The 72,089-nt window shown below is 41.8% G+C and overlaps 2 protein-coding genes across 6 annotated transcripts in view; both read left to right on the top strand.

Annotated features, from left to right (window-relative positions):
* DAB1 (DAB adaptor protein 1) overlaps positions 1–4,312 on the top strand; it is a 1,249,655-nt gene extending 1,245,343 nt beyond the window's left edge. For 4 of the 5 annotated variants that reach the window (XM_050803884.1, XM_050803904.1, XM_050803914.1 and 1 more), the window contains one exon: positions 944–1,025. Coding sequence is in view for 1 of the 5 variants with exons in the window: in XM_050803918.1 (XP_050659875.1) it covers positions 944–988 (45 nt within the window). In the remaining 4 variants the exon portion in view is untranslated. Of the gene's footprint in view, positions 1–943 lie in introns of all 5 variants that reach the window. The other variant, XM_050803918.1, reaches the window with a different exon arrangement.
* Positions 4,313–33,921: 29,609 nt separating this feature from the next.
* Positions 33,922–71,495, top strand: C8B (complement C8 beta chain). The gene is made up of 12 exons (XM_050752325.1): positions 33,922–34,120; positions 40,142–40,298; positions 43,406–43,547; positions 45,486–45,627; positions 48,141–48,273; positions 50,577–50,774; positions 54,234–54,474; positions 56,468–56,596; positions 59,231–59,394; positions 66,735–66,888; positions 68,346–68,414; positions 70,655–71,495. The coding sequence occupies exons 1-12, from the start codon at positions 34,029–34,031 to the stop codon at positions 70,807–70,809; spliced, it is 1,776 nt and encodes a 591-aa protein (XP_050608282.1). The 5' UTR covers positions 33,922–34,028; the 3' UTR covers positions 70,810–71,495.
* Positions 71,496–72,089: the final 594 nt, after the last annotated feature.

Below are 72,089 nucleotides of genomic sequence, written 5' to 3'. Positions count from 1 at the left end.
ATGGTAAAATTAGGATTTCCTGGTGTCCATTTAATTCTGGCACAGACCTCCAAGAGTGACAGCATAAAGGTCAATGTTAACAGCAGGTCCTGTGCATGCTTAAAACCACAGTATCCATCAAATCTTCTTGGCCAGTGCACAGTGAGCCATCTCAACATCAGCTGAAGTCTGACGTGGTTTAAATAGGGTGGAACACTGTTTCCTACCTAGGTGTGGATTGCAGGTTTGCTGCATTACATGCTGGTTGAAAATCCCTGTTTGTGCTTCGGGATAGCCCCCTGGGTGTAGGCAAATGATTGGCTAAAGCGGAGGTCTCAGATTGAATGGAAACAAGTCCAGAAGCTTGTAATTAAAAGCCAAAGACACACTTGCTGTTTCTCTTGCTCAACAGTGCACCCAGGCATCACTGTTTGTAGAAGAGTAATTTTAAATAGAATTTCAGGGTTCTCAAGTGGACATTTATGAAACTGTGTTGGAAAAATGTCCACTTGACTTACAGTAATTGTTAGCATTTTCTGAAGATGTATTGCTACCAGGCATTGTGCTAGATACTTTATATATGCAATCTCTAATTCCCTCAAGAACCCTGTAGGATAAACAGTATTATTCCCATTTTGTGGTTGGAGAAACCAAGACTCAGGATAAGTATCTTGTCCACATGACACAGCTTTTCTAACTCCCTACTATACCATGCTATTTCCCTAACAGGGCAATCAGTTCCAACTTGAATACGAAAGACAGAACTGAGTGCATAGCTATTTTGGATGATAAAAGTGTTGCCAAAATGATATGCACCTTCATCAAATACTCCAAAAATAACCTAAGGTCATCCATCATAAACTGTCACTTTTCTGTTTTAATCCTAAACCCGTTTTCCAAAAGCTGTCTCAGAAAATCCATGCAAGTGGAAAGGGCAGGCCTCACTTTGTTCCTTTATCCACAGGAGCCGGAGCCTCTCTACGCGCAGATCAATAGACCTAAGAAATAGCATCGATGCGAGCTCGTGGTGGGTGCTCAAGACTGGCATGGACATCAGCATCACGACAGGCTCTCTTGTATTCTTTCACCTCATCCCACAAGAAATTCATGATTGCCCAATGGAACTCGCTCAGAAGAGGGAACTAAGCGTTTTTGGCAACCAATGGCAGATATCTATGGCAGCACACACAGAAAAGTATAGAAAGATCCACCCAACATTAAATCACAAATCAAGCAAATGCTTACCCAACAAATATTTGAGCCCTCATAGCTGGGTTTAAGTTGACCCAGTGTGCAAAATTATTAATTCCCTTTTTATTTCTCTACCTGTTGACCACTGTTGAGACACCAAATTTGGAGTGACAGGCATCAGAGGATTACAACAGGGTTGGAACTGACTTCTTTAAGCAAAAGCAAAGGGTCTTCTGTGACCACAATATCATCATCCATATGCCTTTTCACATAGGATGATGTGTTTTTTGTCACTCCATGGGGCCTGGTCTGCCATTTTCCCCCCTTTCCTTTCTTTGTCATGTTTGAAAATTAGTAGGTGTACAAATTTTTGCATTGCTTTTGACTTTTTTTAGATATGGGTGAAGAAATCTAACTGGGGAGAAAAAAAGCCTCAGTGAAATGAATTAACTTGAAATTACAAGACAAATAAGTGGTTGATTATTTGTTATGATCAAGAATGTTGCCAAAACAATCCTTTAGCTATTCTGCATCCTGGTGAAGAAAGACAGCTTTCAGTTTGAACCTTCATTCTGTGAGTAGGAAAAGACATCAGATCCCATTGATGAGAAAGATGAAAAAATGCATCTGATTTCTTAAGAAGCTCTAAACTCTTAAGTACAATAAAATGATATTTTTTATTTTTCCGATATCTTGCTGCTGTGATGCTATGCAGACAAGTGTCTTCTCCACGTGCCATTTTCAAAGAAAAGTCATTTGCCAAATAATTCTGGTACAATTCTGGTAATGCGGTTTTGGATCTTAAAAACCAACTTTCTAAAGGAACAATGGTGGCATACATATTCAGAATAACAAACTGATTCCGTGGTCCAAATGGTTCATCTCTATCTCTTTTTGTACATCAGAAAATTCAAATGGGATTTTTATTTTATAACTTGAAAAAAAAAAAAAAAACCTTACCATTAAACTCTTTAAATATTTAAGGGAAATGGCTTTAAGGAGTTCTAATGAAAAAAAAATTGTTGTTTTTTTTTTTTGTAAATATAAATGTTAATGAAAATGCTTTTTAATAATGCCATTACACTGTAGAGAAGGTAGCAGATTGAGTGCAAGGTGTGACAAACTTGATGGATGGGGCTCACTTTCCAGATGTTATTCTGGAGCATATGGTAGGAAGCTGGAGTGCAGGGACCGCTGGCACGAGCAGTTGGCCAATCAGCAGCTAGTGAACGGGAAGGGAGCACGTGACTCCATCATCTAGCCTTTCCACGAGAGTCCCCACCCTCTGTGCAACACAAGAAAAAGACAATTCACATTCTGAAGAATTCAGATTCTGAAACTCTCCCACCTCCCCCCTCCCACCTACCCCATATAAATCACTGGACTGTTTGTACGTGAAACAGAAGAGGCTAAGCTTCCTTTTTTTACACTTATGAGACAAAAAGTGCAGTGTTTGGTTCGTATGTTTAGCACATGATTTTCATAAAGAATCTATATATTTTTGCCCTACAGAGAATTGTTATACAGGTCAAGTGTGTTTTCCTGATGTTCCTATGCAGTTACCGTATGTTGAATTTAGTGTTTTAACACTAAGAAGAAAACTTTAAAGATTCGTGTGATTAATTGGATTTGGGGATAATTATTATTTGGTTTTAAGATTTGAAAAGTAGAATTTCCATTGATATGATTGATTTGAATAGGCCTGTATTTGGTTCTTCATATCAATAGAAACTAAAATGATTTGGGAGATTGATTTGAAAATGATTGTATACTTGTTCACAAAGAGAAAAGTGATACATCAAGGTAATGGTTATCATTTAAAGCCCACATTTTACATTATCAGGTCACAGGAGTCTAATTTTTTTTTCAGTTAGATAAACTGACCAAATGTCTATTCAAGAATATATGTCAATGTCATCCTAATGTGGAAGGTCCGAAGAACCAGAAAAGTGAGAAGGGCCGTTTACCTCCCTCTGTAGCTATCACCTGTTGGTCCACAGAGTTTCTCAAGGAATGAGCAAACATTTTATGATTAGGTAGCCCTTTCACATGAAGGGGAAGATGGGAAAGGTGGAATGACTGTAAGAGTTGGCTTGAGACCAGTTCAATTGTTTTCTGGGGATTTGATAAGATACGCAGTTCCCATGGGAAATTGCTTAAATAGCTTTGTTGTCTATGATTTGATTCTAAACAAGTGGTGCTATCTTCTCCCTCAATATGGCTGTCTTGAGTTTGTCTTGCAGTATCACACCGTTGTACCAATTCTTTGAGTTGCTTCTGACATATTCAAAGGGAACTCTGGCTGATGTTGCTGTTTCAGGTATACCATCTGGAGTTAATTTCCTAGCAGAAGGTGAAAGTCTAGGGGACTTGTCCTCCTTCATTGAACATGATTGAAAATATAACTGGCTCTGAACTTCAAGAAGATGCCCAAGTGATGCATTAAAGTGAGGGAAATAAAGTCAAGATTTTTCAACTGCCATCCATATTCTCATTGGCAGCATTCTGATTTTTTTTTTTTTCCAAGCACTGTTTGGTGAGCCCGGAACCACCGTATCCTGTCCCAGGAATACAGTGAAATTTCCAAGCAAGAGCTGAGGTGCCAATACCAAAAGACCATGGGGAGTCTGCACAGTTCTGGTTAGATCAATAGAAAATCCATGTGTACAACTGTTAATTCCTCATCCTCCACTAGCACTAAATTTGTCACTTTAAATTTTGAAACCAGGGAAACGCCACCTGTCATTTTGTCCCCATTCTCCATAGCTCTTCAATCTTTACATGCCGCAAAACTTTTTTGATAGCTCGTACTCATCCCAGTGTCTCCTGAAACCCCATCATGTAATGTACCGGGCACCTTCTTTTAAACAAATGTTTACTCTGTGGGTTTGGTTCATTTCAATTTCTGCGTTCTGACACATATTTTTTTAATAAAGATGAGAAAGAGAAAATGACTGTTGCAGTACATTTCTAGACCTACTTTAACTTTACCTCAGATGACAGTTTGTTAACATATATGGACACATTATTTTTAACTTTATGTACAATGCATTCAACAGAACAGCAAAATTTTTAGAAATTTTCCATTAATTTCTGTAACACACCATGTAAAACTGTTACAAATAAACATGTTTGAGAACAACACCTTAGCCTGGCTTTATTCTACAAGTTTTCACTGGATATTCAGGCTTGGATTGGAAGAGGAAATTGCTTTGCCTAAGATTCCATCTGACCAAGTGACAGCCTCTGTTTTCCTGGCCCTGGGCTAAAAAGAGCAAGCTTCATTGGGGAGTAAGGTCAATTTGTCAGCCCTCAGTTGAATTCAAGTACTTGCTATGCTTGGAAAAGCAGCCACAGACAGAAAGGAGGATGTTGTCAGGAAAAAAGCAAGCCCTGGGTAGATGTGGTATTTGGACCACATTTAGCATGGGACTTTTGAAACTGGGAAAGACTCTGGGACTAGCCCTGTGGATTGTGTCTTCCCCTAAAACAAAACAAAAAACCAATTAAACTATTGATTGGAAAACGGAGATTAATCTAGAGTGTCAAGAGTTCCCCATTGTTCATTTGAAGGTCATCTGCTTTAAGGGACTCAAGAAGGAAGTATTTATCTTTACATTCCCCTTGAAATCCACACCAAAATAAAAAGGCCTGAAGCTGGATTGTATGTATTGAAGAACAGAAAAAAAATGAATATACGTGGGTGTTGTGTACATATGTATGTATGCGTATGTGTGTGTGTGTGTGTGTGTGTGTGTGTGTGATTTTTATTTCCTTTTGTAACTAAATCAAATAATCAGCCAGATTACAATTAGGTCATTGAGATGCAAAAAAACAGCACTGTTTAAAAATGGTTGTGTTAATGACTGCATAAACAAAAGCCCTCAATCTGGCCTTGTTACAAAGAAGGTATTAAACAGATGTTATTGCTAACTTTGAGAAAATGAGAAAATGGGCTTAGATTCTAGCCAAGTAAATTTGGAGTAGACAGAAGAAACAACTTCCATACAGTGAGAAATGCTCAATCTTGGACTGAATTGTTAGACAATGTTGCAGAAGTTTTTGTTTTCATTTTTGTTTTGTTTTGGTTGAAACAGGGTTTCACTCTGTTGCCCAGGCTGGAGTGCAGTGGTGTGATCTTGGTTCATTGCAACCTCAGCCTCCTGGGCCCAAGCAATCCTCTCGCCTCAGCCCTCCAAGTAGCTGGGACTGCAGACACGCACTACCACGCCTGGCTAATTTTTGTATTTTTTTGTAGAGATGGGGTTTCACTGTGCTGCCCAGGCTGGTCTCAAATTCCTGAGATCAAGCAAGCGATCCACAGGCCTCAGACTTCCAAAGTGCTAGAAATACAGGCGAAAGCCACCGCGGCAAACCAGAAGTTTTTCTTAATAAAAGCAGTGACTTGCACATGTTGAATAGCTAGTATGTGCCAGGCAGATGCTAGTTGCTCTATGTTCATTGCCTCAGCTAATTTTCTAAACAACCTGGAAGGGATAGATATTTTCCAATTTATAGATAAAGAAACTGAGATTCAGATAAATTAAGTAACTTCCCCAGCCAGCAAATGGCAGAGTTGAGATTTGAATACTGGGTCTCTTTACTCATACTTGAGTCTAATTTTAAAATAACTGGATATTCACTATTTGAAATAGTTCTACCTAGGTTTTTTGAAAAACATTGACCTTCTGTGTCTCTTCTCAGACTGCTAGTGGATCTTTGGTAATAAGTTCAATTTCTAAGTTCCTCCCATTCAAAGTAAAAATAAAAATCCATCAGATGTTACTGTCTTACACTGCTCAATACATAGTTCCATCTTTAACTGGCACCTTTCAAAGCTTCTGTGTCTGGGTGAAAAAGAATAAACTCTTTTACCCAACTCGTTGAAGTTTAGCTGAAACCAAGCACTGGGGATTTACTTTGCCAACATAAATGAATCTTAAAGAAGTGACAAATTAAAAGGTGTCCTATTTAACTGCTAGGTGGATGCCAAAATAAATCAGGCAGACATATCTGCTTTCATTTTGTGCTTGAGAGTAAGCCCTTGTTGTTTTGACAGTAAATGTTTTTTGTTTTACTCAGAATGACAGTCGAAAAAACGCCTAGAATAAAAACAGGTTTCGTTGAAATCAACCTTCAAAGCTTTGAAAGCTTTTAAAAGATGTTTAAATTCAAGGGAAATGTGAGCAATGGTGCCTAGAAGATTAAAAAGAGAGAGAGAGTAAACATGTAAATGGCTTTCCAGCCATTTAGTGACCAGTCTTGGTATGTATGTGAAAACAGGGATCATCACTGCCACTGTTGTGCTCCTGCTTTGTCCGTGCCACTCATTTTCTAGCTACCGTTTCCAAATCTTTACACGAACCCCAAGAGGAAAAGAATATGCTCTCCATTTCACAGATTAGGAAACGGAAACTCAGATATGTTCCACAACAGCTGTCAATTAACAGAGCCAAAGATCTCACCCAGAGGCTGTCACAGTTCCTGGGGTTGGATTCCCAGCCTCTTTCCTCTATTCCATGGTGTTTCCTTCTGACAGCTTTTCTGCAATGTCAAATTGCTCGTATACCCTCTATAAAATACTTTGAGCCCTTCTGTATTCATTTCCCTGTTGTGTCTATTATATTAGAAAAATCACACCATGTGTTAATCCTGACCGATTTGGTACAGAAATGAATTCTTAACATAAAATGACTGTAGTTATTTAAAACAAAGGAAAAATCCAGTTTTATTCTCAAGAACAGTAATAGCTCTAACTCAATCCAATGAATATTTAATTTCAAAATAAAACCCTTTCATTCACTTTATCTTCCAAGGTACAGAGATCTGAAGAGGGAGCCTTTTTGAACAGGCTCTCTTTTCACTCTTTGCTGAAGAATATTAATGACTGCCAAGTGGAAAAATGTCTAAATATTCTTGTGAGATGGCAGCCTCTGGTGACTTGGGTCTTTAATCTACTGAACAACCTCTTGCCACTTCTATCACTCACTCTGGGGGGTCACAGCCTGGAGTGAGGAACAAGCAGGAATGGTTGGAGATGGAATAAGCAGGTCTTAGAGCTGGCATACTGTCAACAGTAAAATGCCAGATGCCCTTCATACTGTACATTTAGCAACTCTACCTTACCTCACCTTTGAAGTGGAATGGTGGGGGAGGTGAACCCTGAAGTCTATCTTATTTCAGATTACAGGTCAGTCATTCACGTGTAACTCAGGGCCATGAGCTCAGAAATCTAGCAACTTATTTACTAAAGGAAAGCTGTTTCCTCTTACCTGTCTTGTGCCCTTTCAGACCTTCATAGAAGGAACAAGAAAGGTGGTCAGCCATCACACAGCCCATGTTTATCCTTTTAGGATAAAGCAACATAGTGTAGACTAAAAATAAAGGAACCCTAACTCAGCGATTAGCCCCACTTTCATCAGAAGAAACACAAATGATGCAAAAGTCAAGGAGGCAGATAATCGTTTTCTTTCTTCCTGGTAGGCTCTAAACTTAAGCAAAACCTGAGAAGCAGGGTATGTAACCAAATTTTCACCCTGGGCTTATTGTTTGTTGCTTTTCTCATTTCAGTGGAGCACACTGTCTTCACTGGTGAGTCGATACATAATAGTTTCCAGATAGCAGACCCTGATTTCAGAAAGTCTTTGACTTGCCAGTTGTTTCACCTCAGACACGTCACTTAAGCTCTCTAAAATTTTATTTACTCACCTAAAATTACAGGCTATTATAAAAAATAAATTTAATAATTTCACACCTGGAACATAGTAAACGCTCAATGCACTTTACCTGTTGTTAATATCAGAGAAAGTCTAATCACTATTATGGATTTTTATATTTAATTCTTTCACTTTCACCTTATCCTTGCCCGTCTATTATCCCAGCTCAGTAACTCTATCAGGTGTGAAGAAGGGCAGTAAGTGATATTATCTCTATTTTACTGTCAAAGAATGGCAAAGAAGTATACATAGCATCCAAATTTTCTTCCCTGGCAAAATTTAAAACAAAAATGCATTATGGACTTATTCATATAACAAAGAGTTATTAACGATGTGCTATGTGCCAGGTCTTCTGATAAGCACTGGAGATTGAGGGTTTTTTTTAATGCATACATGACTGTCTCTGCTCAAATTCTAGAGGGGAAAATAGGTTAATAGACAAGTAAAATATAGTAGAATTAATGCTGGAATAAAGGATGTGCTAGTACTATGGGAGTGGTGGGAGAGTGCTATATAGAAGCGTTGATGGTTAAACTGGGTGTTAAGAAGCAAGTAGGAGTTTACCATGAGGTGATGGTAGTGGAGGGAAGAGCATTAGCAGAACTAGCAGGGCCAGTGCATCTGAGATGCCTGGAGTGACTGTAAAGGAAGGCAGAAAATAATGCTCATTTAACTGTTGAATAACAGAAAAAAAACAATCTCTCGATTCAGAGCTCAAATCTAGAATAACAAAACATCAAAAAAGTAATACAAAATATAACCTAATCTTTTCAATGGATAATCAGAAGTTCCTAAATTTTAAACACAGCTATAAACCATGACTAAATAAAGTTGACTTTCAGAATGTAATTAATAGATCAAGAGAGACTGTCTCATCTTAATGGATGGCGAAAAGGCATCTGATAAAATTCATTATCCTCTTCAAGAAAAAAACTGGAAACTAGAATTATAGTAATATTCCCTTCACATGGTAAAGAACATCTCCCTCAAACCAATAGCCAATATGAAACTTAGCAGTGAAAATTGAAGGTAGCCCCCTTAAAATCAGATGGAGATCAAGGTGGCAGCTATTACCTCTATCAGTTAACATTGCTCTGAAATTGAGGCAATGCAATGCACTAATGCAAGAAAAAGAAATCAAGTGTTTAAAATGAGAACATCATCAGTGTTTGCAGATAGTATTTTCTAACAGAAAATATATATTAGAAGCAATAAGAACAAATAAGAAATTTCCCTAAGGTTGCTACTTTAAAAATAAATATATGAAAATCAGTATTTTTTATATTGCCATAAGTAACCTTTTAGAAAACTTACTGGAAACTTACACAGATTCTATTAATGATAGTAACAAAAAGAGAATACCCAAGAATAAATTTAACACTGAAGATGTAAGATCTAGATAAAAACAACAACAAAACGAAGCTACAAAGGCTTGTTGAAGGGCATAACGTAATAGAACAAATTGAAAGAGAAGATCCAACTCTCTCTAATTTATAACTTACTGCAACAACTATCTCAATGTTATATATCTTCAATCATATATTCATATTCAATCATATTCTAAGTAATATCTGAAAGAAATAAGAATGTGAGAGTATTTGAGAAAAATTCAATGTCATGATCATAAATTTATACTATCAGATCAGATCTCAAAAATAAACCCTGAATAATTTAAAGTGTTTGCTTTCACAAATTATTCTGTGATTTATTCTATTTACCTAGTCATGGTTTACAGAATATAAAGTATAGAAATAAACTCAAGAAATTAATGTATGATTGAATATATTCTAATTAGCAGTGATAAAGTAGACTATTCAATAAATAGAACTAGGATAACAAAAACTACTAGAAAAGGTTAGATTTCTACCTCATACCATGTGGGTAACTAAATTCCATGTAAGTTAAATATTAAATATATGTAAACATGAAAGTGTATGGGAAAATACTAGTGAATATTCATATGGGGTAGAAAAGGTCCTTATAAGTATACCACCAAATGCAGAAAATACATATTTATAAAAATATGGATAGGTTTACCAAAATTTTATATGAAAAAATGAAGTCAAAAGGTCATGGGAAATTAGGAAAATATTTACAGCACACATTATAAACAAAGTTTTATTGTTCTAAATGTACATAAAGATCCTAATAGCTTTATAGAAAAAGTTTATAGCAAAATTACTAAAGAACATGAGCAAACAATTCCTGAAGAAGAAAGGTCCATAAATAATAGCTACAGACATAAAGCAACTAAATGTTGCATCAATAATTGGAAGGATATTAACTAAATTACTGTACTATGCAGCATTTTTCAAAAAGTGAAAGGAGTCTAAATATGCTTATATTAAACAATGTCGAGACATTTAACAATAGTGTGTGTGGTGAGTTCCCGTTTTTGTTAATAATATAAAAAGTATTGGCCGGGAGTGGTGGCTCACGTCTATAATCCCAGCACTTTGGGAGGCCAAGGTGGGCAGATCACGAGGTCAGGAGATCGAGACCATCCTAGCTAACATGGTGAAACCCTGTCTGTACTAAAACAATACAAAAAATTAGGCAAGCATGGTGGCGGGCACCTGTAGTCCCAGCTACTTGGGAGGCTGAGGCAGGAGAATGACGTAACCTGGGAGGCGGAGCTTGCAGTGAGTCGAGATCGCACCACTGCACTCCAGTCTGGGCGACAGAGAGAGACTCTGTCTCAAATAATAATAATAATAATAATAATGATATAAAAAGTATTAAAAAGTATGCATGTAGGTGTTTATATTTACATAGAAAATTTTCATTACTATATTCAGGAAAGTGCTTATTTATTTAATAAGCATCCGTTGAGTGCCTGTTGTGTGCCAGGCATGGTTCTCCACGCTGGGAAAACAAAGCCCTTGCCCCCATGCAGTCATGTTAAGCACATGCTAACTAGAGAGTTCAGCTCCAGAGATGGGGTGTAGGAGCCTGGGGTGGGAGAAAACAAACTTATCATCTATACCTCAGTATGCTATTTGAAATGTTATGTTACTACCTACTTTCTGTTTCCAATATTTTTAATTAGCCCAAAGCATTTTAATGTACAAGTTTTTATAATAAAAAATTCAAGTTAAAACAAGACAACTTTTGCCTATCAGATGACCAATAATTTTAAAAGTGATGATCTATGTTGGTGAGGATATGAGGAAAAAGGCACTCAAACAACTTCGAGTGTTTGATTCAAAGATTTTTAAGTCAAATACTTTTAAAAGGACATAATGTTCAACATGACAATTCCATGTATAAGACTGGAATTTAAAACATGGGAATTTCCATGGTAGCGAACAAATATATATTAAGATGTTCTTCACTTTTTATGTATACAATAGAGAAAAACTAGAAATCTAAATTTCAAATAATATAAAACTGGGTAAATATTATATTCATAGAATAGGATGCTATGACTACATGGTCATTGACATACCCCTTGAAGACAGAGACTACGTTCTTATATTTATTTTCCACATCAATCAGTGTAATTTTATGAATGTTTATGAATGCAGCCATTAAAATGTTATAGAACCTATATTTTACCCCATTGTTTCTCAGGCTGTTTTTTAGTAATCATTCAATATAACAAAGTATAAAATCAAGCTGGATGCAGTGGCTCACTCCTGTAATCCCAGCACCTTGAGAGGCTGAGGCAGGCAGATCACATGAGGCCAGGAGTTTAAGACCAGCCTGGCCAACATGATGAAACCCTGTCTCTACTAAAAATACAAAAATTACCCGGGTGTGATGGTGCATGCCTGTAGTCCCAGCTACTCAGGAGACTGAAGCATGAGGATCTCTTGAACTCGGGAGGCAGATGTTGCAGTGAGCCAAGATAGCGCCCCTGCACTCCAGCCTGGGTGACAGAGCGAGACCTTGTCTCAAAAAAAAAAAAAAAAAAAAAAAAAAAAATATATATATATATATATACACACACACACACACACACACACACACACAAAATCATGTATACATTGTGATTCTAATTTGCTTGGGTAAATGCATATATTCACATATATGCATAGAAAAAAAACTATAAAAATCCAGGTAGTAGGATCACATATGATTTCCGTTTTATTCTGTGGACTGAAATTTTTTATTTTGTTTTCCTGTTTCTCTTTTTAATTTAATTTAATTATTTAATTTAATTTAATTTTGAGTTCTGGGATACATGTACAATGTTTTCCTGTTTCTCTATACTGAATAGCTATCCCTTTTTTAGTCAAAAAAGGAAAAAAATTTGTTTTAAGAAACAACAACACTTTTGTTATTAAGAAAACATAAAAAGACCTGGTTGTAAGGAGAAGGTGGGGAAGAAGAGGCTTGGTGGAAAGGGGAAAATGTGAATAACAGACAGGGATCATTGTGAGCTGCCTAAGGAGTGGCCTCCTGGACTAGCCTCGCAGAGGTGAAGAGATTCAAGGGGTTGTCACAGGCTGGATAGCTATGGCTATGCGGAGGGGACAACTAGGTCTGCCCTTGCCCAGCAAGGAGTCAGGCTGTGATTTTTAGGGGACTTAGGACTGATTTGAAGCAGAACTGCAGCCTAATAAGACAGGGAGATGATTCAGTGCCACAAAGAGAAGGGGTCTGGTCCCAAAAAGCTTGTTAGAACCCCAGGTAGACCCATTGGCACCCTGAGGAGGACATCCTACAGCATTGGAGTTGACATCACCTACTGGAATTGCAACATGGTTACTAAGAATGGGCTCTCATGGCCAGGATCCAAAAGGAAGGCTGTGGATCCATGAGGAGACCTGTTCTGAGTCGAGATGATGAAGCTATCTCCAAACCCTACCTTTAGACCAAGGTGATGAAATGCTATGCAGATGTCATAATAATGGGTAGTATTTGTTGAGCTTTTAATTTGTATTAAACACCATGTGAAATGCTTTACTTAGATTGTCTCAGTTCATCCTCACAATAGCCCTGTAAGGTTCAAACTATTATTGCTCCCATTTTACAAGAATGGCACTGAGGCTTAGAGAGAAAGCTCGCAGGTCAAAGAAGCTGCACTTGGAAGGGCAGAAATTCACACCCAGAGTCTGACTCTATAACTCAGATTCTTAATCATTACTCTAAGTTGACTCCTTAATTAGGACCAGAACAGAAGTTACGCATTGAACTGGAAGAGGTTGTTTGGTGACAGTGGGCAATGTATGTTGGAGAAAAGAAGAAGAGGATTTGAGATCAAAAACAAAACTGACAAGCACTTAAGCAATTTCTCTCTCTGAGCTTCAAACTACACTGACAAAACAGTCAGTGGAAATCTATCAATACCCTCCTCAAAGGGAGTTTGATCTTTGGACAAGATTTGAATGACGTACTCTCATCCTTAAATAGGCACAAAGAGACCACCAGAAAAAAACCAAGTACCCTGCACTTTATGCATTCTTCAAAAGAGATGTGAAAACGGGTTGGGGGAGACCAGACCCTTGTGCACCTTACACAGCCAATGAGTTTACTAACTCAGGAGACACACAAAACTCAGCTCTGAAAAACAGAGGCATTTTACAGATCATGGCCATCAGTGAGTTGGAGGAGGAAGAAGGCCCAGAGATTCCTACTCCCAATCACTCTCAGTCTGCCTTTCTTCTCAAAATTATAGCACCATCACTGCCAACCTCACCTCACCCATGAAAGCCATGCTGTGATCAAAGGAAGCATATCTATGTCAATCTAGAAAGCCTATTGTTTATAATTTACCACTTGCAAAGGAAAAACAGCATTCTGTTTATTTAGTATGCACCCTTTATTTTAGTAAATATAAAAATTTTAAAGTTTAGAAAATATAAAATATAGGCCAGGTGCAGTGGCTCATGCCTGTAATCCCAGCACTCTGGAAGGCTTGAAGTCAGGAGTTCATGACCAGCCTGGCCAACATGGTGAAACACCATCTCTACTAAAAATACAAAAATTAACCAGGCATGGTGGCACGCACCTATAGCCCCAGCTACTCGGGAGGCTGAGGGAGGAGAATCGCTTGAACCCGGGAGGTGGAGGTTGCCGTGAGCCGAGATCATGCCACTGCACTCTAGCCTGGGCAACAAAGAGCGAAACTCCATCTAAAAAAAAAAAAAAAGAGAAAGAGAAAGAGAGAAAGAGAAAGAAAGAGAGAGAGAGAAAGAAAGAAGGAAAGAAAGAAAGGAAAGAAAGAAAGAAAGAAAGAAAGAAAGAAAGAAAGAAAGAAAGAAAGAAAGAAAGAAAGAAAGAAAGAAAGAAAGAAAGAAAAAGAAAGAAAGAGAAAAAGAAAGAAAAAAAAGAAAGAAAGAAAGAAAGAAAGAAAAAGAAAGAAGAAAGAAAGAAAGAAAAAGAAAGAAAGAAAGAAAGAAAAAAAGAAAGAAAAGAAAAGAAGGAAGGAAAGAAAGAAAGAGAAAGAGAGAAAGAAAGAAAGAAAGAAGAAAGAGAAAATATGAAATACATTGATATAAAATACATAGATATAAAACTTCCATGTCTGCTTCTATGCTTCTAACCTTACTTTGCTAACTTTACTTTTCCATTAGTTTTAAAAAATGTATTTTTAATTACACCATGACCATAAACACATTCTTAATATAATAATATTAACATTACAGAGAAAACTAACTGTTGACCCTGCCGTTTTATCCTAGTTTCTTTCCCAGAGACAAACAATTATCCATTCAGTGTGCCCTTCCATATTTTCCTAGGTATTTACATTCACAAATGTTTACTATAGACATACATAGTTTTTGTTTTATAGGTGTTCGCTTTTTAAAGAAATATAAGTAGTATTGTGCAATACATATAACTTGCTTTCCTTCACTGAACCATAGATTTGAAAGATCATCTTTCATGCACACATAGATCAAGATAGATCAACATGTGTGTACATGACATTTAGGTACAATGTTCCTACAGGAAAGTACAGAGATTCCAGTTCTATCACTTAGTAGCTCTGAGACATTGGGTGAGTTAACTTCTCTGAACTGCCATAGCCTCATCAGTAAAATTGAGATGAGGTTAGCACTGTAATGAGGTATAAATGAGCTAGCAATTGTAAAGTGCCTAGCACATGGTAAATTCCACCTTTGTGTTTGTTAAATATCAATGAAGTGGTGAGATCCAGTGCTGGTGAGGAGCAGAGGGAGATCTGCTCTCATGCCCACCCACCTGATTGCTGGCACTCCTTACACTCCCTTGTGACCCTCTCTAAGAAGTGGCAATGACCACCGATCCCACCTGCATATGCAGAAGCAGGGGCCCAGTAGAGGAGAAGTGACTGGAAATTTGGTTATGGAACAAGTTGCTGTGACCCTCTCCTTTTCTCCCTTCCAAGGCTCTGTCTGGGCCAATACACATGGCTGGGTTCTCAACCTTACCCTTTCTTACTACCCCAAACTCTCTGGGTATCTCCATTGCAAGGAAGAGTGGGTGGGTGAAGCATCACAGCCTTCTTCCTGTGGAGACAGGCTATCCTCACGGGGCGAGGGACAGAGTATTGCCTGATGTCTGCCGGGTCCCTGCCATCTATGCCTCCTCGCCACTTTTACAGGTGGATTCTGATAATCCCACCTTAGCCATGCTTATCCCTTAGCCTCTCTTCTTCATCCCCACTAGCACTGCAGAACAAGCCTCCTGAGAGGTCGCCTTGTCTTTCCCCTTTGAAATGGATCTTAAGCAGTGTCTGAGAGACACAGCTTTGCTCATCTACTCTGCTCTTCTAAGACCGTCCTTGGCTCCATGTTACCTGTAGAACTGAGCCTGGGTGAGTCTGATATTTCCACCCAGGTATTCAAATAGACAAGGAGGAATTGAACTACAGTAAGTGGTGAATATTCTGGAATGCCATCATTAAATTGTACTCTGAGCAGTTACTGGCTCTCCTCCTTAGATGTCTCAGAAGACTTGATGGGCTTTCATGTCCAAACAGTGAGTTGGAGAGGGGTTTGGGAACACCTCGTAGGTCTCTTCTTCCCCTGCCCTATGTTCAGCTGCCAATAACACTACCCTGTGCAGCTGAGCCATTTCTGACCACAGAGCTGGTTGTTAGCAATCTTATCCTCCCTAACAGGTGGGATGTGGAGATAGATTTGTCTTCTCGACTCAGAATAGGCCTCTTCATGGAACCACGGCCTTCCTTTTGGATCCTGAACAAATGAAGAGGCTGGGTGATACATGTAATGCCCTTTTCAATGTTGTAAAATATTCTGAGTCTAGGAATAATAAATGAATCAGTGAATAAATGAATAAAAGCTCTGTTGACAGGGTTATTAACATTCCAATCAGCAAGCTAATATCAGAAGGACATCCCTACACGTGCTAGAGATATCAGAATGAATGAGGACATGGTCCTCTCCTTGAAAGAATGCTCAGGTGGAGGGAGAAGGAAGGACAGACGGCCAAGGAATTACAACATAGTGTCACAAATACCAGCAAATACTATTCTACAGATAGTGCTATGGGGCCAAAGTAAGACATGGCTTCTTTTCTTAGGATAGTCAGGCAAAGTTTCTGATACAGTTTGGATGGTTGTCCCTTCCAAGTCTCGTGTTGAAATGTGATTCCCAATATTGGAGGTAGGGCCTACTGGAAGGTGATTGGATCATGGGGGCAGATCCCTCATGAATGGTTTTGCACTAACCTCCTTGGTGATGAGTGATTTCTTCCTCAGTTCACACAAGATCTGGTTGTTGAAAAGTCTGGGGCCTCCCCCAATCAGTCTCTTGCTCGTGCTCTCCCCATGTGATATTCCTGCTTCCCTTCACCTTCCACCATGATTGGAAGCTTCCTGAGGCCCTCATAAGAAGCAGATGCCAGCCCCATGCTTCCTGTACAGCCTGCAGAACTATGAGCCTATTACATCTCTTTTCTTTATAAATTACCCAACCTCAGGTATTTCTTTATAGCAACACAAAAGCAGACTGATAAAAGCTTCTCAAAGGAGGAGTGACATTTGAGATGGATCTTGAAAAGATGAACATGAGTTTACCAGATGGAGAATGAGGACCCCAGTAGAAAGTCCATGTGACCCAGGAAACAACATGTACCAAAGTTGCACAAGTCAGGAAATTTAAGGATTTATCAGTGGAGATCCAGAATTTAATCTAGAAAAGTATGCATTTACTCACGGGAAAGGATGGAAGAGGAGAGAAGGGAGCGGAAGAGAGAGAAAAAGATGTCATTTTGTGCTAGGGATCTATTTGTTTCCATCTTACCTGCATTGATGAGCAATACTCAAGTGCTAACAAAGAAGCTGTGAAACAGCTGGTATGGCAATGAGCTTCAATTCCAGAAAGCTGAAGCCATGGAATGTGAGTCCTCAGAAGAAATTTAGAAGTCATCTGAGCTCAAATTTCCTAATATGAACATTTATTTTTCCTTTTATACACCCCTGCCCTGCTGCCTTTTTCTCCTCCACCACCCCATTCATCATTCTAGGACTGGAAATGGGATGTGGGAGGGGGCAGGATTTAAGTAGTTTTTGGTTTTCAGCTAAATTTGGGCTGAGAAACACAAATTACAGTGAACACTGTCATTTTAAGGATGAGAAACCTGGGGTGTGGGTAAAGGAAATGACTTTCTCAAAGCCTCAAGCTGGGAATAAAGCCCCAGTCCTTCTGGTTTTCTGGCTCAAGTCCACAATCTCTAATAACTTCTGCATATGTAAGTTCTCTAAACTATGGTGAGAACATCTGCATGCCTCCATCAGCCTTTCTTTTTTTTTTTTTTTTTTTTTTTTTTAAAGAACTCAAACAATTTAACCATACAATATAAACGAATGCAATAAGATCAAAGTCAAGAATATAAATCAACCATTCAAAAGCACAAACAGTAAAGCACTGAGATAATCAAAATATAAGTTGACAGCCCACTTCTCTGCTCTAAATACAACCACTTGCTATCAGACCAAAGTGATGCTCCCCACTTTATCTTTCCCTGAAGAAATGTCCAACTCTCAAAGCTTCTTGGTCTCTCGTGGAAATAAAACTCAGCAGTCCTAGCTTCAACGGCTCTCTTGACATGCACTGATGTCTTGCCATGCAGACTAATCTGGTTCTTCCATTGCAATTAAGTATCTTCTATGAGCTTTGATAAGCACTGAATCTGTCAAAGGTAAAATATTTAAGCAAGTATCTTCATACAGTATCTGCTATTTTGTGAATTACATATGATGCATGCCTTAGATGCCAAAGACAGAGGTAAAGTTGACATTGCACTGGGAGAGCTTCCAGATAGATGCAACAAGTAAATATAAATTATTTATTTCTGAAAAGCTTTCAATCTTTGCAAGTTCTTATATTAATGACTTATTGAATCTTTGCATTTCTACATCATGTAACATAAAAGAGATAACTCTGGCTTCCAAATCTTTGAGGACATCAATTCTGAAATGAATGTAAATCTTATTTTAAAAACTGTAATTTATCTATTCCACCAGAATTGGTCCAGGATAGGGGAAGTAGTGGTACTAATATTATTTTCGTTGATTCATCTACATCTCTTTTATTCAGCATTTTCATAGAAATGTTAATTTGTCAAACTGGAGCTTGACCAAAGGAAAAAGAATGGAGCGGTGACTTAAAGCAGTGGTGTCCAAGTGTTATCAGGAAAGAAATTACAAGTCTTCCAAAATGGAATGAAAAGCTTTGGAGATCTGAGTAATGTCTCTGGAAGTGTCCAAGCTGACACCGAAAATTCTCTATCAGTTACATCACTGAGGGGATCACAGCATTGTGTGTGGAGTAGAACTAGATTTGTTTCCAAGGTTTCTTTGAGTGTAAAAGTCCTGTTTGTTGCAACATATTTGCAGTTCTTTTTTTTTTTTTTTAATTTATTTATTTTTATTATACTTTAAGTTGTAGGGTACATGTGCATAACATGCAGGTTTGTTACATATGTATACTTGTGCCATGTTGCTGTGCTGCACCCATCAACTCGTCATTTACATCAGGTATAAGTCCAGGACCAGATGGATTCACAGCTGAATTCTACCAGAGGTACAAGGAGGAGTTGGTACCATTCCTTCTGAAACTATTCCAATCAATAGAAAAAGAGGGAATCCTCCCTAACTCATTTTATGAGGCCAATATCATCCTGATACCAAAGCCTGGCAAGGACACAACAAAAAAAGAGAATTTTAGACCAATATCCCTGATGAACATCGATGCAAAAATCCTCAATAAAATACTGGCAAACCGGATTCAGCAACACATCAAAAAGCTTATCCACCATGATCAAGTGGGCTTCATCCCTGGGATGCAAGGCTGGTTCAACATTCGCAAATCAATAAACATAATCCAGCATATAAACAGAACCAAAGACAGGAACCACATGATTATCTCAATTGATGCAGAAAAGGCTTTTGACAAAATTCAACAGCCCTTCATGCTAAAAACGCTCAATAAATTTGGAATTGATGGAATGTACCTCAAAATAATAAGAGCTATTTATGACATCAGCCTTTCTTAACTCAGGACACAGGTGTAGCCAGCCTGCCTCCAGGGCTGGGAACTGCACTTTTGCATGCCGATTTCCAGATCACTGGCTGGAATCTTGCTCCAGGGAGAAAGACTCAAGGGCATTGCTGCCCAGATGGCTCTTGTACTTCACCCCAAGCATCAACAGAGACTTCCAAGTGTTCATCTCAAGAGCCCTTAGTTTATTGTCATTCACTGGGGCTTTACAAATTAAGGAAAGAAATGAGAGAAAGCAAGCATGCATGCATGTGAGAGAGCAGATTCTAATTGCTCTCCAACAAAGTGAACAGAGAACTGAGGTTTGACATGAAGTCCTGACTCAAACCCTGCCTTTCTCAAATACTTGATATTATTATTATTTTGATTATAATAGCTTTTGTTGATCCTCTCCTAAGTGCCGGGTACTGTGCAGATGGTTTGCCCACATCATCTTTAATCCCTGCAAAATCCCAGAAAGATAGCATCATCCCTGTTTTGTAAACAAATAAATGAGCCACAGAGAGCCTAAGTCTTATGTTCAAGGTGATACAGCAACAACCTAGCAGTGTCAGAATTTGAGCGCAGATCTCTCTAACTCTGAACCTTATTTTTAAAAGCTGTGTGACCTTGGGCAATGCAGGTTTCTCATCTGTGACACAGCGAATAATAATAAAAATTCATGTTGTGGAAAGACTCCGAGAATAAATAGATCAAAGGAAATAAAATAACTCTTACCTGTCAGGATTGCCATCAGGATCAAACGAGTTGATAAGGAAAAGTGCTTTGTAAACCACAATACACTATCCAAATGTTATCATTATTATTATTTCAAAAAATATGGCTGCTCCTATAAAATAAAACAGTGTGTGGCATATATTTATGACAGCATGCCTCAGAAACAATTTCCATTCTGACAGGTTCCCTCCGTATCATGTTATTAAAAGGTTAAGGAAAATGAACAACGGAGGATTAAGATTAGATCTTTCACACATGAAACCACAAAATCAATAGAGCCCCAGTAATCTATCCAGCAATATGAAAAAATATACTGAGGTGCCCAGAATGATTACTCAGGGAAATGTCAACAGGTATTGACAAGGAACCTGGCAAGGCAGCTGCCATGTAGCCTTGGCCACTGTCTCCTGCACACTAGCGCCCTCCTGGTGACTCATTCTGAGAGCTCAGGAATGGTAAGGGAGCCCGGGAGACGGGCACTTTTCACTCTCTCAAAATTCTGCAGAATTTCTCTTTCTGCAATTGGGTCAGGGCTGCGTGGGAAAAAATGATAGCCTAAGCAGCACCATGGAGAGTGTGTGATTATACCTATTTGTGGTCAATATACGGTCCTTTTAAAACCTGTTATTGTTATCCTTATGCTGTGATGGTCATTATTACTGTGGCTGAAAATTATTAAGCATTTTGAAGATGCCAACTATCTTTGTGGATCCCTGTGGGACTGCAGGGCCAAGGCTGCAGTCTCAAAGCTGTGGAGTTCTGCTCAGAGGGTTTCATTTTCCCACTTATCTGAAAAGGGTTTCTTGCAGATCTCAGAGGATGGAAGAATTCTGGCAAATATTCTGGTGAGGGTTTTAGGTCAAAACTCTGAGATATGGCTAAATGTGAGATTGAAGTCTGTCCCTCAAGTACTCTAAGATAAAATGACCTTTTGATTAACCTGCATGGTTGCATGATTATCTACCTGTGTTACCCTCCTCTGGCAGTCCTGGACATGGATGTAGAGTCACAGATGACGATAATGATAGTTATGATAGAAGTAGCACCTTGCACGTATTGAACACCTACCGCGTGTCAAGCACCGTGCAGGAAATTTATGTTTATTGTTCCTAATCCTTATGACCCCCATACAAGAACAATTGTCTCTATAGTGAAGGAACTGAGAATCAGAAAGGCAAAGTAACTTGCCCAAAGTCAGACAGCTAACAAATGACAGAATTCAGATTCAAACTCAGCCCATTACCCCTCCAGTGCCTATACTGCATCCACTTGCAGTGCCTATACTGCATCCAAAAGGAAGGCTGTGGTTCCATGAAGAGGCCTGTTCTGAGTTGAGAAGACAAAGCTATCTCCAAACCCCACCTGTTAGGGAGGATAAGATTGCTAACAACCTTCCTCCTGTGGAGACAGGCTATCCTCACTGGGCGAAGGACAGCGTATTGGTGGCACTGCCTCTCAAAAATACAAACCCCCAAACCATAGGCAAGTACTGCAACTGGGTCATGACCATTAGGTGGAACGGCCTCCCACCAAAGGATAGCCAACTAACAGAACTCATGGATGGTAGGAGTAACAGGAGAAGGTGCTAACAGGAGCCCAGGGTCAGAGCAGATGCTGGAGCAGACTGGAGAGGCCTGGCTCATTCTAGAGGGCTTGGAAAGTAGCGTGCATGGGAAGGACAAGCCAGCCTCAGAGACATGTAGTGCTTGCAGAACACACTCACAGGCTGTCCTACTCCCAGCCTCTGAGGACACAAGTCATAAGATTTGGAGAGTGTAAGAGTCCCCAGCCACTTACTCTTCAAGCATCTGAACACAAATCAGCTTGGCTGCCAGGCTTTTAGGGTCCTTGTGCCCCATTTCTAGTAGCTGGGCTCTGGGCATCGTCTACTTTCCAGACCTTAAGGGAATCCAGGTGACTCTGGATGTGTGGGCACTTAGGCTTGCCCTGCCTCAGCAGCAAGTCTGCCTCGGTCTGAAGTGCCTGTGGGCTCCTTCCCACAGGGATTGCTACCTTATTGTGTAGGTGAGAACCAGAGACTCAGAAGGGAGACTCCACCTGCCCCAGAACACACACAGATGGTATGCAAGCGTCAAGAATGGGCCAAACCTCATTCTGTAGCATGAATCACAGAATGTTTCCTCCTACTCCATTCAGTCTCATAGAAGAATCTCAAATCTGGGGCTAGGTTTTAGGCATCAGGCAGATCTCTACATTGGAAAAGGCCACCTCTCTGCCCTCTTCCCACACTTGTTTAAGGAAGTCCTTGAGGTTCAGAGTCAGGGTCCAGACAGGGGTGGCCTGAGAACTGGGATAAACTTCCACATAATGGCATTGGCAACAACCTGGATGAAGTTGGAGGCCATTATTCTAAGTGAAGTAACTCAGGAATGGAAAACCAAATATCCTTATGTTCTCACTTATAAGTGGGAGCTAAGCTACCAGGATGCAAAGGCATAGAATGATATAATGGACTCGCAGGGAAGGGTGAGAGTGGTGAGGGATAAAAGACTACACATTGGATATAGTGTACACTTCTTGGGTGACAGGTGCACCAAAATCTCAGATATCACCAGTAAAGAAATTATCCATGTAACCAAAAGCCAACTCTTCCCCCAAAACTAATGAAATAAAATTAAAAACTTCCACATAAATGTAGAAGCTGAATAATTATCATAGCTAATGCTTATATAAGGTACTCATCATGTGCCCAGAATTGTTCTAAACATTTTATGTATGGTAACCCATTTGATCTTCACAGGAGCCCCATAAGGTGGGCACAATTCATCCTATTTTCCAGACAGGAAAAACGAAGTTAAGAAGCACAGCTAGTAAGGGTGGCAGCCCACTTTTGCACCATGTGTCAGGGCTGTAGAGCTTGTGCATGTAGCCTTTCTCTCATGTCATCCCTTAAGAAGACAGGGAACTCCTCTATACCTGGCTCACATATAGAGATTCTGGTGTCAGGGGCCTCTGAGGAATAACAGTTGCACATTTTGACAAGTGCAGCTATCCAAACATGTATTAGAGTTAATAGACTAGTGCATTCAGGAGAAACAGAAACTTATAAAGTATAACAATATTTTGAAACAAAATCAGCACCGCATGTATACTTATAAGACTCCTTAAATGTCTTGTTTCTATATCAAACAACAACAAAAGGGTAATTGGGTTGGTCAGTCAGTGTGTTAGTCTGTTCTCGTGCTGCTAATAAAGACATACCCGAGACTAGGTAATTTATAAAGGGAAGAGGTTTAATGGACTCACAGTTCAGCATGGCTGGGGAGGCCTCACAATCATGGCAGAAGGCAAAGGAGAAGCAAAGGCACGTCTTCCATGGCAGCAGGCAAGAGAGTTTATGTGGGGGAATTCCCCTTTATAAATCCATCAGATCTCATGAGATTTACTCACTATCACGAGAAAAGCATGGGAAAGACCTGCACCCATGATTCAATTACCTCCCACTGGATCCCTCCCAAGACATGTGGGAATTATGCGAGCTACAATTCAAGATGGGACTTGGGTGGGCACACAGCCAAACCATATCACTCAGTATAATTTAGGTGTCCTGTATTCATCCTTGACTTTGACCTGCTGTTTGTGAACCATGTGTAGGTAGCCAGGTTTATGAAGTCAGGCTTTTCCTCTCTAGCGAATTCTGCAAAGTTGGATGCTGACTCCATCTAGACAGAAATAAATCTTCCCTTCTGAAAAAAGGACTCTGGTTGCTAAACTTTTCACATCAATAGATAGATACAGGAGCCCATTGAGTCAATTGTCTGGCTGGAAGGCTGTTTAAGTTGGAAATTATGAAATTAACATCCAGAACATAACCAATGATGATATTAATAGTTACCATTTCCTGTCATGTGTGGCACTGTGCTAAGCACTTTCACAGTCCTGAACAGAAATGCTAAGTAACATAGCCCATGGCCACACATTCAGTAAGTTGTAGAGATAGGCTCTACCAACAGACGTTCTGCCTGAAGAGTCGCCCTCTTAATGTGTGTGCAATCCTAGCCTAATTTCATGTGTTTGATTTACCACAGTTAAATCAGTTAAGCAGAAATGTACAACAAACTGTAGAAATGCTAGATTTCAGATTTGGTGTCTTCCTTGGCAAAGGGAATGGCCTCTGGTCAGGCAGGACTGAGTTCTCCTTGCTGTGGTTTGCTTGTGAGATCTGGTGATCATCTTTAGAGGGTCCCTGCTCTTCTCTCTCATACCCCATCTTTGGATTACATCATTTCCCTTCATCGAGGGTCTTAAAATCCTTTGAAGAAAGATCTTGCTCATTGTACCTGCCAATTCTTGAAGTTCATTCTAAGTCTTTTTTATGTCTTTACTGTGTTTTAGAGAAAGGGTCTCACTCTCTCTCCCAGGATAGAGCACAGTGGCACAATCTTAGCTCACTGCAGCCTCAAACTCCAGGGCTGGAGCAATCCTTCTACCTCAGCCTCCCAAGTAGCTAGGACTACAAGTGTGTGCCACCATACCAGATGGGGTCTTGCACAGGGGTCTTGTCCAGGCTGCTCTCAAACTCTTAGTCTCAAGCAATTCTCCTGCTTTAGCCTCCCAAAGTGCTGGGATTACAGGTGTGCACCACTGTGCCCAGCCTTTCACTGTAAGTCTTAAGTCCTGATCAAAGAATTACTGCACTTGTGAGTCTGGACAGGATGTTTCCCTGTGGTTTGTCGGTACAGTGGCATACATATCTCTCATCAAAAAGTTCCACCTACCTCTGTAAGCCATATTCTCTGTCAGCATTGGCTAAAGGAAGGTACTTGCACATTCTTGGGGAGAAAGGGGCTCTTTGACTAGAACTTGTATTTTTTAAAAAGTCCTTCATTAAGCAATGCCACTTCCTGAATGTGGTAACTGGTCTTCAGAGACTGTTCCCAATGCACTACCCCACCTGTATTGTGTTGCTGTCTCCCAAATTGAGTCTGGGCTGGCCCTGTGACTCATTTTAATCAGCAGAATATGATAGAAGCAAGTCTATGTTAGTTCCAGTCTACAGCCTTAAGATCTGGCAACTTCTGCATTTCTACTCTTGGGAGCCCTGAGATGTCATGTGAGAACTCTAGTTCCACTATTGGAGAGATCCTGTGGAGAAGCCTGCTAGGTGGCCACCTGAAGAGGAGGAGGCCTGAGGAGAAACACAGCCCCAGTCAGGCTGTCCCATCTAACCCTCGGCCATCAAGCTTCTGAGCCGAGTCAACAAACCTGTGAGTGGAGAAACCACTGGGAATCTTCCAGCCCCAGCAGACATCACATGGAACAGAGATGACCCTTCCTGCTTGGCCAGCCTGAATTCTTTAGCTACAGAATTGTGAGTAATGGTAACATAATTAATGTTTTCAGACACTAAGCATTCAGGTAGTTTCTTATGACTGTATCAGATAACAGAAACCCTGACACTATGTAACATCAGTAATTGCATCATAGTTCAAAAGCCTGACTAGTCAATCACTTTGCTCTTCGGCTTGGGGCTTCACAAGCACAGGGGAAGTTTCCCAGACTCCCCTTCTACAGTCACCCCACTCGTGTCGTCAAGAAAGTACATGGTTCTCTACTTAAAGTTACCCAAGTCATAATTATAGATGTGTTCAATTACTTGGGTTTATTTCCTCCATGAAACTGGAAACTCCATGAAGGTAGGGAGCTAAGAGTGATATTTACTGCTGAATCCTCCACTTAGCACAGGGTCCAGAACACAGTGGACACTGAACATATATTTTTTGAATGCATAAATGAACTTATGCAGTGTTTGAATTGGTATGAAGTTTGGGCTGGGTGCGGTGGCTCACGCCTGTAATCCTAGCACTTTGGAAGGCTGAAATGGATGGATCACCTGAGGTCAGGAGTTTGAGACCAGCCTGACGAACACAGTGAGACCTTGTCTCTACTAAAATATATATATATGTAATTATACATATATATATGTAAATTAGCTGGGTGAGGTGGCAGGTGCCTGTAATCCCAGCTGCTTGGGAGGCTGAGGCAGGAGAATTGCTGGAACCTGGGAGGCGGAGGTTGCAGTGAACCAAGATTGCACCACTGCACTCCAGCTTGGGTGGCAGAGTGAGACTCCGTATCAAAAAAAAGAGAAGAAGTTTGGAGTAGCTGGAGCATAGAGATTGAAAAATTGTTAATTTGCTAGGCTAAACAGTTTGAACTTGATCTTGTAGTGAGCAAATGAACAGATGTACAAGGTGGCCTAAATTCCACCATTTGCCACCCTTAATCCACAAAATCAATGCAACTACATAATCCATCTAGTTGTTTCAAGTCTCCCAGGGAATTAGTTTCAAGGCACATTGCCAGGTAGAATTCCATTTTTCCTCCCCACACATTTCTAGCATTCCTGGAACTATCTGGAGTAGAAAGTGAGTACCCTTTCAATTATCTGTACGTATATTTAAAAACGCTTGTGAAAACGAGTTGCTCTGAGTTGAGCTGGAGATGCTTCATTGCATATCCCAATGATGTCAATGCCTTATGGCTCATGAAGTCAGTAAAATATTCAAAGATTTTTGGGAACCAAAAAAAGGACTTAATAGAACATATGATATACTGTACCTCCAGTATTAAACATATCATGCCCACACCTGGCCCTAAATAACTAGCGCCAAGTCAAATTGTACCTAAAGAGCTCTCTTCAGTCTGCCCACTTGTATTTGGTGAGCACATCCCAAATGATGGAGACAACATCTGCGAGGTCAGCTCTCCTCTCAGCACTCTGGTGAACGCCTCGCCTTGGAGCACACTGTTGACCTTTTGCATCCACCCGGTTATACCGTGCTCATTGTCACCATCAGTGCTGACCAGCAGTTCTTAGTACACATCCTATCTCTATCAATCCATTCTCACCTGGTTATACAGTGCTCATGGTCACCGTCAGTGCTGACTAACAGTTCTTAGTACACATCCTATCTGTATCAGTCCATTCTCACCTGGTTATACATTGCTCATTGTCAACGTCAGTGCTGACCAACAGTTCTTAGTACACATCCTATCTGTATCAGTCCACTTTCACCTGGTTATACAGTGCTCATGGTCACCGTCAGTGCTGACCAACAGTTCTTAGTACACATCCTATCTGTATTAGTCCGTTTTCACCTGGTTATACAGTGCTCATGGTCACTGTCAGTGCTGACCAACAGTTCTTAGTACACATCCTATCTGTATTAGTCCATTTTTACCTGGTTATACAGTGCTCATGGTCACCGTCAGTACTGACCAACAGTTCTTAGTACACATCCTAACTGTATCAGTCCATTTTCATGCTGCTGATAAAGACATACCTGAGACTGGGCAATTTACAAAATAAAGAGGTTTAATGAACTTACAGTTCTGTGTGGCTGGGGAGGCCTCACAGTCATGGTGAAACATGAAAGGCATAACTCACATGGTGGCAGACAAGAGAAGAGAGCTAAAACCATCAGATCTTGCGAGACTTATTTACTATCACGAGTACAGCATGGAAAAGACCTGCCTCCATCAGCCAATTACCTCCCACCGGGTCTCTCCCATAACACATGGGAATTCAAGATGAGATTTGGATGGGGACACAGCCAAACCATACCACTATCTGTTCCTGAGCTACATGGCTTACACAGTATTCTACATCTAAGCCTCTTTTGCAGCCAGAGAGAAATACTTACCTATAATTTATAAGACCATGCACAATAGAAGAAACAGGGCACCTGTGCATGTCTACAGATAAATAGATATCCTTTCTTTATATACAGAAATACACATAATAAAGGACACAGAATTTCCATATCTGTCAACACAGAGAACAAACAAAACCCTAGAATAGATAGTTAGCCTCCTCTGCTAAATAGACACTGCCCTCCTGCCACCACCACATCCATGTCATAGACATCGAACACTTAGAAAGCAATTTTCAACCTGTGACTCCTTTCTAGTGAATGCTTGCCAGTTTTGTGAGGTGGAGAATGAGGATTTGGGGAAGGAGAGTGTATTTGTTTAGGTAATGCTAGCCACTATAACAGAAAAACAGTGACATCTCAGTGGCCTAATACAATAGAAATTTCTTTCTTATTCTTGCATAGTCTAATCAGCAGAGAGTGGGGAAAATTCTGCTCCAGGCAGTCATGCAGGAACCCAGGCTGCCAGAGGTTCTACCCTCTTCAACACTAACTTTCAAGATCACCAGGGGTCTCCACATATAGCTGCCATATGAGGAAAAAACAGAGTGTAGGATGACACACTGAAGGTTTATCACGGGTCAGACATAAAACAGTACATGCCACTTCTCCCTATATTCCATTAACCAGACTGCAGTCACAGGGCTAAGTATAATTGCAAGGTAAGCTGGGGCATGTAGTGTAGCTTAAGAGGAAGGGGATCTGGGCTCTGTACCTGGCAATTCTCTTTGCCACAGGAGGATCATTTTGCTGGCTGTCATTATCTATCTGTTAATTTTTTTCCTTCTTATTTTTCCAGTTGGGAATAGAGTCACTTCTTTTTCTCATTCAGGTTTTGTTTTCCCCAGATAGCCCTCCAATAACCTTGTTGCCCACTCAGCCCACCCACACTTCTTTCTGGGAAAAGTTTGAACCACAGTGGTGATAATACCCATGCAATGGATAAGGAATTCCAATACCCATAACCACCTTCGGTGATGTAGTTATCACAGCAGTCAGCTAAGGACTTTTGAAAATCAGGTTCCCCAGGCCACAAGGAAAAATCTACAGTGGAAACAGTAGACGTCAGCATTTCCCAGACACTGATTAAGGTTCTAGAACAATAGGAGGGAGATAGATTCTGTCCTCCAGGATCCAGGGAAGGTAAGCCTGGAAGACAAAGAGCTCACCTGAAGGTGGACAAGCCCATGCTGTAATCCATGGGGCTGTGGGTGATGAAGGGGGAAATGCGTGCTGTGTAGGGTGGTGTCACCCTGAACAGCTGCCAGGCTCAGCCCCGGGGACTTAATATACCTTCCTTAGTAGAGAACCATAACCTCAGTCATCATAATTCCAGCTTTGCATAGAGCTGTGTAGTATACAAAGCCCTTCGCTGTTCACTGAGAGTGTGTTATTTTCTTCCCTCAATAACATAAGACAGGTATTATGTTTATGCCTTCCTCTCCATCTCTACTCTCTCTTCTGCTACCACTGCCTTACTTCAGGCCTGCATCATGTCTCAGTGGACTCTTAGGACAGCCTCCTAACAGGTCTCTCGGCTCCAATTTGCCTCCCTCTAATCCATTCTCTACACTGTAGCAAGAGTAATCTCTCAAAGAAAGCAGTCCCCTTTCTTCCCCTCCTAACACCCTTCAATAGCTTCTCTCGCAGTTTGGATAAAATCCATGTCATTAGCATGCTCATCAGGCCCTACCCGATATGGCTCCTGCCTGCCTCTCCTGTTTCATTTCTTTCCATTGCTCATGCTGAACTCTGTAGCTACAGCAACACTGAATGGCATATGGTTTCCGCAAACCCAGTGAGCTTCCTCACCTTTGGATCATAACTTTGATGACCCCTCTCTCCATAATGCCACATGCCCTCCCTTTCATTTGCTAACTTCTCTTTAACCCTTAAGTATCACCTCATTCCTGAGAATGCTTTTCCAATGGCCATACACACATAATTGGCTGATGCCCGAGCTATGCTGTGCAAACTCTCTCATCGTCACACTGTACTGCTGTGATGTATTGCTGTGCCTGCCTGTCTCACTAAGCTGTGAGTTTTCATAGGGAAGGTCCATTACATACTCATCTTGATACCCAGTCACCTAGCATTGCACCTGGCATCTAGCAGGTGCTCAACAAATGACTGTTGAAGTGTTTTATCAACAAACCTGCATTTTAAACTCAGTAAACTACTGCTTAGAGGGCTTAAGGGGTTTGTCCAGGTTGTAAACTAAGTCACGGGAGGAATGAGATACCTCAGTCTTTCTGAAGCCTCAAATACTTCACACTATGTCACATGATCTTCAAAGGGAGACACATAATTATGTTGGCTGAAAAAGTTATATCTCTCAAAGAAATGTTTTGTTTTGTTTCACTTCTTTTAAATCTTAAGTCCTTTTAAGAATCTCAGGAAAGTTATGGATTTTTTCCCCCAGAAAAATGTATACACACATCAAATTTTTAATGCAATGTAAGAGTGTGTTAAAAGTATATTGGTCAGAATGGGGTAGGTATTGTTGCAGCAACATATAAACCACCAAATGCCAATGACACAGCACAACAAAAATTGAATTCTAACTCACATGAAGTCCTTTATGGGTCAGCAACGGCTCTCCTCCATCCAGTGACTCAGGGGTTTAGGCTTCCTTCACTGTAAGACAGTGTTCTGTCAACACATGCTTCCAAATCCACAGGACAGAAGACAGAAATGGAGAGGGCACACTGGCTCTTAAGTGGTTCAGCCTGAAAGTGTCACATCTCTGTGATAAATTGCCAAATATCCACGAATTCCTTCCAAAATCGTAGGCATGCCCCTTTGCAAAGTGACTTTGCTGTTCCTCCCATCAACCGGTATAAGCTCTGTCTCCAGCTCTTGAATATGGGCTTGGCCATTGCTTCAGCCAAGAAGACAGTAAGAAACCTCAGGCAAGCAGAGGTTTGGAAAGCACTTGTGCACTGGGACTTGTCTTTTCTTGCTGCTTTTTGAAACCGTTAGATCACCCTGAGATCAAGCCTGAGTTAGTCTATTTGGAGTCATGTGGCCCATTTACTTCATCACTTCAGCCAATGGCCAACACTAACTGACAGGCAGAATGAATCGTCAGGCAGGTGAGTAAGGCCATCCTGGACCAAGCAGGCTCCTGCTGACCTACCAGTTGGCTGAACCAAGGCAAGGCCGGCACCCGTCTTAGTCTAGGCCTATTTGATGACCCAAGGAATTGTGAGCTGATGAATGATGATTATTTTAATCTACAATTTTGGGATTATTTGTTATACAGCAAAAGCTAATACAAAAATAGGTATCAGGAGTGGAGCGCTGCCATAGCAGAAAAGTGAAAAGTGGCATTGACTGTGGAACTGGGTGGAGGCTGGAAAATCAGTTAACAAAAGTTGGAAAAACAACAAACTGTTAGTGGATCCGTAGACTTAGAGTTACAAATTCCTACATATAGTTTAAAGGCCTAGAGACATATGATCAGTTTCAAAGCTCTCGCATGGTCAGAGATGAGATCTATAGCCCTGAGTAAGAGCAGCTAGACCAGAAGAGTGGTATGGTGTGATAACTGTAATAGACTTAAAGCAGTGCTAACACATCCTAAAGGCAAGGGGAAGCTTCAGAATTAGAAAAAGGAGCGTTTAGGAGTCAGAAAAAAAAAAGGGTGTCTAGCCATAGATTTCCTACTAACCAGCTGTGGAGACAGCTGTGAAACCCCGTCTCAGAGGCTTGGAAGATTATACTAAGTTTCTTGGCTTATTGTCAAAATCAAATAAGATGATGTATGGGGAAACTGTTAAATTGCTAAGAACCGTCCCTGAAAAATATGTGTATTATTTTCCCTACAGCCTGAGGCGGCCGTCCTCCAGGCCGGATCTCAGGTGAGCTGCACTGGGAAACCACCAGGGGGCGCAATGAGGTTGGAACTCAAGCAGACAGGGGCGCCTGGAGCGGAAGAAGCCCAGGAGAATCTATCGGGAAGGCTTTCTTGAGCAAATGACATTAATATAAAATTTGAATAATGAGTCGTATTTAGCTAAGTGGCACATACTCTGGACAGAGGGAACGGCATGCAAAAATCCTGGAGGTGAGAGAGCACAGGATTCACTCGTGTAACTGTCCTCTCTAAGCCTGCGGGCTCCTCCGTTTGAACATCAGGTTGAGGAGGGCGAAAGTCGAAGGGGAGCCCTGTCTGCTAAGGGTTTGATTTCTCTTAAAGGCAGGCAGATAGGAGACAAGACATGGATCTTTCTTGAAACACAATTTTCTGCTTGTTTACAAATGATTAACCACCACAATCAATTGTGTCAAAGTTCAGGTCAGTTGCATCCTTTGGGACAACGGTGACATGTTGCCTTGTACTTAGGCTTACGACAACTGGAATGCACCCTGGGTGGTCTGGCAGAGAACTTGTGTTCTGTGTTTTGGACACAATGTGAGAAGACTACCATATTCTGTGGCTTTCCCATCCATCCCCTCACTATACTTCCTTATTTGATTCTCCAACCCCAACCCAGCTACTCTGCAGGGAGGCAGGAGGGGGAGGCTTACCATTTCGTACCTTCAAACCCAAAACAAACTTATCAAGTAGGCAGTAATGAATTATTATCCCCATTTCACAGATGAGAAAACAGAGTCTTAGAGAAACTCTGTAACTGTGTTTAAGGAAAGCAAATCCAGTCTGTGTTCTTTCCACTAGCCCACCCTCATACCTTGCAAGCTGCCTCTCCCATGTGAGGTTCCTCACCCACATCGCAATAGCAAAAGCAACAGGACCGCCATCCAACACATGGACTCAGCCCTTTATGTGTTGCAGGTTGGTTTTGTAAATGCCAGGTTGGTGCAGTTTGGACTTTAATATGTTGATTCTGGGGAGTCAGGGTTGGTTTTCAGGAAGGTAGGTTGGAGAATCTCAGTCATTTGCATCTTTTGGGATACAAGCAATAACAACAACACATATATATTTAGATAATTATTATCATGTAGTGATTTCTTTTTGCTTTTTCTTTTCTTTTTTTTTTTTTTTTTTTTTGAGATGCAGTCTCACTCTGTCGCCCAGGCCTGGAGTGAAGTGACGCGATCTCGGCTCACTGCAAGCTCCACCTCCCAGGTTCAAGCCATTCTCCTGCCTCAGCCTCCCGAGTAGCTGGGACTACAGGCGCCTACCACCACACCCAGCTAATTTCTTTTGTATTTTTAGTAGAGACGGGTTTTCACCATGTTAGCCAGTATGGTCTCGATCTCCTGACATCGTGGTCCACCCGCCGTGGCCTCCCAAAATGTCATGTAGTTATTTCTATAATGCCTATTTGTTCAACATTTACACATTGGGTATTTGGTCTGACTCTCCCAACTGTGAGTGGTAAGTCGGCATAGTCCTAATTTTACATATGAGGAAACAGAATCAGAGACAGTCAATGAAAATATCAGCTCACTTATAGAGAGAGCACATAGAATGTGCCAGGCAATGCTCAACATGTTTTGAATACTTAGATTTATTTAATCTTCACAACAACCCGGTGAGGTTGGAACTATTATTATTCCTGTTTTATAGATGAAGGAACTTAGGCCCAGAGAGGGTTAGTAATTTTCTCTGGCCACACAGCTGGTGAATCACACAGAAGCAATTTGAACTCAGGCAGATGGGCTCTAGGGCCCTACAACCTCTTACTGACTTGCTCAAAATCACGTAACTGGAAAGAGGCAAACATGGAATTCAAACCTTGGCCTGTCTGACTCCAAAGCCTGAATTCTACTAAGTAACAATAGCTTACATATCTGAGCACCCAACATAGGCCTGTTCTAATCATTTCCTTATATTAATTTGTTTAATTCTCACCACTTTGCAAGTAAGGAAAATGAGGCACAGAAGTAAAGCAACTTGCCCATAGTCCAAAGCTATTAGGTTGGTGCAAAAGTAATTGTGGCTTTTGCCATTTAAAGCAATGACAAAAACCGCAATTACTTTTGCACCAATCTGGTCAGTGACAGAGAATGTACTTGAACCCAGGCTGTCTGGACCTAGAGCCCACAGTCCTTGCAGCCTCACTAATAGCCTGTCCACTTAGCAGCTTACCCCAAAGTTATAGAGGAATAAACACCATGCTGCTACAGATTTTTCATCATTCTGGTTGGTTTCCAGAGTGACAGGTAAGTTTTTGGTCTGTGCAAAGTCTGAGTTTCCAGTCACTAGTGGCTTTCTGTTTACTTTGCAGAGCTATTTGCTCTTGGGGACAGAAGCTGACAGTGCACTCACAGCACAGACTTGTCATGGGCCTAGCAGCCTCTGTGGCATCTCCTGTCACATTGGGAAAATGAAGAATTCCAGGACATCGGCGTGGAGGGCGCTGGTGGAGCTATTTCTTCTCTGTGCTGCCCTGGGCTGTCTCAGTTTGCCTGGCTCCAGGTAAGTGACAGTTACCAATAATTCGCTGATCAATAATATGACAGGGAAGGTGCAGCCACATGATGCTGACCATCTCTTTGTCACATGTCTATTGAATGAGGAACGTCTCTTGAGGCAATTTGCATGCATCTGTTAACATACTATCATCAACCCTCTTCAAATTTTTGTGGAACCAAGCGGCTGATTTCAACAAAAGTTCCTGTAAGAAACTGACATGTTTAAATGTATTTTGTCATGCTGAGAAGAATAGGATATTTGTTCTGTATTCTGAACAAAGCCTCCATGTGATTCTTTATGAAAAAGAAAGTTTGTTACGTACAGAGGAAAAAAGAGCCAATTCATGAGATGATTTTAATAAATGAGATTGACCCACTCTACCTACTCATCAACCTCAAATCTTCAGATTCTCAGGTTCTTTCCCATCCCCCTCTTACACACACACTTTCTCTCTCTCTCTCTCCCCCCCGCTACAATGTTCCCAGCAGTTAAATGCTAACTGATTTGTTTCATTATTGTTAGTCTCCATTAATAGGGTGCAAAACAAGCTAAAGAGAATGTCTTAGTGGGAGCTCAAACTTGGGCTCCAGTGATAGAAGAGCCAGTGACGTAGCAATCTGGGGACGCTCCGTGTGCATGAGAAACCCCTACCATGAGATGTTGAAGTGTGCATGTGTCCCCGGCCTCCATGTAAACACTCCTGTGGGAAGAGGGACTGTAATTCCATTCCTTTTACTTAGTCCAAAAATGAGATCTGAACAAACCTTTCACTTGGTGTGAGGAGTACCTCCTACCCATGGGACACAGCCTCTGGTCTCAGTTCTGTTGAGTTGCCATTAGGAACCACAGCATGATGAGCATTCAGTCACTATCCATTGGCCACTCAATAAGTAACAGCTATTAGGATGATCAAGAATCTCCATTTAGCCCAGAGAATAACTAAGCTGCCAAAACCTTCCTTGTGTGTACTGTGTGTACACAGAGAAGCATTCAAGACCCAAGAAAATGTCTCCAGAATGGAGGACTTAAGGGAACTGTAGAAAACCTATCTATAGCACTGTGCCCCTGGGTGGAGATTTCTGTTGGGCTCTGAGGATACAGAGATGAGCCTATGTTCTCACAAAGAATGCCGACATGTGAGCACATGCTGTGTGTACCATTGCAAGAGATGCCACAGGGGCAGCCAGCAAACAAGGAGGGAATGATCAGCTCTGTGGGGCATGGGGCCTGGAAAGGCTTCGAGAAGAGAGAGTGCTAGGACTGAATCTCTGCAGGTGAGTGGGTGTTTGCCGAATGGCTAAGGGATTGAAAGGTGTGCCAGGTAGAGGGAGCAGCACAGGCAGCTGTGCATGAGTGTGAGAGAGCTGACTTGCTCCTGAAGCTTCCAGACACTACAGTGGGCCTTGAGCACAGGTCCTGGCAGGGAGTTGAGAAGGATGAGATAGAGTAGGAGTGAGCAGGCATCAGGTCATGGGCAGAGTTAGGGGATGCAGGAGTACCAGCTAAGGAGCGTGAACCGTATCCTCGCCGCAATGCAATGGGAGGACATTGAAAGGTTGAAGCAAAGGAGTGACGCGATCAAATTTATATATTAGGAAGTTCACTCTGAGGTAGGGAGTGGAGGGGCAAATGGTTGATTAGGGTGCAGCCTGAAAAATTGTATTTAATCGTCACCACAATGTCATGAGGTGGCTGTAATCTCTCCTTCTTGCTATGTAGGAAAACAAACTGATCCTCAGTGACAAGAAAAGATTCATACATGTGTGGTGAGTCTCAAACCCTTACCTGAATCCAGGTATAGTTCTGACATCCACTCGTAATTCCCATGAGGCAGTCTCGAACACATCAGGTATTGGAATTCCATCCATGAAGTAAAAGAATAGTCTTTAGTTCTGGGACAGAAAATGCTGAGACCACCTTCGTATTGGCCAAGAGAGTTTTTTGCTTTTACTTACTCTTGTATTCAAGTCAGACAATGAAATCATAATCACTGTGTCATAAGATCTATCATTTATATATTGCCACTCTGTACCAGCCACTTGGAAACATTAGCTATAATCCTCACAGCTATTCCATGTAAGTGCTACTGTTTACCATTTCACAGAGAGGGAAACAGAAAACGTAAGTGTCCCAAGGCTACCCACTTAACAAACAGCTAACTATGGATTCAAATCCAGTTTTGTTCAGGTCTCAGAATCCCTGCACTCTCTCTGCATCCTTCTGTTTCTCACTAATGCATTGTCCCCTCCCCGCCCCAACCCACCCTCCAACCCCCACATTGTGTATCTGACTTGCTGGCCTCCCGTGCCATTTCTCCATCTCTGGGCCACACATTTGTTGCCTTGAGATGTTGCTTTAAATTTCATGTCTACCACAGCAAACAACAGAGAGAAGAGAAATTGAAAACCTGCCACCCAGAAGCTGCCCCTTCTAGCAAAGAAAAAGGATGCTGTTTGCAAAGGGGATGCAGCTGCTTAACAAATTGTGTGTGACAAGAAAGTTGTTGTGTCAGGGCATTTCTACCGAAAGCCAAAATATATTGACGTACCCCATCTATATAAGCTGATGGCTTGCAATTTACTGCTGACCCAATCCTGCTGTACTGGATGGATCCATCTTTATTTTGATCAGAGACGCCTGTTAGGAAGAGAGTGGGAGACCTGGGCCCGGTGAAATGTGTCCTAATGCTGGCTACAGCATTTTCTGCATCCCCAGGAAAGACACCTCCTTGCCAGTCCTTTAAGTAGAGGGGGCACATGTTCAAGGACCTGAGCAAGGGTGTTTACTGTAGCTCTATTTGCAATCGCCAAACACTGGGAAAATATAAATGTCCCTCAAAAGGAAAAGGAATAAAATAAATGCAATGCATGTCATAGAATAGAACATCCAGAAAAAAGAAATGAACTAGATCTCTTTATGAATCCACATGGATAGGCTTCAGAAATGCAATGTCTATTAACAAAAGCAAGTTGTAGAATCGTATGTGTAAGTATGAATAAAGCACACACAAGCAATACTATAGATAGTCTATAGATGTCAAATTATTTAAAAGAGACTGGAAGGAAACACACCAAATTCATGGCAATAGTTCCTCTGGGGGTAAGGTGGGGGGAGCAAAATTGAGACTGCTGTAACATGCAGATGTCAAAATTAAAAATTAAAAAAAAAGACTTGAAGCAAGTGTACCAAAGTATGAACAGTTGCCAATCTGGATGTGAGTACATCGGTGTTTATTATATTATTTCTTGTACTTCTCTCAGCCTGTTTAATTTTTCAATGTGAAAAGCATACAGAGGATTTTTAATGACAGAAGTTTAGTCAGTAGGTCAAAATGTCCATCAGGTTTGTTTCTATAGAAATTCATAGGGGTGAAAGGCTTGTGTTGTTCCCACACACAGAGGCCCTGGTGGAGCCTAGAATTTATGTGGCTCCTCATTAGTCCCAGGAATTAAAGATGCGATTTAATGCTAGCCTTTCCTTCAGATTTGCATTTTGTAGTACTAATAAACCGCACACATTTCATCCGATGTAATTTACAAACATACTATTTATTCAGCTGATTACTTCATTATATTGCCACCTTCCATAATGAAAATTGGGTGCAAAAATGAGAGATGTGGTAGATATAACTACTTTTTACCAAGTTCTTTCTGTAAGTGATCATCTTGCCCATTAATAGGCTTTCAAATCTCAGAGAGGAAAATAATTGTGACTCTTAATAGCTAGTGTGTACATTACTTATCCGCTCAGTCTCAACTGTGGCGCTGGAGTTGTCTTGGTTGCTAAAAACACAATGTAACTGTTTTGTAGTTGAAATAGGAAGAGGGTACCCTGCAGAGCTGTCAAATACATACTTAGGAGAAGCTAAATCACAGACAATATTGTTTTGTCAAACCTGGTCAAATTAGTAGATAAGAACACATTCTGCAGCCCCCCACTGGTGTGCAGCATCCTGCCTCAAGTAACCATTTTAAAGTATCCACCTGTGGTTTCCAGTAGTCTTTGACCTTTCATTAAAGATCCAACTTTACTAGGCAATTGATTTTTGCTGGTCTCTGGGGCGGTCATGGACACGGATTTCACTGTAGTTAATATTATCCTCTTTTTAGGACTTTTGCCAAGTGAGAACGTATTGTTAATGACCTTGTCGGGAGTGACATCCTGTGTATATGAGATGGTGAAAACTACGTGATGCTCTTCTCCCTAATGACTCAATCCTGGATATGGGAATGAAAGAGGCCTTACATAGAGGTTGGAATAGATTGGTGGAGTCACTGCTGGCCCTGTTTCCTTCCAGGCAGCATGGGGCAACGGAAAAAGCCCATATATACTCCAGAGATTAACAGACCTTGGCTCAGATCCTAACACCACTGCATACCAGCTGCATGATGGTGGACGCGTCACTGTCTCTCTGGGCCACTTCACTCATCTGCCCAGGCGGCAGTGCTCCACAGCTGCCTTCCAGCATTGCTGTGAAAATAGAAGGAGGTAGCATGGGTGATGCTGGGCCACTGAGCACAGCCTTGACATGTCTGTCATAGGTGCTCAGCAAAACCTCTATTCCTTTTGTCTTCCCATCTCCTTTTGTGCCTTGGAAAGGAACACAAATTACAAAGAATCTTACAGTGTAATGCACTCTTTCATTTATAAGAAAAAATAAGAATCATCATACACTCTTCATATTATAGAGGAAGAAACTGAAGGCCCAGGCAAGTTAATTAGCATCCTCATTCATTCACTCATAACCCAATGTGCTCCAGGAAATGAACAAAAAGAATTGCCTTATCTCTGCTGGTGGTGCTGAGGTTTCCAAGAGTAACTGTCCTTCACTCACCTCTCCTCTCAAGAACCATCTCTTCCTCTTCCACAGCTTTTCATGGTCAGATCTGTACCTAGCACAAATCTCTTATCCTGAGATCCAAGCCCATATAGGAACTATTTACTAAATGAGTCTCTGTAGGTGTTTCAGGACACCTGGAACTCAGTATGCCCCACCCGAAACTCACGTCTTCCCCATTAAGATTTATTTTCTGCTGTGTTTCCCACCACCCACACACTCAAATGGGAAACCAGCATCCATTTAAAAGGCCTTCCTTTAACACCCCACCTCCACCATCCAATGATCCATCATTTGCCATCCATTCCACATAAGAAATATCTCATATGTTTGTTCTCCCCATCCTCTTTCCCCAGCCATTGCCATGATTCAGGCTTATACCACTCAATGGGACTGCTGCTGCCAGTCTCCTCCTTGTTTCCCTACCACCAGGCTCTCCTGACTCCCACTGGACCTGCACAGCTTCAACCATGGGGCCTGCATGCTGGAAATCCTTGCCCTCTGGATAAAGTCCCGTAGAGCTAGGACGTGAGACATGTTTCTCTTTTCCTATTCTGAGATAAACTGTGACTTCCAGAAGTCAGAACCTTGGTCTTATACCTCTAGGTATTCCCTGTAGCACAATACCCTGAGTTAGTCCTCAGCAAATGTTTCATAGACTCTTAACATGAACAGATACCTTAAAGACAATCTAGTCCAAACCTCTGATTTTCCAGAGGATGAAACAGAGGCCCAGAGATGGGGAGTAAATTGCTTAAGATCATATATCTAGCTGTGGTTGTGTTCCTTGCATAGCTGTAGCATTTTAGAGTTTATAGTGTTTTCCCATGTGCTATCATTTTTAATCCTAAAAATAGCCTTTGTGGCAGGTTTGATTATCCCCATTATATAGATGAGAAAAGTGAAGCTAATACAGGTTAAAAAACCAGACCACAACCACTCAGCTGCTAATGGACTGTCTTCTGATCCAAGTTCAATACTCTTTTGACGAGAGCTAGCCATAATGTTAGGTGCTTACTACATGTTCAATAAATATTTGTTGGATTAATTAACTTATCTTGGAATGATAAACTAATAGCCTTGCACAAGTGAGCAAATATATATTTATTGAATGTACAAATAGATGGTTGGATGTATACTTAATTCCCTTCTGATATGTGACTCTCTTCTCTCATGGTGACTTTTAGAGGTGAAAGGCTACATTCCTTTGAGTCAAATGCAGTCAACAAGAGCTTTGCTAAGAGCCGACAGACGCGGAATGTGGATGTTACCCTGATGCCCATTGATTGTGAGCTGTCTAGTTGGTCCTCTTGGACCACATGTGACCCCTGTCAGAAGAAAAGGGTAAGCAACCAGGCCTGGGACAGCTCTAAGCCTCCAGGAGCCTTTGTCCCCATCAAGATTGGCTGAGCCATTGTTAACAGTGCCTGGCACATAGTTGGCCCTCAATAAATGTCAGCTAACTTAATTAACGCATCCTTTCCTTCCATGCTTCCAAGCAGCAATAAGTTCTTTCCTTTGGTTCTCCAGTGTTTTCCAAGCACACCCATCCTTTCTCACTCTACCAGCTTCCTAATTAGACTCTCTGCCTTGAACCTATTCTTTCAATCAATCTTTCACCATGAAACAGGGGAAGCAATCACAGTGTATGTCTGAGTTGTCTTTGCCCACTTGGAAACCATTCACAGTCTACCGATGACACTTAGGATCACATCCAGGATCATGGTTTTCAAGGATCCCTATGACCTAATCTAGCTTATATCTTCAGCACACTGGACCCTTGTATGACTCTGGCCTTCACTCTCTCTGGGCATTTCTTCATGCTGCTTTCTCAGGTGGGGTGACTTTTCCCACTTCCTTCACTGGCTAACACCTATTCACAATTTGAAACTCTACTCAGGAGCTGCCTCTTTTGAGAAAGCTTTTTGACTCCTCCTCAGCCCTACCTCCAGTTGGATAAAGCAATCTTTTATGAGCTTCAATAGCTCCTTATTAATCTTGTATCCTAGCATTTATCACATCATGCTGCTTATTTTTCACCTTCACTAGACAGTGAACTTGTGAAGGCTGATTCAATTCTGCATCTTCAATGTGTAGACCAATATCTGGCACAGAATAGGTTTTTCATAAATGTGTGGTGTTTGATCTTGTTCTGTTTTCTGATATCTCTATAGGGAAGGGAAGGTTGTTGTTACACTTTCTGTTAAACAGGTAGATAAACAGGAAATCAGAGCAGGTAAGTGGCTTCTTGAGTTCACCTAGTAGTAAATGCAGGCCTCGAACTCAGGCCACTGTCCAGTGTTCCTTGTCTAGGGTTCTACCAGTGAACACACTCAGTTTCTGCAATATCTGTCATTCAACCTCCTTTGTCATAGAAGGGCTGACCCAGGATCCTAGTTCTGAGAACAATAGATATGCCAGAGAAAAGAGAATGGTTGCTATTTCCCCAGATCCTTGGGAAACCAAATCAGCCATGGGCTTAGACTCTAAAGAGGCTGTGGAAGTAGGCCCAGGACAATCATGCAGTTAATTGGATCAATGGAGAGAGCCAAGCAGGATCATTCAGTTCCCAAAGTAGGTTTTATTGCTGAAGTTATCAGCATTGATCCAATTATCTGGATAATTGCTTCATCTGCACCATAAACTAGGAAGTCTCAGCATGACTCAGCCTGGCAGCCAGAGCTCCTCTCTCAGAAACTGCTGCAGACATTCCCTCAGCTGGTCATCATCCCTGTCTGCAGGGTCACTGGCTCAGCAAAGCCTCTCAAGTCAGATTGGGTGATGTATTTCCTCCATCACTTCCACACTCCTCGAGCCCACTTTGCCTTTGGAGCCTGGAGCTTTTTAGTCTTCCCCCCCCCCCCCACCCCGCAGTGTTCTCTGCAAGCCTTGTCCCTGTCCTGACAGGCTCTGCCTTCCAGAAAGAATGACCCTCTGCAAGTACAAAGGGCATGGGTGAATGGTTATCTACATTTCTTTTTTTGGATTTCCAAGGGCCAAGTATAGATGTCATACAAGTAATAACTATGCCTCATTAATGTCATCCTGCAAAGCAGGGGCTGCTATCCTGGCTTGCCTCCTGTGCTCTTTTGTTTACTAAAATCTTGACTGCACCTAACATTTGGAATTCACCCAAATCTGATCACTTTCTTCCTCTGAAGAAGTTTCTCATTGCCCCAGGATAAAATCCTGTAATCACTTTCCCAAGGCCTGGAGGGCCCTGTGTTATCTGCTCTTGTCTATGTCTCCCTGTCACTCTGGCCACTCTCCTACTTGTGCTCTTCTATCCAGCCACGATGAATCTTTTTAATGTTTTGTGGAACATGGGACACCTTCTCTAGTCCTCTCAGCTTTGATCTAGGAATTTCCTCCACCCATATCACTCTTCTGTGCCCCACTCTCACCAGTTCTTCACACCTGCCAGACATTCCTACTCAACCATCAAGTTTCAGCTGAGGTGTCACTTAGTTCTTCCAAAGCCTTCCACTTGGGCTTCTCCTAAGTTTGCATGGGGGACTCCCGATGAGTGTACAGAGCACTCTGCCTCCCCTGTCATGGCACTCATTGCACTGTGCTGCAACTGCCTGGGGCCCAACTCCAGCATCTGTGACCTCCTTGAGAACAGGCTAGGGGATACAATTACCAGTAAAATTGACGAAACAAACAAGCAACAATAACACCTACCTTTTTCAACACTGGGTGGCTTAATCATTTTGGAATAAATGAATAAGATGGTAGAGATATAGCAATATTGACTGCTAAAAAGCAATAATAAAGAAAAACAAGTCCAAGAAATCGAATGCCTACTATATATCCAACAACATAATGAAATTATATAATTTAAACTTCATAACTGAACATTTAGATGATTCATGATCCCTATTTTACAGATGGGTAAATTGAGATTCATAAAGATTAAGTAATTTGCCCAATATCACATGACTATAAAGTATCAGAGTCAGTTGTAGCTCCAAAGCCCATGTTTTTGCATTTATAATATACTGATGTCTTCAGGAATAAAGGGGAATACTTGAATCAACCCAGTAGAGTAATTAAGCTGAGAGATAATTTATTTTGTGTTATTGAACTGGCTACATGAGTCCATTTACTAATCTTTGCCTCCAGAGTCCATGGAGTCAGCATGGGCTGACTTTCCCACATTCAGCAAATCTTGACTGATCACTGCAGAAGCAGAGATCAAGGCCAAGGTCTCTGCCCTCAGAGAGCTCACAGACTAATTGAAGAAACCATCTGGAAAACAGCCAATCACAACATAGCTCCTTAAGTGTATATAATGGGGGGAGCACAAAGGGCTGGGGGAATGATAATCAGACATTTCAATGCTCTTGTGGAGCCCAAATCCTGGCTCAAGACCCATTTACACAGAGTATCCCTCAGCTCCTGAGATCTGAGGCTCTGCTCTTGGTTCACCTGGCTCCTCTCTACTACAGTACAGGTATGCCTACTTGCTCCGGCCCTCTCAGTTCCATGGGGAACCATGCAACTTCTCTGACAAGGAAGTTGAAGACTGTGTTACCAACAGACCATGCAGAAGTCAAGTGCGATGTGAAGGCTTTGTATGTGCACAGACAGGTATAAATCAACGTAGGAGTAAGAGGGGAAAACCTGAAATGAGATAATGGTTCTTGATGACCAAGGGACAGGCCATGTCTAGTGATCAAGATCAGGGTCATGGGGCAGCTCAGGAGGCCTGCTTGTCCTACAATCTCTGACCTCCTTTCACATGTATTATGTTATTAAAATCACCTTATAATGTAGGTGCTATGATTATCCTCATTATACACCTTAAAAATCGAGACTTGAAGAGGTTACTTCTTCATATAGCAGGTAAGTGGAAAAGCTTCTATTGGCAATTTGAGAATTCAGATTACATTCATTGACATTAAAGACACAAAAATTATGTGTGCTGGAGTCAGAAATCTTGGGTTGAGTCGTATTTTGACTTTGTGACTAGGAGAAGTCCCTTAACCTTTCTGCATTTTGGCTCTCTCAACTGAAAATTAGGGATGATGTGAACACCTTACAAGTCTGTTATAAGCATCAAGTGACATCATAGCTATGAGAGCTCTTTGTAGACTGTTGGCTCTCCTAGCTCTCTCAGAGGTCTGGGGTTAAGTAGAATGTGACAAAATCTAGAACGGTTACATAGGGCCGTTAGCGTCATTTATCTCTGATAAATCTTTAGAAAGATATTTCCTGTCATTTGCATTTCTGCATCACTAAGTCCAAGATGATCCCTAATCCATGATATACCCAGTAAAAATTATTGTTTATAAAAAGGAAGAAAAGAAAAAAGGACAGATGGATAGATTGACAGAAGGAAGGAAGGTAGGAAGGAAGGAGTACACAAATGAATAATCACCTGCTGCAAAACTAAATAAACACAACTTTTCAGTTCATTCAGAGAATCCAAGCAAACAGATGCTTCTCTATTTCTCCGTCTCCAGCAAAAATGAGAGTATTTTGACCCACATTTTCTAGACGGGAGTTGCAATTCTCCACATTTACTGTACCCATGTGGACTGTGCATGGGGATTTTTCAAGAAAGAGTTAGAGATTCTTAGAGCAATTTCCAGGGGTTATTGCAAATGCAAAATTCTATCCAATAAATCTGAAAGACTTTTTTACAGTGTATCCATGGACTCATTATGGCCAGTGTTCCATGATTCTGACCAAAGCCATAATGGTTACTCGGGCAGGCTTTAGTTTAAATGCCTGGTAAGAAACATTTGAAGGCCAGATTGTTATTTTTCTGCTTTTAATACTCCAAGAACATTGGTTTTAAATGACCAGACATATCTGAGGAAATAGGACTACCGGTCTTATGGACTTTATCTCCCAACAATATACTAATAAGAAAGGAAATCAATCAGGAAAAAAAGAAGTTTAAAGGAAGCAAAAGGGGTGCAAATAATTTTTCATAATCCAAATGACTACGTTGTTGAAGGCAGTGTGGTTTAGAGGGAAGAATTGTGATTAGACAGTTAAATGTTTCAATCCCGCTGCAAATATTTACTAGTTAACGTGCACTTGGCCCTCAAAAACACGAATGGTACTGATAACACTTACACAGCACTTCCTGGGAGTCAGTCCTGTTTTATTTACTCATTTAGATTTTGAACAACCTTATGGGATAGGTATGATGACTTTTCTATTTTACAGGTGAGTACATTGAGGCAGAGAGTTTAAGTAACAAGTGAAGGTGGCCCAGCTCACACAACTTACAGGACCCACCCATCTCACCCCCTCTTTCCAGCCCCAGGGAGAGAGAGTCCAAACTGTCCTGCTGCTTTCGGGAATACAACCCTGACTTCTTCTGCTGAGGGAGGTGGCAACAGAGGAATAAACTGTTAGTGCCATAACCAATCTATCTGGTTACGGGATGATTAATTAAAACAGGGCAGCATGCAAGACCTGACAAAAGGTCTGGCACCTAATAGGTGCTTATACTCTGTTAGTTCCTTTCTTGCCAACCATGTGGCTGTGGGTAATACTCTTTCTCCATCCTAGGAAGGTGTGTAAACCGCAGACTTCTTTGCAATGGGGACAACGACTGTGGAGACCAGTCAGATGAGGCAAACTGTAGAAGGATTTATAAAAAATGTCAGCATGAAATGGACCAATACTGGGGAATTGGCAGTCTGGCCAGTGGGTAAGTGACCATTTTTCTGTGGTGGTGATGGGAAGGCACAGCATTAAATGGAATTCTGGAGGATAGAGATATACATATATAAACAGAGTTCCCTGCTCACCTTTCTGAGAAAAGCCTGTATTGTAAGTGACGCTTCTGGTTGCTCTCTGAGGGCAGTTCCAAGTTGCTCCAGGAACACGTCCCACAGACAGACCTAGGCATCAGGAGGGCTGGTTTGGAACACTGGGACAGAGCTGTGCATGTGTGGAAACCATGCAGGCTGCTCTGCGAGGGCTGGGGTGGAGAGGGAGCTTTTTTTTTTTTAACATCTGCAGTGTGACCATGTTAGGTGCTTTGTAAGCCTTATGTCTTGGATCCCATTGACAACTTGGCAGGTAGGTTTTTTCCAGGTGTCTCCCTATCTCCCAGCATTAGTCCCTCTGAGAAGAGAGGTCTCCAGTTAGACAGTGAAGGGATGGATTTCCAGGGCTTCTGGGGATCTCTGAGTTGGTCCAGTCCTCTGGCAAGGACAGAGGAGCAAGGTCAGAAAGGGCCACACTGGCCTGGCATGCACCTTACTTTCCTGCCATATTTTGCAGCTTCTCAGCCTGCAGGTGGAAAAGGGAGACCTTCCCCTCATGTGCTTTAGGAATCATCATATGAGACACAGCTTGGGGAGGGGAACAGTGACCCTGAATGGGATTTACCTTCTTTTTAAAAAAACCCATCAAATCTCAATTTTTAAAGTTGTCACTAGAGACTCTTCACGTGGGAGACTTCTCTCAGGACTACCTTATAAGCTAGTTATTATAAGGAAATATAAGATAAGGAAACTGCAGATAAGGAAACTGAGGCCCAGGAAAGTTGAGTGAGTTCCAGGGTCACCCAGCTAGAGTGTGGGATAGCAGACATTCAGAGCCAGCAGTAGGGTCTGACAGGAACCTGTAGGAGAGAACAGAAAGAGTGGTTCACTGGCCAGGACACCTCGGGCAAGGCACTTGTCTATGTGGAACTTTAATTTTATCATCTGCAGGAGGAAGTTAATAACATGTTTCTTTCAAAGTGCTGTGAAGATTGAATAAGCGAATGTGACTAATATAAGAGGTGCTGGGCAGCTCGTGTGGTGGGAAGAATACAGACTCTGTTCTTGCTCCACTGTCAGATTTCAAAGTCCAGCCCACCAACTTCTCCTGGCAGGGAGACTCTGGGTTAGTCAGTTACCCTCATGTTTCTCATCTGCAAAATGAGGATAATAATACTACTTACCTCCTAATGACTAATCCTCACAAGGATTAAATGAGCCCTTGTGTGTAAATTGATTAGGATGATGCCTCCACAAAGTCAGCACCACATTATAGTTGTTAAAGAAAATAAATATGTATACATTATTTTGATACATGGAATATGTCATGGGAAAGAGACCCCAGACAATTCTGGTAAGGAACAGAACCAAGGCCAATAAGTAGAAGCTGATAGGAGACAGAGACTCTTAATAAAAACAGAAATTTCAGTAGTTAGAGATGGTCAAGAATGGAGACTTGCTCTAGGAGGCAGTGACAAATAATGTCTAAAGAGGGGCTGGATTCTTTTCCTCTCTAAAATGGAGACAACATCTGTTGCACAGAGTTGCAGGGACACTAATGAGATGATGCATGTAGCTACCCACTGCTGTGTTTGTCACCAGTTACACCCTCAGTAAACAGTAATTATTGTGAATAATATTGTAAATGGGTTGTGATGAGGGTGGTACAGAAATTAAGAAAACTGCCACTTCAAACAGCACACAGTATAGTGAGGATGACAAATATATACATAGCACATTTATCATGGACCAAGCAGTGTTTTAAGGACTTCATAAACTTGACACATGTGATCCTCACAACATCCCCATGAGGCAGTATTTTCATGGTCCCCATTTGCAAAAGAACAGACTGAGGCACAGAGGTAGTAAGTGGCCACCTAAGGTTTAATTGGCTTGCCCAAGGTCACCTGGGCAGTAAGGGGCAGAACAGAGATTAGATCTCAGACGTCTGGCTCCAAAGTCCACACACTTGCCTACTATGCTACCCAACTCTCGCAAGGCAACTGTAGTAATACAGGACAATAAACGCACAACGGTGCGAGCACAGGGTGTTATGAGGGCCCCTAACCCAGCTGGGCTGCGGGCTTCAAGCGCCACAAGTGTTAGTGAAACCTCTCACCACAGTGGCAACAGAGCTCAATCTTGACAGACAAGTCAGAGATAAAACAGTGACGGGGTGGAAGTGCATTCTGGGTGCAGGGAACAGTTCTTACCATGGAAGGAGCTGAGTAGACTGGAACAAGAGCAAGTCTCTTCACATGGCTGGGGACTAGGGCACGTGGCTGTGGTTAAGAGTGGCCAGAGATGAAGCTGGAAAGCTGGTTTGGACCAGCTATCAAGGGCCTTGAAGGCTGTGCCAAGGAATTTTTGTTTTCGTTCAGTAGGGTCTGACAATCAAGATTAAGCAACCCCAAACCCTAACCTCTTCATCTTCTCTGTCTCTTCCTCACAGGATAAATTTGTTCACAAATAGTTTGGAAGGCTCAGTTCTTGACCACAGGTATTATGCGGGTGGATGCTCCCCGCATTACATCCTGAACACGAGGTTTAGGAAGCCCTACAATGTGGAAAGCTACACGCCACAGGTAAGGGACAGCCAGGTATCAATGGAGGGAGCCCCAGCTGAGCACCCAGTTAGCAGGGTCCATGGCCCGGCCAGACAGCCTGCTAGCTGTGTGACATTGGACACATCCCCTTTTCTCTTAGAGCCTCAGTTTCTTCATATGTAAAAATGGGCAGTTCCTTCCTTTAGACATTGTGTGGAAGATGACATGCTATATATAGAAACACGAGGGCCATTGTAGAGCAGTAGTAATAGAAACCATAACACCAAAAGCTACCTTGAAGGTAGAAATAAAGCTTAGGATCTGGAGTCACACTGACTTGGTGGCTCTGCCACTTACCATCCATACAATCCTAAAGACTAAGAGCCTCTGTTTTCCTATCTTTAAATTGGGAGTTATGGAGGTTCTACCCTGCAGAGAGAGGATTAGTGAGATAATGTGTGTAAGTATTTAGCACAGCGCCTGGCTTAATGGTGAGTCCACAGAAAATGTTAACTTTTGTTGCTGCTCTTATTGCATTCTTATCAAATCCCTGCCTATTAAAATCAGGCGTTGTTCTAAGCATTTTTTGAAGTGCTCTACCAATATAAGTCTCTATTATGATTAATGTACAAACTTAGAAACACATCTCACAGACAGTGGGGTTTAAAATAGCCCGTAGGACACACACACTTGAGATCCGATGGGAACACACTGGGTGCCAGGACTGGCTCTGCCACAGGTCCCAATTTTACCTTACGTTAAGTTCCTTTTCCACTCTGGGCCTCAGTTTTCTCATCTGTGAAATTGGTGGACGAAACTAGAAGATCTTAACAGTAATTTCCACTTCCAAAATTGCACCCTTTTTTCTAGCCGGGTGTGGTGGTGCATGTCTATAGTCCCAGCTACTTGGGAGGCTGAGGCAGGAGGATCGCTTGAGCCCAGGAGGTTGAGGCTACAGCGAGTCAAGGTCATACCACTGCACTCCAGCTTGGTGACAAAGCAAGATCCTGTCTTTAAAATGTATATATTGCACCATTTTGAAGGCTAGCTCCTTCTTACCCCTCTTTCCCTTCCTCCCCAACACACTTTTTAGCCAAGAAAGAACAAATATAGTTTAGCGCCAAACACACTCTCCATCAGGGTGTCCAGTGCCATCCACAAAACCTCTACTTTCAAGGGAGGATTTCAGAGCAGCCATTACCATCCAGGTGAAAGTGGATCCTAACTCAGGCAGGACATACGTGGTAAACTCTCCGCTCTCCATACCAACATTCTTTGAGCGCTGTGCCAGGTGCCGTGCTGTGATTTACAAGTATAAGCCCAATCCTCAGAACAAGCCTGATGAAAGGGACCATTATCGCCTCCATTTTACACATGAAGAAACTGAGGCATGGAGAGGTCAAGGCAATTGTCCAAAGTCATCTGACTAGGAAAGAGCAGAGATGCAGCGCATCTCAGCGGCCACTCTGCAGACTATGTCTGAACTGCTCCTCCTTCCCCTTGTAGCAGCTGAGTGGTTGCACCCTCCTCTGGGAATTGCAGGCATCCAGAAGCCGATGGGAGCTGTGGGCAGGGAGGTGACTTGAGACTGGTCACTCCAGGGCCCCCGAGGCAGTACCCTTGGCAGTTTCCCTACACACAAAGCCATGAACACTGGTTTTCGAGCAAAGGGCTCTCCTAAGTTCTCTCTAAGGCACTTTCCTGCCTTTGTCACTTGATCCTCCAGCCACTGCCTTAGACCAGACCCTCATCAATCATCACCTGCACTGCTCATACAGCCTCCTCATCGATTTATCCCTCTGACTCCAAATTTTTCCCTTCCAATCCAACCACCAGGCTGTCCCAAATCATCTTTGGCTTGATCTACTTCCTCTGCTGGGTCGTATTTGAATTAAGCCCAGATTTCAGGACAAGTAATTCAAAAGCCTATTTTGACACCAGAACATCTTCTCGCAATATCCCCCCTTTTCTCCTCACTGTTTCAACTTCTCATTGAACTCTACTGCTATCCTTGCAGTTCCTGGGGCACACCCTGCCCTTTCCCACCTCCATGCTTTTAATTAAGCTGAGCCCACAGCCCAGAATGTTCCCCTGCATTTTTGCCAGTTGTAATCCAAATCAAAACCAACCTCTAAGTTTCCACCCAAGGTATCGATCAGGTCTGTCTTTACTACTGAACCAAAAATCCTGAGGTGGGGACACAAATTGGCCCTGGTTTTTCTGTATCTAGAGCATCTAATTCAGTATCCAGCACATGGTAGGAGTAGAGTGGCTGTCTGCTCACTGGTATTGAACTGATTTGAGTCAAATGAAATAAAAAACACTTTTTTTTCCTTCTTTAGACCCAAGGCAAATACGAATTTACATTGAAAGAATATGAATCGTACTCAGATTTTGAACACAATGTCATAGAGAAAGCAGCAAGCAGTTCTGGTTTCAGTTTTGGTTTTAAAATACCTGGAATATTTGAACTTGGTATCAGCAGACAAAGTGATCGAGGCAAACATTATATTAGGAGAACCAAACGATTCTCTCATACTGTAAGTATGTCTTTGTTGCTTTTAAACGTATATGTTGTCTTACTCCATTTTCTGCTGTTGTAACAGAACACCACAGAATGAATAATTTATAAAGAAAAGACATTTACTTGGCTCACATTTCTGGAGGCTGGGAAGTCCAAGATCAAGGGGCCTTCTTGCTGCATCGTAACATGGTAGAAGGCATCAGGTGGTGAGGAAGTACATAGGGGGCTGAACTTCGTTCTTTTATCAGGAGCCCACTCCCATGATGACTAGCTCTCTCCTGAAACAACAGCATTAAACTATTCATGAGGGCAGAACCCTCATGACATAATAACCTCATAAATGTACCTCCTTTCAAAACTGTTACAATGGCAATTAAATTTCAACATGAGTTTTGGAGGGGACATTCTAGCTATAGCCTATGGATCCTTTTGAAATGACATGCCCTCAGATGTGTCTATATTCCACATTACTACTAGTTCTAACAACCGATTATCTTTCTGTTGTCTTGAAATCTTCTAAAAAAAAATAGCTAACTTACTTTTTGAAGAGACCAAGCAGAGATAACCTTCTATAATTATTTTCTTTCATTTTCTAATACCCTTTTCCCTTAGGTTTTCAATAAGCTTAAGATGTACCTTTGAAGACTAGAATTTCTCTGGAGACTTTTCAACCCACAGGAATTTGACTTTTATCCCAGACATCTGGCTGAAATTCCTCTCTGGAATGTCACCCAAGACCTCTTCTCTGACTTCTTAGGGTGCTTGGTGGGGATGACCAAACCATTGCCCTCCTGTTTCTCCTGCTTTCTTTCTGCTCCTTATCAGCTTCCTTCCTGGGTCTAATATTCCCATCTGTCCTTTATTTAATTCACGGCCCCCTTCTCTAGGTACTCTCCAATATCCCCTGGGTGCCATCTTCAACTCACTTCCTCTTTTACAGGGACAAGCTATGAGCCTTCATCACTGCTTCTAACCTCTCGGTTAAACTTCAGACCTTCCCTATCCACTCTTCTGAGCATCTCACCTGGGCATCGTGCTGACACTCCAAGGCAATGTCTTCTTCCTAAATTTTCAATGGATGTTAATGGCATATTTCTCTCTACTTTTTCAGGCTAAGAACTGAGCCAGAATCATATCTGGCTCTCACTTCTGCTTCATGTCCACATCTGTTGATTACCAAATCCTTCAGTATTACTCTTCAACATTTGTTTACACTAACTTCTATTACCTCTTAATTAATCCAGGTTCTTTCATCTCTTACTGTGCCCAGCTAAATAGTTTCTCTGTCTCCTAGCTTGCCCCTTCACATGCATGAAGAAATGTTTCTGTGATGCTAATCTGATTATATCATCTGCTTCCTATTGCTTACTCCCTCCCCTTTTCCATCTCTCCTTCTCTGCCTTCCAGCTCCCTGATTCAAATTGCCAGTTATAGGATGCTAACATTGGGCCAGGCTCTATCCTAAAGACAGACTAGGGATCTGTAGTCTCTAGGATAATATTCTTGCCTTCATGTTCACAGTATAGTAGGAGCAGCAAACATGAAAGCCAGTGTATTATTATTATTATTATTATTTTGTGTGTGTGTGGAGACAGAGTCTTGCTCTGTCACCCAGGCTGGAGTGCAGTGGCATGATCTCGGCTCACTTCAACCTCCACCTCCCAGGTTCAAGTGATTCTCCTGCCTCAGCCTCCCGAGCAGCTGGGACTACAGGCATGTGCCACCTGCTTGGCTAATTTTGTTGTATTTTTAGTAGAGACAGGGTTTCACCATGTTAGTCAGGATGGTCTTGATCTCCTGACCTTGTGATCTGCCTGCCTTGGCCTCCCAAAGTGCTGGGATTACAGGCGTCAGCCACCGCTCCCGGCCATATTATTCTTAATTATATCAGTTATAATACAACATGGCATATGCTATAAAGGAAATGCAAGCAAGTACAATGCAATCTTAGAAAAGGGAGTGCCAGGGTGTGTCTGGGACCTTCAGGTTGGTATCAAATTGGAGGCAATGGCAAAGCAGAGATTTAAAAGATACGTAGTTATGTGTCAGGCAGAAAAGAGAGAAAATAACATTTCAGGGAGAAGGAACAGCATGTGCAAAATAATATGAAAGAGAATGGCAGGCCTGGGGAACAGTGAAAATTGGATGAATGCTGACATACGTGGTTGGTAGAAAGTAGCAAAGTATGGAGAGGAAAACTTCAGGGGTGTAGAAGCTGAAGCCAAAGAGGCTACTGGAGGACAAATTGTGATGGTCTTACACTCAGAGTAAGGGAGCTGATTTTATTCTGAAGGCAACAGCAAGCCATGCAAGGTTTTGCTTTAAGCTAAGAGAAGCATTGTCATAATACGATCTGAATTTTAGGGTGTCAACTCTGATTGGGGCATTGAAGGAGGCTAGAGAAAGGAAGGAGATTAGGGAGGAGGCTTTTATAATGATGCAAGCAAAAGGAGATGCAACCTAAAATATTCAGAAAAATAATGAACAGAGTACCTAGTGACTGCTTATTTAGGAAGGGTAAGGGAGAAGGAAGAGGGTCATAGGTCACTGAGGCAGGACTAGAATGGGGCGAGAGCAAGCTAGGAGACAAAATGAGGCCTCAGGGCAATAGGCACCAGCAGAGTTGGCATGGCTTTGTTGAGCTGAAGGATTTAGGATTAGGCAGAACATATCTCACAGGCATTTGCCACCTTCCTCTTTTTCTCTTCCTGTACAGTAGTATAGGGAATGCTCACCTAGGGTTGTACTAACACTTTCTAGATGTTTATACTTCATCAGGCATCACCAACTTTCAGTCTATTCCATACACAGAGAGTCACCAAACTTTTTCTGTAAAGGGCCAGATAATAAATTATTTTAGGCTTTGTGAGACTGCAAGGTCTCTGTTGCAACTATTCAACGCTGCCATTGGAGTGTGACACCAGTTGTAAACCATATGTAAATAAATGGATGCAGTTGTGTTCCAATAAAACTTTATTTACAAGTACAGGCACTGCGTTTGGTATGAGGCTTGTATTTTGCTGACTCCTGCCATACGCTGTCATTGCTGGTTTTCCTAAAGCACCACTTTTACTCTTTCTTGTGTGGCTTTTTTTCACAGTTTACAAGGTATCAGCAAAGCGGGCACTTTTGCAGGTTAGCAAATCCTATGTCCCATCAGAGAGGTCCCATCAGAGAGGTCCCATGCCCTCCAGCTGCTCCCTGCCATGCCTACTTCTGTTACCCTTCCCAGTCCTTATTCTCTACAGTAAAGAGGTGAGTTAAGAGCAAGCTCTTCCAAGCTGAACAGGATGTCAGAATATTTATGAGCATTGAAAGCTTGTCAAAGAGGCTGTCTTCTCTCAAGTATCCTAAAGGAATCATAAGAGTGATGACCCCGGGCCAAGAACATCGGATGGTATTTGTAAAGTTCATCTTCTCGTTCCAGATTCCTAACTTTAAAGGTCTGGTTTTCCCATGTTGGTATTTCATTTAGAAAAGCGTATTTCTGCATGCACGCTCTGACCTTGAAGTAGCACATTACAAGCTGAAACCCAGAAGCCTCATGCTCCATTACGAGTTCCTTCAGAGAGTTAAGCGGCTGCCCCTGGAGTACAGCTACGGGGAATACAGAGATCTCTTCCGTGATTTTGGGACCCACTACATCACAGAGGCCGTGCTTGGGGGCATTTATGAATACACCCTCGTTATGAACAAAGAGGCCATGGAGAGAGGAGGTACACTGCCCAAGGGACCATGGCTTTCCTAAAAGCTGAGGAAAGCATCCTAAGTGGAACTTGTAGTTTTCTTTCTACCTTCCTGGCTACACCTTCACAGTGTCATTTGCAGATTTCTCTTCCTCCTCTTTTTGATTGACAATGTCAGTCCTCTTCTGCCTAACTCCTTAGGCCATTCTCTTTTCTACAGCTCTTCTCTCTATGAAGTTGTATCCAATCCCATGGTTCTAAATACCTTCAGCATGCAGATAACTTCTGGATCTCTTCCTGGATCCATCCTGGATCTCTTCCTGCACCCAAGAGTTTATGTTGAAATGTTTCTTTGATGTCTCCATGTGAATGTGTAACAACCCTCACCAGCTGAACATGTGCCCAAAGAGAACTTTTGACTTTCTTTCTCCAATACGTTTCTTCTTTAGTCATCCACATTTCAGAAATGGTTCCACCATCCAACCAGTGGCTCAAGCCATAAAACTAGCAGTCAACCTTGATTATTTTTCTTTTCTTCAAATCTATTGTTTTTTCTTTTCTTAAAATCCATCAGCTCTACCTCCAAATTATATTTCCTGTTTTTCCTATTACCACCGTAGCCTCATCCCATGACCAGACCTTCACATTCAAAGTTTAATGTGAATGTGAATCAAGTATGAATCTTGGAGGAGGTAGATTCTGATTCAGTGGGTTTAGAGTGAGACCTGAGAGTGCATTTCTAACAAGCTTTGGAGTGATCCTGATGCTGCTGGCTGATAGACCATAGTTTACATAGCAAGGTCTCAGATTATTACTGTGGCCTCCAAACTAATATTCCACCCCCACCCCTCCCCTATAATTCATCTTCATACAGATATCCCAGCTTTTTCCAACTCCAGTCAACTACAAGTCTGCTGCTTTCCAACCCAATATCCTTTCCTATGACATGGCACTTGTTGGGTTAAGTGAACTGCTGTAGGTCACACAGATTGCAGTGGTAGAGCAGGGCTTGATTACCAGTCCATGTACTTGCAAGATGACTCATGGTACACAATGTAAATTTATACAGTGTGGCCTCAGTCTTGTCAAAATCAGAGGTACCTTCCTGCATAAAAATGATCTCAAAAGTACTTTCCACTGTTCCTCAAACTGCTTCCCATAAAAGGGCTTAATAATTAAATAAGTTGGGATAACACATAATTGATTCCACTCTCAAAGTTTCACAAATGTACTCCAATAAAATCACCTCTCTACCTATTTTGATGCAACATCTGTCATACTTTCTTGACCACAGAAGTTCCTTTTCTCATAACATCTGCTACCATCTCATGGGATTCATGTTTCAAGAAATGCACTTTGGGAAAAACTGATCTACACCAACATTGCTAGACAGCCCTGGTGGTCAAAGTTGCTCTTTTCTCCCTGAACTGGCCTCAAAGTGCTCAGAGAGGTGCTTATAAGTCACGTCTGGAATTTCAGCAAGACCAGGGGAGGAGGATACCTCAGGGAGAATTAGGGAGGAAGAAGTAGGAAATAGTCCAAAAATGAAGAAGAAATCAGGGAAATTTGCCTCTCCTCTTTGCCAGATACTATGCCTTACTTTTTATATACATTTTCTCAACTAATTAACTAACACACTTTTTCTACTTTATCAAAGATTGGAGAAGAGTGGGTCAGGGAGGGCAGGCAGATTGTAACAGTCTCTGTACTCACTGGATCTATCCCTAGAGAATCAATAAGATCAAATTTTTAGAAAATGACTCTGAGCACTTTCAAAGTCAGCAAAAGTCCTCAGAGAGCATTGTGGGGAGGCTGAGAGGGGAAGTTGGGTCTGAGCTCTACGAAGTCTCTGCCCTGGTGCCAGTTGCTGCCTGCATTTCTTGTTATCAGACTGGTGACCTATTTATTTGAACCCGAGTCCTTGTGACATCCAACAAGAGCTAGGCCTCTGGACTGGATCATACGAAAAGGGACAGAATGAATTATGTTTTATGTCATGGACTTTTTTCCTTGCTTTCTTCAGATTATACTCTTAACAACGTCCACGCCTGTGCCAAAAATGATTTTAAAATTGGTGGTGCCATTGAAGAGGTCTATGTCAAGCTGGGTGTGTCCATAGGCAAATGCAGAGGTATTCTGAATGAAATAAAAGGTGAGTGACAGGGGCTTGTGACTTTCACACTTACAATGTTTATCCTCCTAGTGCTTCCGGTGATTACATCTCCCTCCCTTTTTGAGACAAATACTATCCCAACTTCTATGCCAAGTATGTCCTTCTGTTTTTTATAGTTTTACCACCTAACATATCGCCAACTAACATGACTTAATGTTGCTTATTTTTGAGCTTTATATGGATGGCCTATAATCCTTCCAGTCCTGTGTTTTCCATTCAACATAATGTTTTTGTGTATAACTATAGTTAGTTCACTTCTATGACTGCATACTATTTTGTTGAATATACTACTTTTTCTTTGTCCATTCTACATTGATGAACACTTGTTTTATCTCCTCTTTCAAGCAATTATAATCAATGCTGCTCTGAACATCTTACATAGTTATCTGGCACACATGTACAAGGCGCTTTCCAGGGAGTACACATAGGACTGGAACTGCTGGGTTTTAGAGGGTGCGCTTTTTCCATTTGACTAGATGATGCTAAGCTGTTTTCTAAAATGGCTGCACCAGTTTATACTCCTGTTGGCCATAGATGAAGACTCCTCCCCTTCCCCTTCCCCAGCATTTTTTTTTTTTTTTTTTTGAGACAGAGTCTTACTCTGTTGCCCAGGCTGGAGTGCAATGGCGTGATCTCAGCTCACTGCAGTCTCCACCTTCTGGGCTCAGGCAATCCTCTCACCTCAGCCTCCTGAGTAGCTGGGACTACAGGTGCATGCCACCATGCTCGGCTAATTATTATTATTATTTTATTTTTTATAGAGACGGGTTTTGCCATGTTGCCCAGGCTGGTCTCAAACTCTTGGGCTTAAGCCGTCTATAAGCCTTGGCACCCCAAAGTGCTTAAATTACAGGCATGAACCACCATGCCTGGTGGAGACGCCCCCTACTTTTTAATGCTGCTCAGGTGTTGCAGGCTCAGACTTGAGGAGCTGTTTTACACCAGTTCTTTTTTGGTTTTCTTTTTTTTGAGATGGAGTCTCACTCTGTCACCCAGGCTGGAGTACAGTGGCATGATCTCAGCTCACTGCAACCTCCGCCTCCCAGGTTCAAGGGATTCTTCTGCCTCAGCCTCCCAAAAGCTGGGACTACAGGCGCCCACCACCACGCCTGGCTAATATTTGTATTTCTAGTAGAGACAGGGTTTCACCATGTTGGCCAGGCTGGTCTCAAACTCCTGACCTCAAGTGATCTGCCCACCTTGGCCTCCCAAACTGCTGGGATTACAGGCGTGAGCCACCACGCTGGGCTGTTTTACACCAGTTCTTTTGGCACTGGGGACATAGACACATTAGAATGGAAATAACTCACTGATATGATTGAGGGCTTTCTGGGCAACTCTATAAGTCAAAATAATAATTGCTTTATTGTGGCCACTGTTTAGTAAGTGTCTACTACATGCTTAGCACAGCCTTTATACATTTTCCTACAATTGTCATCTCACACAAAGAAGTGAGACAACGTAAGGCCTGGACAGGACTGTCTGGTAAGTACCTTCATCTCCCCCCGATTTCTTATCTGCACAGTGAAGATTATATAGCTACTATTTTGTAGTGAAGATTACATGCATTCATACATGTACAGCACTTAGATTAGTGACTGACACATAAATAATCAATAATTATTAGCTGTTAATATACCATTTATTCTTTACATGGATGCAGAGTATCCACTTTGCAGATGAGAACAAAAAAGAAATCTCATACTGTATAAATAATGTGTTCAAAACCACAAGGCTAGACAAAGTCATAGCTGGACTCATGCCTGGTCAAGGTGTGCAGGGTGAGTGGAGGAGAGGATGAACCCAGTTTCCCCCAGGTGAGCTCCACTACACTCTACCTACAGGAGTCAGTTTGGGGAGAGGAAAGTTATTTGACCAAGGAACAGTGGCTATAAAACCAGACAGACCTTGTTTAAAATTTATCTTTATCAGCTACTAGCTGTGTGGGCCTTGGCAAGTCACTTAACAATTCCAGGTATGAGTTTCATAATTTGTGAAGTAGAGCTAATAATGCTGGGCTCCTAAAATTGCTGTCTGGTAAAAGAAAATATCATACCCTATCTCTCTAACTATCCATCTACTTCTCTGTGTGTCTCTCTATTATCTATCTATCTATCTATCTATCTATCTATCTATCTACTATCTATTATCTATCTATCTATCTTTCTATCTTTCTACCAATCTATTATCTATCTCCTATGACCTATCTACCTACTTATCTATCATCTATCTTCCTATCTACTCTCCTATCTACCTACCTATTTGCCAGTCTATTATCTACCTATCTACCTACGTATTAGCTCTTTATCTATCTATCTAATCTAGCTATCATCTATCTTCCATAAACTTACTCAGTAACTAGCACTTACAGTTGCTCAAGATAAATGTCTTTTTCTTGTCCTGCCCTCAATTTGTGTTGCCTATGGATGGGTGAGTTTCCCTTTGCCCCATGCACCATGACTGCCCTGTGGGCAAGGAAGTGTCTGGTCTACCCACATCTCTCAGACAAGCTCAGTGAATATGATGTACCCAAATTGTTGGTTGAGTTGCAGTAAATTATAGGGGGCGGAAGGGTATCCTCTGTGACCTGCTAGCTCTCTGTGTCCATTCCAGACAGAAACAAGAGGGACACCATGGTGGAGGACTTGGTGGTCATGGTACGAGGAGGGGCAAGTGAGCACATCACCACCCTGGCGTACCAGGAGCTGCCGACGGCAGACCTGATGCAGGAGTGGGGAGACGCTGTGCAGTACAACCCAGCCATCATCAAAATTAAGGTACACAATGCTGCTCTACCATCCTTTCCTCCACCCGGAAAATAGCTTCTGAGGACCTACCATAAGCCAAGGTATAAAATGCAGAGATCACTAAGACCCAGGCCCTAATTTTGAGACACATATACAATAGTAGAAAATATATTTGAAATAAATAAATTATAATACATTGCTCAGTACTACCTAGAGACCCTTGACTCCCTCTCACTTGGGCCCCAAGTTACTAAAAGAAACTAACAATCAGCTTCCAATTCTAGCTTGCTCCTTCTTCTTCTTCTTTTTCAGAGACAGGGTCTTGCTCTGTTGCCCAGGCTGGGGTTCAGTGGCATGATCTTGGCTGACTGCAGCCTCCAACTCCTGGGCTCAAGTGATCCTCCTGCCTCAACCTCCCAAGTAGCCAGGGTTACAGGTGCTTGTCACCACACCTGGCTAATTTAAAATTTTTTTTTTTTAGAGATGGGGTCTTGCTATGTTGCCCAGGTTGGTCTTGAACTCCTGACCTCAAGTGATCCTCCCACTTTTGCCTCCCAAAGTGCTGGGATTACAGGTGTGAGCCACTGTTCCTGGCCTCTGTCCTCTCTAGTGAAATAAAAGAAATATTAATTTCATTAAAATTTAATCAATTAAATTAATGTTCCTTTTATTTCACCAGAGAATCACTCATTTAGTTATTTATTCGTTAAACATTATGCGTTCAACCAACAAATAGTTGCTAAATTCCTGCTATGCTACAGGAAGTAAGGTACTAGGGAAAAATAGAGGAAGATGCAAGGATAAAACATACAATCTATGAGGGACAGTAAGATACACACACACATAACTATTTTACAGGACAGGATAAGACATCACAACAACTAACATGTCTTGAGCACCTAATATATTCATGACCCTCTTTATAAATGTTTTTTCATGTAACATTTAGAAATGTTATTTTATTTAATCCCCACACTGGTCTGCAAATTAATTATTCTTATCTCCATGTTGTGATTGAGAAAAATCAAGGGCTAGGGAGGTTGTATCCATTTTTGGCTGCTCAAGAGTCTATTAGGTTGAAACAAAAGACTGACTTCTTCCCTCCCCTCTAGACTTTCCTGTGGGTTTGGTGAATAAAAAATAATGATCTTAACCACCTGTCACCCCAACTAGAGGAGATTTACAATGTTAAACTAAAAAGATGATTGTTAGACCAGGACTGTCATACACGTCAGCGATGGTAGGCCCTCGCCTGTGGGTACTTCTGCATGGTGCCCATAGCACAACTTAACACCATGCTCTTCTTGCCAGTGTCTGTACAGTCATTATGTGCCAGTACCCACCAGCTGGAGATCCCACCTTGCAATCAAGGTAGAGGGTTGAGGGGCTGGACCTCTGATGAGAGACTCTGCAGTCCCCAGTCTGGGTGATTTCTTTATTTGCATGTCGAATGCATAGTTTCTGCAGAACAAGAAGGCTGCCATTCAAACCCTCTCCTTTGCACTTATTCAGCAGTGGCACTTAGGGTACAGTTGCTGGCAAACATGAGAAGGATAAAATCAGCTGAGCTGCAGGAGCTCCTGAGAAATCTGGGCTTGGCTGATGCCATGATGACATTGGTGGGCATCACAGCTCATCATGGGAGAGAACAGAGTTCAAGGGAAAATAGATCCCTAGCCTTTATCTCTTTTTCCTGAAATATCTGACCTGAATCTTTTTTAAAAAACTAAGAACCAGAGGAATGCCCTGGTTACTCAGATCAGTTGAATGTGCTTACCTGGGCACTGGGAATGTCAAATGCCAAGCATGTGATGTGATGTGGGATGTGTTGGAGAATCAGAGATGTTTTGGGTGTGTTGCAGGAGTGGAAGAGGCAGGAGTGTTGAAGGTTTTCACACACCTCTGTACCTTCCCACCCTGAGTTGGAAATATACACTCTGGGCATGCCACTCTCACATGCATTTTTTTCTGGCAAGAGAAAACTGCAGATGGCTTCACATTATGTCGGAAAATTCATCTCCGCAAAGCCAGCTTACCAGGTAGCTGGACTGGCAATTGATTTCAGGACAGCAGAGCCCAGTAGACAAGCAATTTCTAGAGGTAATAGTTTCAGCCAAGGCTTAATTATGTAAACCAGTCTTCAAGATCAAGGCCTAAAACATGATTTCTATAGAAGCAGGTAGGCAGGGAAGGAGACCACAGAGGAACCCATTCTTAATGTTTAGTGGTAAACTTTACACATAGTTAGCTCTTTGTTCAAAGAAGACTTAAGAGACAGCAATGAACATAAAAAGATATTTTTGAACACAAAAGATTGAAATTATGTTCATGCTATAGGAAATCATGATGTCTAAAAACACAGAAAAATAGAAGTAAATTTTAGAATACATTTTCTGTGATTATCATAAAATTCAAGGGAAAGAAGAATTTATGAAATAAAAGTTGAGGTGTTTAGACACTAATCAGGTGAAAAAGCAAGTGACTGAATACAGGAAACCAAACGTACAATAGCAGAATTAAAGCCCACATTGGAAGCTATAAAGGACAGAACTGACATTGCAGAAAATTGAGACAGTGATGTGGAAGGTGTTATAAACATGTTCTTATAATGCAGAAGCAAGAGACAGGGAGATTAAAACAATGGCAGAAAAGAAATATGATGGACAGAGAGTACAGGAGTAGAAAGCTTAAAACACAGAGACTTCTTCCTAACAATGAGACAAGATTAAATGTGAAAACACATTAATCAAAAACATAAGAAGAGAATCTTCCCTGAGCTGATAATGCAGAATGAACAGCTCATTGAAAACTAAGCCAAAGTACTGAAAACAAAACAAAACCGAAACACATCCTGGTGAAAGTGTTTACTTTTAGGAACAAATATATCCTACAGGAATAAAAGTCAAACTGGCCCTAGAATTCTTTGCAGTGTGAAATGCTTGAAGAAAATGGAGCAACAACTATGGAGTCGTGAAGGAAAAACTTGTGGCCTAGTGAAATGGTCATTAATGGGTGAAGAATTCCAAAGAGATTTTAGATAGTAAAGGAGTCACATAAAAGGTTGCTAGATTTTGCAAATGAAAACACAGAAAGTTCAGTTAAATTTGAATTTCAGATAAATAAGGAATAATTTTTTAGTGTAAATATCTCCCAAATATCACATGGGGTATACTTAAACTAAAAATATATATATTTGTTTTTTAATCTCATATTAAAATATAACTGAATGTCCTGTCTTTAACTGGTAATCCTAGTCACAAAGTCTGTCATCCATGTACATTTCTATGCTAGTCAGGATAGTTAGGTTGTGGGCTGGGTCCTATGCTGGTGGAGAAGCCATTGTATGAATCACTGGCATCGCCCCAGGGCAGGAGGGAAAAAATGTGGTAATATATGGTGCTCACACAGAGATCAGGATAGCCTATGTCATGATGCAGAGAAACAATCTCCACATTTCAGTAGCTTGGTACCACAAAGCTTGTTTCTCAATCACATATGTCCAAAGTGTGTTGGCAAGGGGCATTTGCTCCATGTAGTTGCTCACAGATCCAGATGATGGGGCTGCATCTTGCCATGTGCTCCCAAGATCACCATAGCAGTGATAATAAAAGAGTGGGACAAGTCACCTCACTCTGTTTGGAAAGCCTCGACCTTGAAGTGACACTCTCTTCTCACCTGTCACTGGTTAAAACAAGTCACGTTGCAAACCTGCCTTCAAAGAGAGCAAGAATGGCAGCCTTACCATGTGCCCAGAAAGAAAAGAAGCTGAAGTATTTAATAAACTGTAATAATGACCCTCATACCTTTCTCAAAGCAAATTATTCAAAGATTTTCTCAAAGCAAATTACTCTGGTCCAGAGAGCGCTTAAAATATAAATGTTGTGGCAGCATATGCCTGGAAAGACAATGTTGGATTTGGACCGACAAAGCTCACCTGCAAAAATAAATTCTGAATTTCAAAAAGGAAAATCCGGCAGGTGCGGTGGTTCACACCTGTAATCCCAGCACTGTGAGAGGCCAAGGAGGGTGGATGACGTGAGGTCAGGAGTTCAAGACCAGCCTGGCCAACATGGTGAAAACCATTTCTACTAAAAATAGAAAAATTAGCTGGGTTTGGTGGCGGGCACATGTAATCCAGCTACTCGGGAGGCTGAGGCAGGAGAATCTCTTGAACCCGGGAAGTTGAGGTTGCAGTGAGCTGAGATGGTGCCATTGCACTCCAGCCTGGGTGACAGAGCAAGGCTCTGTCTCCAAAAAAAAAGAAAAAAGAAAAAAGAAAAAGAAAAAAAACAAAGAAAACCCTCAAATATAACTAAATGGCTGATAACACATCAAAAAACATTTTGCCACAAATGTGATCCTTAATATGTAAGGAAAGATAGTTTTGAAGAAAGAGACACCTCAAAGGAGATGAACACTTCTCAGTTGGTTTATAAAGATACAAAATGTTTAACTTCTGTAATCATAAAAAATAAAAATTAAAGTAACTACAATATTATATTCTACCTATTAAATGGACAGTGATTAAAAGTCTACAATACTCACTGGAATTGACTGTGATGAGATGGATATTTCTGTCAAATAGGATGGGAATATAATCTGATACAATTCTTTAGGAACAGAATTTAAGTGGATATATCCAATATATTAAAAATGCTTATAGCTTTTCATCCAACAACCCCCAATGCAAAAATGTACTAAAGAACTGATTTGACAAGTTGGTAAAGATGTATGTGTAAAGGCGTGTCTTCGTTTGTTATTTGAAGTAGCAAAACGGAAAAGAAAGGAAGGAAACTCTTGAGTCCTAAAGGCTCAAGAATAGAAGAAGAGTTGAATACATTGTGGCTCATCCATATAGAAGGATACTCTGAAGCTGTGAGAAGCCATTTTATCAAAGACGATGGAATCATGTGGGAAAATGCTCATATTCTGATGATAAGTGAAGAAAGTGAGATATAAAATTGCCCTTTTGCCACCAATTTGGTGTAAATAGTTACCTATTCATCCTTTGGATAGGTCCATCTATCTCCCCAAAAATATACACTGAAAGGAACAGACCACAGTGTTAACAGGTCACATCCTTTTTCCATCACTCACTAGCTTTGTGACTTTTGTGAATCTACTTAATGTCCCTGTGCCTCAGCTTTTTCACCTGTACAAGAAGGAAACAAAAGACTAACGACCTCATAAGATTGTTGTAAAGATTAAGTTAGATAATGTATGTGAAGTATTTAATTCAGCACCTAATAAATGCTAGCTATGGTAATAATTATTTGTTATCGCTAAGAACACCAAGGTTTAGTATAGAAACTTGTGTAGAGTTTAGTCGGTGCTCACCAGTTCTTTGCAGCAATATGATAAAAGAAAATTTTCACAAGGGCAGGTGTGCTAAGGATTCAATGATCAACGTGAGTGGTTAGAATTGTGTATTTGGGGGAAAGGTGGGAAAGAAAGAGAAAGAGAAAAGGAGGACAAAAGGTAAGGAGGGAGGAGCAAAAGGAGAGAAGAAAAAAGACAGGAAAAAATGAGGAGCAAATCAAAGAACAGATGAATGTGCTATATTAAGTTTAAAAAGGACATTTGGAGTCTTGAGGAGTTGCTGTTTGCAAGTCAAACCATAGCTTGCAAAATTTGGAGAAGCCTAGGAGGGAGATTGTAAATGGGAATAATCAAGCCATTTTTATCAATAATCACAGTGAAGTAGGAGGAAAAACACAGGTTTGGGAACCGAATTCTGGTAATACCATACTGTGAATTGATCAAATTACTTAGCCTCACCTGAAAATGGGGCTGATAATTGCTAGTTTGTGAGGACGAAGTAGGATCATATTTGTAGACCTCCACACAGCTCCCAGGACACAATACATATGGAAGGTTCATTCCAGTTTGGCCTCTGATTTCCTCTGTCTCCTGCAGCGAATCTCAGTGCTGGTAGGAAAATGCCTTTGTGGTTAATGGCAGCCTTTTAAGGTGCTTCGGGAGCAAAATCAGATTATTGGAGGAGCTCTTCATTGGTGTAAAGCAAGCTCCTCTCTTTCTGTCTCCAAACTCCCACCCCCATCGCTTGTGTGGCCAGCAGGTTGGATGGTTCTGCAAACAGCCTCTGGATCAATTCATTGACCACAAAATGGTGAGACAATGGGACCACCAAGGGGCCTTGCTTTGCCCACTGGAGCGAAGGTCAGCGTCAGATGCATTAAGAAATGGAAGCAATTTTCTTCCCAAGGGAGGCTTCTATTAGTCATGATTGCCTGCATTTAGACACACCCTAAACTCTCCAGGGCAGGATTAGGGCAGAATCACAAGCAAAAGCTGGAGAGGAACCTGGCCCTGGAGTTGCAACTTGAGTCAAGAGGAATAGAACATTTTAAACTATCTATTTGGACTGTCTGTGCCTCTGGTTTTTCTAACCCACAAACAATACCACATCTATCTGTGACATCTCCCTCTCAAACATGGCCATGCCCACCAAGTGAACAGCACCTGCTGATTCTTCCTCTATGCTTCTGACAGCCAAATCCTCTCATCCATGCCTCCTGCCATCACCTTAATGAGGCCTACCATCCCCCTACATCCATCCAGCCACTATATTCACTTAGCGGGGGGCTGGACTCTCCAAACACAGAGCTGAGACATTGCCCTGATCTCCAGGAGCTTACAATCTAATCAGAAAAGAAAAAAAAAAGGAACTCTGCACATACAAAAAGAAAAAAAAACAGTATTGACTATAAAGGAGCAGTAAAAAACCTGGGATTTGTTTCAGATGAGTAGTGCAGACAGTATCTTGAGTGATTAATGGAGGGAAGGTGTCCTGTGAGCTTTGGAGCTCTGGAAGGTTCCGGATGGTGACTCTTGGAGGATGGGCATGATTTTGATAGGTTTGGAGGGCATAGTGATGTTGGGACGGTACTCCTATAATCCTTCCAAAGAGCTGCTGGAAAATTACCTTCTCTGCCCCACCAAAGATAGATGAACCATCCACTCCTTTCTGCTCTCACCTGCTTCTTTCTGCAAGTTTCTGCTCTTGCCTGTAACCACCATGTGGTAACCATCTGTTGGTATGTTTGTCTCTATCTCTCTTGATTCTGAGTTCCTTGACAGCAGGGATTTTATCTTACCCTTTTTTTTCTTTGCTTAATGCCTAGCACTTAGTAAGCATTCTCAGTGTTTGTTGACCTGAACTTGAGTAAGCTAATTTGTGTATATCGGGTAAGGGGAAGCAGAGAGAAGATGGGAGATCTATCTAGTTTCATAGAAACCCACATGTGGTCTCTGTGCACTGATCCCGGTCCATTCCTTTGTAGTTTTGCTTTACACTTCTACTTGATAAATGTTTTTCTCTTTAAATAAATGCCCTTTTGTCTTTCCAGGTGGAGCCTTTGTACGAACTAGTGACAGCCACAGATTTTGCCTATTCCAGCACAGTGAAGCAGAATATGAAGCAGGCGCTGGAGGAGTTCCAGAAGGAAGTTAGTTCCTGCCACTGTGCTCCCTGTCAAGGGAATGGAGTCCCTGTCCTGAAAGGTACTACTTTCAGGCAGCCAGTGTCCCTGGTACAAGCCATAATCTGAAGCAGGCTGGGGGCCAGCCATTTGCCTGCTTCTATTTACCAAGAAGTCAGAATTTAGTCCACCAGGAGAAACTACTCTGGCTGTCAGTATACCTGGGTTCTAGCCCCAAGGGTTACTGTGGGTGACAGCATCATTAAGCTGAAGACAGGAGCAGGCTGAGACCCTGTGGTCCACAGCAAGGAGTGGGAATAGACTCAGAGTATCTCTACCCAGAAGATGGCCTGGGCTGAGTAGGAGAAGCCCTTTGCGCATGTCCTGACTAATATGTAATAAGATTTGTGGGTAGCAGCAAGGATGGGCCACTAGAACTTGATTGTTAAACTCAAGAGACATGCCTGGGGTCACTGCAGTGGGCAGGGCAGACTGGGAGGGGTGAAAGCCTGGGATCTTATGCTCCTGTTGTGATAGGTTAGCAAGACTCTAAAAAAGAGGCCAGCCCAGCACACAAAACAGGGCATCAGGAGCAACTGGTTACAGCAAATCCCAGCCCAGGAATCAGGTGGAGTCAAGGCAGAGCCCATGTGAATGAAGTTAGCTCAATGGAAGGGACAAAGAAGAAGGCATACTCTCAGGCAGAAAGAGTCCAGTTGCCAGACTGGGATTAAGGAATATGTCTCTGGCTCTTTGGACAGGATGGACATGAGCAGAGAAGACATAAGTGAGAGCATACGGCCTAGAAGTTCTGCTATCAGCACAAGGACCCCTATGTGAGGGTTAGTTCTGCAGCAAGTGGAATCAGCTCATCAGCTCAAGATTTTAATCTAGGGTTGCTGAACTCTCCCTTGCCTTGTGTAAAATTTGGACCCAGAAACTTGGACCCACCTGAGGCTATAGAGTGAAGGTGAGGGAGAATATGGAGCCAGAGACTGGGGTGCTTGCAGGGCCTGACCTATGGTGGGCAATCCTGTAAAGAGATTTCTTGTGATTCAGATGAGAAGTTCCTTGACAGATTGCAAATTCGCATAGGGAATCACTTCCAAGGAGTCAGAACTGGCCAAAAGTCAGATGAGACATCTAAGAGTAATGAGTTCCCCATCCTTGAGGTATTCCAAGCCTAGGCTAGGCAATTATTTGGGATGAAGTTGAACATCAATGACAATTGGCCTCAGTGACTGCTAATGTAGCTTCCGACACTGAAAGCATTTAAGAATGGGTCAAATGTCAGCTAATGAGTAATTGTCCTCAACAACTCTATGTATTCCCAGGGATGGCAATAAACACCCCTTCATGGCAAAGGCCCTTAGGAAAGGAGTAGGTATTCCTGGCACTGAACCTGCCCTTAGCAAGTTATTTAACTAAATATGTGCTCTGTTTTAACCTGATGGAACTGCAGTGATGTGCAGGGCTGAGCTCCAGGAGTTCTTTGCTCCACCTGGCATGATTCACACTTTCTCCGCCTTGTCTTCTCAGGATCACGCTGTGACTGCATCTGTCCTGTTGGATCCCAAGGCCTAGCCTGTGAGGTCTCCTATCGGAAGAGTAAGTTGATTGGAAAAGGAACTCTGGGGAGGTCCAGAGAATAATTCACCAGAACAAGAGCAAGGTGCGGGTGTGGACTGTGGGGCTGGATACTAAGAAACCCGAGATCCATCCTGCTTAAACTCAGCTTGGGTTGAAATTCTACCTCCATCATTTAATAACTGATGCATTGATTGTTACTCATTTCATTATTTTTACAACACAGAGTGCTTCATGTTAGAGAAATATCAATGCGTGGCTTTTGTAAGCTATCTCTTTGGATCATTCTGGAATGCTTACCCTCTTTTTCTGCTTAGTATGCTCCTATTCAGCCCTCAAATTCCAGCATGGATGCCCCCTCCTCCGTAAAAAATTCCTCTAATCCCCAAAGAATTAGCTAATTCCTCCCGCTGGCTCCCCCGGGACTTTGAACATGTATCTATTATAGCTCTTTGTGCCTTGTACTTTGGGTTGATGTGTCTATCTAGCTCCCCTGCACCTGTGAGTAGGGACCATATCCCATTTACCTCTGTGTCTCAGTAGCCAGGCACAGCTGCTGCTCAGTGATAATAGTTGAATTAACAAATGAAAGACTTGGCTATCATTTAGATCCCTTCCAGCTCTCAAATTCTTTGAGAGTTCTCAACCTTTCACTCCTCTCTCACTTCTATTCCTTTCTGTGACTTTTTGGTGATACTGTTCAATATGGAAATGGCACATGTAAAACAAACAACGAACATTTACTGGACACTTTACTCTATACTAGACACCTTGCTGAGTGCTTGAACTCAGCTTGAGTTGAAATTCCATCTCCATCATTTAATAACTGACCTTGAGCAAGATGCTCGGCCTCTTTATGCCTCGGTTTTTGTGCCTGTAAGATGAATATGATCATATTAACTACCTCATAGAGTTGTCTTGAGTTTGTAACGAGGCATATAAAGCATTTGGAATGACACCTTACACATTGTAAAAGCAAGATAACATTGGTTGCTTTTAAAAGAGCACATTGTTACTTTGTATCTTATATATATTAAATTCTTTAATCCTCACAACAACCCCATGAAGTAGATATTATTGATATTCCCATTTTATGGATGAAGAAACTGAGGTTCAATGGTCACTCACTAACATGCCCAATAGTCACGCAGTTAGGAAGTATAGAAACCGAGGTTCAGGTCCAGTGGGTCTGCCCCCACAGCCTTTGATCGTAACTCCTGCCTGCACTCTTATGTTCCCAGTGAAACACTCAAGGTTGTCCACCCTCTCGTCTTGCACCTCAACCATGCCTGTAGCAGTCGTCTTCCCAGTGAGTCTGCAGTCACACAACCACAGGGTTCCTATTGGCTGGAGGAGCCCTTGGGAACCATGCACTCCAGCTCTCTTATTTTTCAAATGGAGAGGCCCAGAGTTATTTAATTTACCCAGAATTACACTGTGAGGTAGTGGCATAGCTGGACACACGATATATCATGATGGAAGTGATTGATGACTTGCCAATCTCACCAACAATCAAAAATCCTCAAGTGAAAGCAAAGTGTCAGAATGTGGAAAGCACTGGTGTCTGTTGTCACCTCATCTATACCATCCATTGCTCATAATAGATAACACAGCTCCATTATATAGGTTGAGAAGAAGGTAACTGTCCAGCATCCTATAGCTGGGATCTGTCTAAACTGGAAACCATTCATTCATTTATTTATTCATCCATTCATCCACTCAACACATGTTTAGCAAGGGCCTCCTGTGTGCCAGCCTAGCTGCTGGGTGAGCAAATCAGATATAGCCCCTGTCACAATGGATATTTTGCTTTGGAAAGGAAGGCCAATATCATTTGAATTGTCCCATAAAGTTCTTTAAAGTTTAAATTGTAACAACTGCTACAAAATGCTCAGAGAACTTAAAATATGGGAACTGATGGAAAGTTAGGAGTCACAGGGAACTGATAGGGAGTTGGGGAGTCAGATAAGCTTTTCCCAAGGAAATAACACTTTTACTAAGATCTGAGGGGTGAATTGAATTGACCAGGTGAGTAGAGGAGGGAAGAGTGTTCTGGGCAAGGGGGAAAGCCTATGCAAAGGCCCTGTGGTAGGCAGGAGCATGACAAGTACAATGGCCAGGAAGATGGCCAGTCAACTGCAGCAGGAAGCTTAGAGATTCAGACTCCCAAAGCCTTTTGGCTTGCATACTTCACCCAACCCCAGTAAGGCACCAGAATATAAGAAGGGCTAATTGATGTTTGTTGACCTTCTTTCTTATAGATATCCCCACTGATGGGAAGTGGAATTGCTGGTCAAGTTGGTCTTCATGCTCTGGAGGACGTAAGACAAGACAAAGGCAGTGTAACAATCCACCTCCTCAAAATGGGGGCAGCCCCTGCTCAGGCCCTGCTTCAGAAACACTTGACTGCTCCTAGCAGATAATACAGCAGTGGGCTACATACAGTGAGAGCTCTGAGCCCTCAAGTACTCAGGCCAGCTCACCCCTACACCAGTTTCCACCTGGGGTTCATGTGAGGGCAAAAGGCAGTGCCATGCAGGCTGTTTAAAATAAAGATATTAGCTTGTAAAATGCCAGTTGATTTAAATAAATACTGAGTTAAAGGCTTAAGCATCTTTGTAATCCTCACCTTACTCACTCTACAACTTTATTTCACTCATATTGACTACCAGCCAGGAATTGTGTTGGAAGTTGTTCACATTTCACTTCCACTTTCTAGCTGCGACTGGCATATAGTAGGTGCTTAATAATGAATCGATGAATGAATATTGTGTACTTTCCTTGATGAGTACAAGGTCTTGTTCAATAATAATAGTAGTTCCTGTTTATTGGATGACTACTGTATGTCAGCCATGGATTCTGTGTATTAATTCCTTCTGTCCTCATGACAGTCTTATAAGGTAGATGCCAGAACAGCTGGGGGATCTGAGGCTTACAGCACTTAAGCAATTTGTCCATTGTTACACAGTTAGAAAGCGGCAGACCTGGGTTGCAAATTCAGGCTCTAGAATTTTAAATTCTTAACTCTGATGCTCTCTTACCTCTCAGTAAATGAGTATCTGATTAACAAAGAGTTTTTCATGAAATAAAATGCAACAGAAATTACTGTGTCTGTGTGTGTGTGTGTGTGTGTGTGTGTGTGTGTGTGTGTGTGTGATTGACAAATCTCCAGCCACTCCCTTCTGAGGAGAGAGGATCCTGGTCCCCCAGCTCACTTTGATGCTGAGTATAGGAAGGGTGTGATTGTGCATGTTGGAAGCAGGAGTTCTGGGGCAGAGTGGAATTGTTGTGCTTAATAAAGGAGTGGCAAGGTGGGTTCCCAGGGAAGATCCTGAGCTGGAGACAAGAGCCAGGGAAACTGATCCCTGAAGGACAGAAAGTTGAAAAAGGAGAGAAAGTTGAAAAAGAAGAGAAGATCATGGTGGCTGGAAGAGGAAACACGTGAAAGAGAATTTTAAGTTGATGGTTGTGGGGTAATGTGCAAAATAAACTGTTCCCTACCTCCCCCATGAAACTGTCTGTACATTCTACTTTGCTCACTTACGCCCTTGTGCAAATACCATTTTGGGGGTAGGGCGGAAGGCTTGAAGAAGAGAATAAGACAATTTTTCTCTGGGCTACCAGAAATAAAATTTTGATTTTCTAGATTGTCAAGTGAGCATTTAAGCTTTATTTCTCTCATTCATTCCATCATAT

The sequence above is a fragment of the Macaca thibetana genome, chromosome 1, assembly GCF_024542745.1.
Source record: "Macaca thibetana thibetana isolate TM-01 chromosome 1, ASM2454274v1, whole genome shotgun sequence".
Lineage (NCBI taxonomy): Eukaryota > Metazoa > Chordata > Mammalia > Primates > Cercopithecidae > Macaca > Macaca thibetana.
This window is presented reverse-complemented; position numbering and strand designations above follow the sequence as displayed.

Bases quoted from the DNA above. Each gene is read 5' to 3' on its own strand.
- C8B (XM_050752325.1), top strand. From the start codon at position 34,029: ATGAAGAATTCCAGGACATCGGCGTGGAGGGCGCTGGTGGAGCTATTT. The intron at 40,299-43,405 runs GTAAGCAACCAG...TCTCTACTACAG, and splicing joins ACCCCTGTCAGAAGAAAAGG to TACAGGTATGCCTACTTGCT. The intron at 54,475-56,467 runs GTACACTGCCCA...TGCTTTCTTCAG, and splicing joins AGAGGCCATGGAGAGAGGAG to ATTATACTCTTAACAACGTC.